Source organism: Lissotriton vulgaris, chromosome 3_1, assembly GCF_964263255.1.
Source record: "Lissotriton vulgaris chromosome 3_1, aLisVul1.2, whole genome shotgun sequence".
NCBI lineage: Eukaryota > Metazoa > Chordata > Amphibia > Caudata > Salamandridae > Lissotriton > Lissotriton vulgaris.
In genome coordinates, this window is record NC_141689.1 from 622,087,996 (window position 1) to 622,160,084 (window position 72,089).

Here is a 72,089-nt window from a genome sequence, read left to right on the forward strand (position 1 = left end):
GTCCTGCATTTACTAGAGGTAAACGACGGACTACTCTACCTAGTCACAAAATGTGAAAACCCTTGCCGCCATTTTAGAATGATGAATGAAAATGGTAGCAAATGCTGCGACCGAGCCTAAAAGCAAAAACAAAATCTGGTCCATCAATCAGATTGCTAATACTCCTATGTGCTAGACCTTCATTCAAGAATGGCACTGAACATGGAAAATACATCCAAAAATATTGAGGCTAGCCAGCAGCCCCAGAAGCTGTGGTATGAACAAAAAGCTGCACTGGTGGAGTTCCAACCAGGGCAACAGGTGTGGGCTTCGGAGCCTGCAGCACCAATGGCCCTCCACGACAAATGGAGTGGCTCTTACACTATGCTAGTGAGAAAAAGGGAGGTTGCCTATTTGGAGGACCTGGGCACTAGCAGGTACTCCAAGACGGTAACCGCCTGAATCTTTATTGCAACAGGGCTGATGTGTCCATGTTGTTGGTCACTTAAGAGAATCAGGAGAAAGAGAGTGAACATATCCCTGACCTCCTCTTCTCCGGCCCACAAGATGTCAGTTGATGTAGTTATCTATTCAGAAACCGTCACTGCCCAACGGCATGCTAATTGCAAAGCTGTAACTTTGTTACACTTTATTGGCACACCTCTGGGCCACCAGTAAGTTCCTTGTAAAAGGTACCCAGGGTCTTGTGACCAGAGAAGGACTCTGGGCGCTGTAGTATGTATTATGCCACCCTCAGAGACCCTTCCCCTAACACCCCACCCTGCCAATGCAGACTGGGTGTTTTGATGCAGACCAAAGTACAGTGTCTACATGGCACACATCCCTGTGTACCATACCCAGCAACACTGCCTGTGGCATTAGTAAGTCATCCTTCTATCAGGCCTTACATTCCTAAAGGCAGGGTGCACCATATCCATGTGAAGAAATATGCCCCTACAATGTCTGTACTAGTCACATACATTGTAAGTGCAGTGAAGCCATTTTGAGTACATGGGCTGGGAGTTTGTCAACACAAACTCCACAGCTCGAAGATGGCTTTACTGAAGTCTGGGAAGTATGATATCAAACTTCCCAGCACTGATCCCAGTATTGGATTTAATAAAGAATCTACACAGAGGGCATCTTACAGATTCCCCCTGAAAAATGACCAACTCTGGTGTGGTTTGAGGCATGAGACAGGTTTCTGGACCCTTAGTGGAGAGTCCTCCACTCTCTGGGTCCGGGAACAAAGCACATCCTGGGCAGAGGTGTCTTGCTTCCATCCCCATGATGGGCGGGTCCTCAAAGAGGGAGCTTCAAACGCCTTCTGCCTTTGTTAGCTACTTGCATCCTTTTGCTGCTATCAACAACTGGCTCCCATGTGTTCTGAACCCTATTCTAGCCACGAGAACTGGTGGGAAAACAGCAGCAGCCGGTGCAAGTAAGTGTGGCGCTTTGTTGACTGATGACAGAATAGGGCAAATTAAATAAATAAATACCTCCTATTCTGTTGTCTGTCAACATCCCCCTGCAGTGCCCCGCCTCTTCCCATCACTCCACCGCGCTTACCTGCATCAACCGCTGCTGTGGGAAGACTTAGCCAGGAAGGAAGGTGTACCCACCTTTGCCAAACCGACACCTCAGATGGGGGAGGTGAGGTGAAGCACAGATCCCAGTCCCCAGCAACTTGTAGATGGGGTGACCAATCCAATCAGAAAAGGCTCCCAGTGGAGGGAAGAATGCTAGGGGGTGTAGACACCCCAGGGAAGGGACCAATTGGTCCCTAGCTGCACAGCTCTGTAACGCCCCTATTTCCAGTATTTTGGGGCACCCCAGAACCTTGCTTCTTCAGGTTTGATGCAACAGGAGGAAGAAGGACCAAAGAGCCGTCTGCAGATGAGGAGGACAACGACAACTACTTTCGGTCCAGCCCTACTGGCCCTTCTCCTGTTCTGAACCCTATGCAAGCTGAACCAGCCGTGTCCTGCAGCCAGCAGCCACCAAGAACGCCAGAGACCTGCCCTGCCTTCCAAAAGAACTCCTAACTCCCATGGACACCAGATTTGTACAACACCAAGCCAAGCCAGGACTGCAGATTCAGTCGGATATGTGAGTCCTCATCACTTTGCACCCGATGCCTATAGCTCAAGTTCGATTGGCCTAACACCCCAGTGAGGTCCCCATGATCCAAGCCTGTGATCCAGCATTGAATGACACATCGACCTTCACCTCAACGCCTGCATCCTCACTCCGAATGGTCCCCCCAAACAGGAACCACTGAGAAGAACCCAGCACGAATGGACACCCCTTAATCCACAGCTCCTGTGACCTGAGGTGCCTGACTGATGGTGTCCTGGTGTCCAGCAATTCTTCAACGTCATCCTCCAGTTGCTAGTTCCCTTTGACTAGTCTTCTGGCTCCAGCCTGTAGTCATTTTTCATGACCAACATCCTCTATTGAAACACACTGGGCTCTTGTCACCTTCTAAGCACCCTGCAGCCGGCTGCCCCTGCCTCTGGTGGTGTGAACTTGGTGCTGACCTGGGACCCCCTTTGCCATGATGTTTACTCTAGGAGCTTGGCTCCTGAGACTGAGTGGCTTGCCCCTGAGCAGTCCCCAACCAAGGTACCCCCTAGCCTCATTGGCTAACATTGGCCCCCTGCACTCTGCACTCAGCTTCCCTAGTGCTGCTGGTGGTGGCCCTTGAATGCCCACCTGAACCTTGGGAGCCTTGATTCAACCCCCCAAAACACCACTTCTAAAACCATTTTAATCACCCGTAACTTAACACTTAGTTTTCCCCAAAGAACTGAATGGTGGGTTTTCTCTGCTTATTTTTTGTAGTGTTGAACTGCCATTTACTGCACAAAAAGTAACCTATTGCTTGCACATGAGTTAACCTACTTACAAATGTCCTGAGTTGTGTAAACTGTGTTAGGAGTGTGTTTCATACCAACATAGACAAGTAATCAAAAGGTAATTCAAAACCTTTATGAACAGTATACAAAGTGTTTCTTCCATTGAAAAAAAGTAATCTAATGTTCCTATTAATCCAGTATTCACTGTATTGCTAATAGTAACATTGTATGAGGAGTATCACTTACCTGCTACTGAGTCTACCTGGGCTTTAGAAATAAAATAAAAACTTTGTATACAAACAATTGGTCTGGATTCAGTCTTTGAGTATGTGAGTGCCGGAGTGTGTATAACAAAATGCTTAACACTACCCTCCTGATAAGCCTGCCTGCTCAACCACATTACCACAAAAGAGAGTAAAGTGTTATCTGCTATACCTATGGGGATCCACTGGACTCCGTACACACTATACCTTAATTTTGTATAGTATATACAGAGCCAGCTTCCTACAGTAACTGTCAGTATATTACCTATTAGCCCTATTACTGAGTATTGAGGTATACAACTGTGTGTGCAAGGGACTCTGTTACTGCTAGACACATAAGTAATGTATGGGTATATCACTAAATGTGTAAGTGCTTCTATCTCTGTCTGACTGGGTGGGTCAGTGCCTCTATGCTTTTTTAAATAAGTATTTGAGTCACAGTATGGGTGGAAAGCGGTCAAACTGCATACACAGCCTATGCAGATGCAGGCAGGCCACATATCTAAAGGTCTAGTAGTCTGGATGAGTGACTAGGAGTATCACTACTTCAGTACGCATGTAAATAAGTGTACCAGTTCCTCTGTGACTGTGTAGCTGGAAATGAAAGTAACTATGTGACAATGTATTTCTGTCTATATAAGTGGCTATATATATTTCATACTGCCACTATTATAAATGGGTTTGCATTTGCCTCTATTACCATGCATATATACATTCCGTATGATTATGTCACTGAATATTTACATGCCTGTCTACCTCTTACAGGAAATGTGAGTAAATCTGCTTTTGTAAATATGTATATAACTTGCAGTATGGGTGAAAGGCTGCATATTTAACTGTACCTAGGGGTCTCAAACTAAACATGTGAGTCAGTGAGACTTTAAAGTGCATGTCTAACCCTCTACAAGTGAATGTACAAACTAAGCATGGCACACTACTCTCAAACAAAGTAATCATTAATGGCAATATTTTCAACTTTGCTCTCAGTGATACTGTCAAAGGTAGCAAATCAAAGCATTTCTTTAATTTTTTATTTTTCTTAACCCACTTTTAAATGGTCAGGGCTTCTTAACTCTTTCTTGCACTCCAAAAAAGAAGACAAATCTAGTAGACTTTTGGGGCATATTCCTGAATTTGTCATAACCCTCAGCGCGGCCCCACGCGTGTTACTGTGTGATAAATTTGTGAATAACTGTGGGAGTCCTAAAACATATGTTGCATTGTACTCTTCATACTTTCCAAGTACCCTAATGTTTGTTACATACTTGCCAGTAAGAAAAGAAACAATCCTTAATAAATAATGAGTGTAAACCACTATAATTTTAAGTAACATACAATGAGCTGTTTAAAGCTCTTCTCCCCACACTCTCTTAGCAGAGTTACCATAGCAACCCCCTTTAGAACACCCTCATGAACCAGTAGGTCACAAGATCACAACACATTCTAGAAGCAGCACATTACTTTCCAACTTAACTGTGGCAGTTGTGGTTCACTGTTTGCAATTAAAAGCACACCGAAGATTGCATTACATTCTTTTATTTCCACCTGAACCAATCACCAATCTACTTACTTTTTGTTAAAACCCACTACCTATATTGGCCTACCTGCATATTTTCAGCATCCAATCAACTATGTGATTTTTTTAAAACAGGTCCTGTCCTCCATTTTAACTGACTTTCCATTTGAAAACTGTCTCTTTCTGCTCCAGCCTTCTCCTTTGTGCTACTCCTCTTTCCCGTCAAAATGGTTAGAGTGTGGATTACAGCATTGTGTTGTAGGCTAGAGAGTCTGATAGAAAGAGTGGCATTGACAGGTACTTGAGTTTGGGTTTGACATTACTTGGATTGGCCAGAGAGGGTTAGAGTGTTAGAGTGGCATCAATTGCTGCCTTTGTTAGGAAGCAGTGTGGATTGCCAACACCCTGACCTCATGACTATGCACTGTGGTGGCAATGACCTAGGCAAACTTACTGGGGTGGGACTGGAAATCAGGATGAATTATACCTTTGCTCAACTAATGGTACTTTTCCCTCAGACTGCCTTGGTGTTCTCCAACATATTACAAAGGCAGAAATGGAATTGGTAAAACACGTTCTGTCCACAGATAGACAAAGTCATGAAGCATGTCAATAAAACTATTTCTGCATTCCTCAGAGACCATTACATGGGTTCTAGCTACAACAACTACTTGTGCTGTATCATGGAGATTATATATAGACATGATTGAGTTCACTTCACAGAGAAAGACAACAGTGTGCTTCTCAACAACTTCAAACACTACATCCTAATGTATGTGTAGTTGTTTGCAGACAATAAACACAAATGCTCTTCTCGGAACCTCCCTATTTCCCAAACACTGGTTCATTTTCTTTTTAAATCCCTTTTTTCGTTTTTCAAAAATGTGTGTTTATGTTGTGAATATGTAAAACAAAAGCAGACATTCAATAGAAACCAGCATATTTAAATTCACAGCTATATAACGGACTCTTTGCATCTGACTGAATACATTAGTATGTAAATGGGCATGTGAGCGGGTGTACGAGTGTCTGAGGTGGTCTATGAGTGAGTGTAAGAGTATCTGAGTGAATCTGTGAGTGGCTACATAAGTGTCTGAGTGGGTCTGTGAGTGGGTGCACAAGTCTCTCAGTGGGTCTGCCAGTGGGTGCATGACTCTCTGAGTGGATCTGCTAGTGGTTATGTATGTTTCTGTGTGGGTCTGTGAGGGAGTGCATGGGTCTCTCAGTGGGTCTCTGAGTGGGTTGTGTTAGTGTCTGAGTGGGTCTGTGCGAAGGTGTGTGAGTGAGTGTGTTTGTGAGTGAGTATGTGAGTGTTTTAGTGGTTCTGTGAGTGAGTCTGTAAGTGTCTGAGTGGGTCTGTGAGTGGGTGCATGACTCTCTGAGTAGACCTTTCAGTGGATATGTCAATGTCTGAGTGGTTCTGTGATTTGGGTGTTTGAGTCTCTCAGTGGGTATGTGAGAGTCTGATTGTGGATCTGTGGGTGGGTGCATGAGTCTCTGAGTCAATCTGATTGTGCATATATCTCTCAGTAGGTCTGTGAGTGACTGCATGAGTCTTTGAGTGGGTATATGAGTGGGAGTCTCTGAGTAGGTTTGTGAGTGGGTGGGTGAATCTCTGACTGGTCTGTAAGTGTGTGCATGAATCTCTGAGTGGGTGTGTGAGTATCTCAGTGGATCTATAAGTGGTTGCATGAGCCTCTGAGTGGGTCTGTGAGTTGGTGCATGAATGTCTGAGTGGGTCTGTAATGGGATGCGTAAGTCTGAATTTGGGTCTGTAAGTGAGTAAATGAGTCTCTGAGTGGGTCTGTGAGTAAGAGTAGGAGTGTCGGAGTAGGTGTGTGAGTGGGTGGGTGAGTCTCTGACTGGGTTTGTGAATGGCTGCATGAGTGTCTGAGTAGAGCTGTGAGTGTCTGAGAAGGTCTGTAAGCAGATGAAAGAGCCTATGAGTGGGTCTCAAATCTCAGTTTGGGTCTGTCAGTGGGTGCATGAGTCTCTGAGTGGGTTTGTGAGAGAGTGTGTGAGTCTCTGAGTGGGTATGTGAGTCTCTGAGTTGGTCTGTGAATGGGTGCATGAGTGTCTGAGATGGGTCTGTGGATTGGTGCATGAGTCTCTGATTGGGTCTGTGAATGGGTACGTGGGTATCGGAGCGGGTCTGTGAGAAGGTGTGTGAGTCTGTTGGTCTGTAAGTGGATGTGTGAATCTCTGTGTGGGTCTGTGAGTGGGTGTGTGAGTCTCTGAGTGGGTTAATGAGTGGCTGAGTGTGTCTTTGAGTGGGTATAAATGTAGTTTTTACATTTTTGCAATGATATTTGCGACTTGTGCTTGTGGGGAAAATAAGCTGTATTTTAAAGTATTTTGCACGTAGGGCGCCTCTGAAACACCTCTATATGGCTGACATGGGGTCAGAGTTCCTCTACTGTGGCCCCTTATACCACTTTTCATCTTTAATTTCAGCCCCAGGGACCATGTCCTGTTACTTAAAATGAAGGCCACAACTTTCCACACAGATTGCGGCCACTAATATTTACGATTCATCACAAAATAGTTGCGAATACTTTCCGAAACTACTGAATGGATTTACATTAAATAGAAAAAAAGGGCCCTATCTGCACCTTTCTGATTGGCTGCCATCACTTCAGGGAGTGTTGGCAGCCATGTTGACACTCAGCTTTCCCGAGTTCTAAAGAACAAACGTGAAAATAAAGACTTTTTCTTATTTTCAATTTTTTTCTTTAGGGCTTGGGGGTCGGAACACCCTGACCCCAAGACTCTGCCATGGCATAAAGCATTTTTTTTAACAACAATTTTGCTGTGAAATGCGAATATTCCTCAAATTTGCAGCTAATTTGTTTTTCTAAAATGCAAGCACAGCCTTCCACACTTGCTTTTAAATTACCCCTGGGTGAGCCAGGTCCCGATGGCTTATCATAAGTATAGGAGGGGTGCATGGAGGCCCCCTCCAAGGGCTTGTGCACCACCTTCCGGGGCACTTTTTATTATGTATGTGCCCACTGGATCCTCCTGCAGCCCCAGGAACCGGCACCTCCCAGGGGCTAATTACAATAATATTGGGGGCCCATGGACACCCTGCCCAAGGGACTGCCACCTCCTTGGGGCTAATTACAATATTATGGGGGGCCTAACAGACCCGTACTGACCCCCAGGACTGACCACCTTCTGGTGGCTAATTACAAAAATATTGGGGGCCTCTTGAACCGCCTCTTGCCGGAGGGACCATCCACTCCCCGAGGCTTTTTATATTTGGTTTAAGGGACCTCACGGACACCTCTCTGCCCCAGGGACCACACCCACCCAGGGGCCGGACTTAAAAGAAGAAAGGAGGGGGGACGTGCGGGCCCCCTTCTGGAGCCCTAGATGGCCTTGGGGAGCACCACCCCCCTGGACAGGCTCCAGCAATGTGTCGGGTGCCCACCCCAGTTTACTATCTGCCAAGCATAGCAAACCTGCTCCGCTTTCAGCAAACAAGAGCAAAAATGCCCCCTCCATTTTTTTTTTTTTTTTAAAACCTTAAAAAGGGGAAATCGGGTCCCAGTTGGCCCAAATTGATCCGGGGAAAGGCGTCCACATGGCCATCTTCGTGAAAAAAATGTTTTGAAAAAGCTGCTACTCGCCAGATACCCTTCCCCCTTTCTCCATCACTCTGCAAGTACACCTCCTGGTGTGCTGGCTGCTGCTGGTTGGGACATGACATCTCCTTGGCTGCTTAGGGTCCTCCTGTTACCTTCAGCAAACCCCACACAGTGGTATTGCTGAGAGGTGGTCAGAGGCCATGTTCCCTTTCTCCACAACTCTGCAAACGTGCCTCTCAGTGCACAACTGGTGGGGAATGAGGTCTCCTTGCCTTCTAAGGTCCTCAGGACTAAAGTGCATTTCTTCCCCCAAGCAACCAAGAGGCGCATTTACAGAGAGGTGAAGAAAGGGGGCATGGCCACCAAAAACCTCTCAGCAAACCTACTGTGTGGGACTTGCTGTAGTTAACAGGAGGGGTAGTTGGCACCAAAGGACCCTCAGTAGCCAAGGGGACTTCATCCCTCTACTTGTAGTGCACCAGATGGCGCATTTGCAGAGTGGTGGAGAAAGGGGAAGTGGCCTCTAACAACATCTCAGCAAACCTGGTTTGTGGAACTTACTGAAGGAAACAGGAGTAGTAGTTTGCCCCCAAGGACATCCCGGAGGGCCAACTACCCCTCCTGTTACTTCGAGTAAGTCCCACAAGGCACGAATGCTTTGGGGTCTTCGGCATCCACACCCCCTTTCTCCAACACTAGGGTTGGGCGGCAAATTCCGTTCCGCTCGCGGAATTTGCAAAATTTCTGCATTTTTGCATTTCGAGCGGAATGCGAAAATGTCAAATCTTCCGCGATCCACGGCAGAACGGAATTGTATTGCAATGGTGGTGTCTTCTTGGATAAATATGCAGGGCAGGATTCTTTCTGGTACAGTGCTCCTGTCACAAAAATTAAACCTCAACAGAATGCACTTACAGATATATATAAAGCAGGTGCCCGAGCTGAAGCTCAAATTCAGTAACTCATTAATCAGCCCCAAAAAATCGTGAGCTTTGTCGAGGCTGGGCAAGTGTGCTTTTTCCCCATATCTACCATCGAAAATTAGCTGTGATGCTTGATGGAGGCCTTTGCATCCTTGAATTTCACGAGCGCAATCCCTGTGCACTTCCTGTGACCAGGAGCTTCTTTTTCCTCATCTGCTGCTCTGATCGGTCTCTTATCTTTTATAAACACAAGAGGCATGTGAACTCGCATAGAAGCCCTCCCGTTTGGCCCCGCCCCACACAGTAGCAGTGTGCACCGTCCTCCACCCTTTACCCACTAGGATGGACAGCTCACTCAAGGGACCCCGGTGCCTTTCGGCGTGATGGCAAAGTTACACATACATGGCCACTGGAGACATCTCTTCTGGCCCTTTACGCAGCTGTAGTGTAGGAAAAGCACTATACATTTACCCAACAAAGTAGCACTTACTGATTAGCCAGTAGGAAGTACTCCAGTTGAGTAGAGGTATCGCACAAAACAGTGGCGTCTTCTTGGATAAATATGCAGGGTAGGATTCATTCTGGCTCGCTGCTCCTGTCACAAAAATTAAACCTCAACAGGAAGCACCTACAGGTGCCCGAGCTGAAGCTTAAATTCAGTAACTCATTAATCAGCCCAAAAAAATCGAGACCTTTGTCGAGGCATAGCAGGTGTGCTTTCTTCCCATATCCACTGTCGAAAATTAGCTGTGATGCTTGATGAAGGCCGTTGCATCCTTGAATTTCATGAGCGCAATCCCCTTGCAGTTCCTGTGACCAGGAGCTTCTTTCTCCTCATCTGCTGCTCTGATCGGTCTCAGACCTTTTATAAACACAAAAGGCATGTGAACTTGCATAGAAGCCTGCCCGTTTTGCCCCGCCCCACACACTAGCAGTGTGCACCGTCTTCCCGCACTATACCCACTATGATGGACAGTTCACTCAATGGACCCCGGCGCCTTTTGGCACCATGGCAAAGTTATACACACATGGTCACTGGAGAGACAACTCTTCTGGCCCTTTACATGGCTGTAGTATAGGAAAAGCACTATGTACTCACAAAGAAGCCCGCCCCCGAAAATCTCTACGAACATGCCAAATTCCACGTGCTTGTGGAGATTTTTGCCATTTCGCGGAAGTTTGCGAAAGGCAATTTGGCAAATTCCGCACACCCCTATCCACCACTCTGCAAACACAGCTCTTGGCACACCACTGGTTGGGGGATGAAGTCCACTATACTTCTGTAGGACCTTGGGAGCCAAGAAGTCTTCCCAGTACCTCTTGTATGTCCTACAAAGCGGGATTCCTGAGAGCTGGTCTTGGGCACTGCCCCCTTTCTCCACCACTCTGCAAATGCCATTAATACTTAAATGACTATAGGAATTCACTGAACAAAACCAAAGGTTACAGGGACGTTATAGTTAGGAATTAGCCTTTTAAAAATCCTTGAAATTGTAACCAAAGGTTACAGGGACATTGTAGTTATGCTTAGATGTTACTTGTACAAAACCAGTTAAATTCAGCAGCTATAGTTAGCTAAGTTAACTTGCGCCACTGCAATGCACTGCTTATGACCTTGCATATTACTTCAGTCATGACATGGTCATTGACATCACTTACGACATCACTTATGATATCTTTAATGACATCACTGATGACATCATCCACAAAATCACTGACACACTTACCCACACCCCATGGAACCTTTCATACACCCACTCTCACACCCACATAAGCATTGACAGACCCATACTATTTCTTACTCACCCACTCACTGATTCATATATCTATTCAGACACATTCTCTCACTCACTCATGCAGCCACTAATACACCCACTCACTCAGTTATACAGCCACTGGCATTCACTCATACACCCATAAAACCACTCACACACTGGGCAGACACCCACAGAGCTACTCACACACCTACTCAATCACCCATACAGTCAATCGCACAGCTCTTGAACCCCCATACAGTTACCCCCACCTGCACTTGTTTGTGCATACAGATACTAACACGTACTCACCCATCTATACAGTCACTGACACAAGCACTAAGCATGAGCGAATTTTGCGGATCTCGCGTTCGCGAATTTTGTGGATTTGCGGATTCGCAATCCGCAAAATCCGCGAATTCCCGCGAATTTGCGGATTTTTTTTTTTTTGGTGTTCGCCCGTGTTTCTGCCAGTTCGCGAGGGTTTTGTAAACTTTCACAAATTGCGAACTTACCTGTCGGGTCGCAAGTTTCGCGAACTTGTTGTTTCTACGTGTCCAGCCTGTTTGGGACACTCTTCTTCATCACTGCCACTCTCTGTCACCACTGCCACTCTCTGACTACTCATGCCACCCTCTGGCCCACCCATGCCACCCTCTGTTTCATCACCACACCCTCTGGTTGTCCAGTGTACATTATTTTCGGCAAAGCAAAGCACACCTTCCCTGCCTCAAGTGACCTGAATTAATTTGGGGCTGATTCATGTGTCACAGAATATTTTTTTAGCTGGCACCTGCTTCCTTAGTGCGCCCTGATTAGTGATCTTTTGCACTTGCTAAGTGCTTTCATTGTTGCAAAATTAGTTACAACACCTGCCCTGCCCCAACTGACAATAATGAATTAGGGGCTGATTAATGGATTTTAACTTCCAGCCTGGCTCCTGCTTGTCTCCCTTAGCTGTAATTCAGGACCTTTGTGGCATATGTGTAACTATTCTGAGGTTCAGAGCAGGGTCACATACTAGTTTCAACTGGCAACTGAACTCTGGAGGGGCCCCTCAGGAAGCACTCCAGGAAATGGCTACTAATGATGAGCCTGAACTTTTGAACCTGGTAAGTAGTTACTTTCAGTTTTGCTAAAATCGTATTTCTGCAATTTTGCACTTATTCGCGGGGCGCGAACTCACGCGAACAGTGCGAGCAGTGCGAGCAAAATCCGCTGCTCGCGGATTTGCGGATTTTGCGGGAAATTCGCAAATCTCGCGGATTGCGGATTTCCCGAAAATCCGCAAAATCCGCGAGCGGAACGGATTTTCCGCCCACGCCTAACAAGCACACACTCACCCATACAGCCACTCTCACATTTACTCACTCACACATGCAGTCACTCACATACTGTTTGTCACATATCCAGTTACTCACTGATATACCACTGACACATCCACTCATTCATCCACAAAGCCATACACAAACTCACTCACCCATACAGCCCCTCACACATGCATTCACTAACCCATACATCCACTGGCTCACCCACTCATGCATCCATACAGGCAGTCACACACACCCTCACCCACCAACACAGACACTCAGACACCCAAACAAGGACTCAGACAACCAATCAATCACCCTTACAACCACTCATGTACCCACTCACACGTCCATACAATCACTTAGACACCAACTGACAGACTGATACAGACAGACATTCGTACAACCAGTCACTCACCAATGCATTCACTGAGACACCCAATAACTCACTTATACAGTTAATCACACACCCACTGAATCATCCATATAGGCACACATATACACATATACCCAGTGATTCACCAATACACTTTGGTATATATATATATCTAAAACTTTATAAAAACACTCACAGTTACTGGATGATGTCATCAGTGATGTAATTTGAGATGTCATCAGTGATGTCATGAGTGATGTCACTGACCATGTCATGGGTAATGTAATATGTGTGGTCATAAGCAGTACGTTGCGGGGGCATGCGTTATAGTCAGCGCAGCTAGATATAAATGCTGATTTGCACCGGTTTTGTACAAGTGAAACATGAGCCTAACTATCACATTCCTGTAACCTGTGTTTTTTTGAGTGAATATAGATATATAGATATATAGATATGGATAGATATAGATAGATAGATAGATAGATAGATAGATAGATAGATAGATAGATAGATAGATAGATAGATAGATAGATAGATAGATAGATAGATAGATAGATAGATAGATAGATAGATAGATAGAGATGAATATACATGTATAGACATATCTCTATAGACCTATGTGTATATATAAATATATGTATATATATATTCACATAAAAAACCATAGGTTTCACACCAGTTATAGTTAGCTGGAAATTTTACTGACATAAAACCATTGAAATTCCCACGGTATAGTTAGTTGGACTCACTATAACTTGCGCGTGCAATGCACTGCTGATGACGTCACATATTACATCACTCATGACATGGTCAGTGACATCACTCATGACATCACTGATGATACCATTCTTGTGACTTAGTGACAGATCTCCTTTCACTGTAATTTTACCCATTTCAGTTACAACAACCAATTCAGTAATTCCACCATCTATATACACATCCACTCATTCACCAACAGTTCTCTGTAGTCACTCATACATATACTCACCCATCATATGAAGTGATACACCTATACATCCTGTTACACACCGACAGTCATCCAAAAGTTACTCACACACATACTCACACATGCAAATAAACTATTGATCATCCATTTATTTGCATATAGAGCAATACACACACTACCACCTTACTTCTAATGAAAATTACAAATATTTATTCTCTTAAACAATCACTTTTCGAAACACATACTTATTTAAACAGGAACTCTTACAATCTCTTACTCTCACATATACTCACTGATATGCATCAATATTCACATATTCTATATTAAAACATATGTAGTTACTGTTAAAAACACTAGTGAGACAGTCATTTACTCACTATCATGCACTTATCCACACTATTCAACCATGCAGTCCTGCACATATGCAGTCTTTAAAATACATACAAAAAAAGAGTCAGTGTAGTAAGTAATTCCCACACTAAACAAAACAGTCATTCATACTGATACTAAAAAAAACATCTAATAACCCATAAACACACACATTTAGTTACTCACCAACCCATGCAGCCACTTATGCACAAAGTGAAACACTGATACATATTTTTTAATTTTTAAACATTACTCCCTAATATATGTATTCACTAAAATATACTTAATAAGCCAGTTAACCAATCATTTTTTAAAAAAAAAACATCCATTAAGACACTTTTTAAAAAATGTATTGTTCCATCGACCTTTACAAATACATATATAAAACATATTTATTTTTCATAAAGTCACACATTCATGAATGCAAGATAGTTGCATGAGAGTTTAAACCTCACACTCACTTGAGCTATGCAGTGACGGCTGAATGTTACGAAAGCGCGAGTCAATGTTGATACTATCCGGGTATGATGTAGCCAAACCTATAAGAACGAAAAACACACACAAACCTCAAAGGTACGTCCCACTTCCTTACATTAACACAGTGTCTCGCATTCATACCAAACAATTTTGGTCATGTCTGGTGTTTTCTTTTCTTCTTATATTTCTTCTTAGTACATTGAAACGTCAGACCTGTAGCATCGGGATATCTCAATGGGACATTTTACATTTTACACATTCCACATCTTTCTGCCATTCGTTTGATTTCTACAAGTGAGTTAATATTCAGATATTGTTTAGTTTTAGTCACATGCACTCACAAGATATTTGTTTTACCTATTGAATTCATCATCTTACATACATGAGAAGCTCTTGTAACATGTAATTAATTACTGTGGTGAACTATTTAACTGTGCAGTGGGAGACCTATCAACGGAGTGAAAGTATCTTTTATGTTTATGTCATTTCAGGTATCGCCCCTGACGAAGGGCCGTGGGGCCCGAAATGCATTGGGCAGGGCAACTTGTGAGATAAACTAAATGTTTGATGTGACTTTAACATCAAAATTTCTGATCAAATGAAATCGTTGTATCTGTTCACAACATATGAACATGATGAACAATGTTATGAAACAAGTAAAAATATGCATTGAATGAATTTTATAGAGTTTAGACATCTTAGATGCTGAAAACAATATAAGAAAATGCTGAGGTTGTTGTATACACATTATATACAAAAATTTGTGACTATTGCATCATAGTATGTTATGCTCAGTTAATCAATTCTGGTATACTCTCACTCATTCTATCCAGAAATGTATGGTTAGATTATGCCCTAGTGGGCTCAAATTCTTTACAGTGCCCTGAAAAAGTTCATCCTGCCCTTGTGGGCATTTCACCATGCCAACTGATGAAAACATATATCATTGCAGTTGTGCCCAAGTGGGCTTATTTTGTCTTGTGTCAAAACAACCATAATCCTCAATGCAAATTGTTTGATGTATATCCTGAAGTTGTCTTTCAGTTATTCCTTCCCGCAGTGTGCGGACAACAATGTCTCCTACAAAAATAAAAAAATGTGCAATCACTAAAGTGTTCAGTGCAATTTAAAAACCGCTGCTTCTCATTATACACAGAATCATGTTACATCTTACAGTTTAACCTAGTCTGATATTATCTTACTAACCCAAATGTACTTCCATCTCCTCATCCTTATTGAGACCTCTGGGCTGTACTGTATCATACCTGATTATAAATCTCGACTCTAGTTGGCGCAGTTGACTCACTCTGTCTCCCCCTCTTTCTGAGATTGGTACCCTGTCCAGGGCACAGAATTGTAATAGGCTAATGTCCTTGTTGTGACGGTCCTTGAAATGTTTAGCAACGGGATAATTCTTATCCTCATTGACTATCGCTCTTGTATGCTCAAGGACTCTATTTTTGGCTTGGTGTATTGTGCTTCCAATATACACTAATGGGCACAGGCAACACAAAGCATATAAACAGAAATCAGACTTACAAGTCAAATGTTTCTGTATTATGTACGGTTTCTGAGTGTCAGCGAGTCATAACTCCTTTCTGTTAGTACGGTTTTTACATGCATTGCATGCCCGGCATGTGTAGAAGCCTACTATTGATTTTACATCCGTTTTCTCTTTGGGATTGTTGCTACATAATAAGTCCTTTAGTGCCGTACACTTTCCGAATGTGATCTGTGGCTGATTACTTACATGACTTTTAAGTACTGGGTCTAGATTGAGTACTGTCTAGTATTTTCTCAAACTTCTCCTCACCTGCCATGACTGGTTGCTGTAAGCTGTAATGAACCTTATAGGTTCCTTTTTCTCCGGAATTGTCACCTTTGGGTGTAACAGTTCCAACCTGTCAATAGTTCTCACCTTTAGACAAGCTTGTTCAACCAATTTGTCCGAGTAACCTCTTTCTTGGAAACGTGTCTTCATGTTTGACAATTCAACCTCAAAATCTCGGTCTGTACCGCAGTTACGTCTGGCCCGCAGTAATTCGCAAGGCCAGAAGTAACTGCGGTACAGACAGAGATTTTGAGATTGAATTGTCAAACGGAGGAAACGCCCAAAGATTCAGCACCAAGATTCAGCGCTTCAATAAGGACTCTAAGTCATATGATTTGATTGGGCTTATTGTGCAAGTGGTGCTGTGCCAAACTTTGGAATATTCTCCACTACTCTCTACTACTTACTCTCTACTACTCCACTACTCTCTAATACTCACTCTCTACTACTCTACTACTCTCTCTCGACTACTCACTCCCTACTACTCTCTACTACTCACTCTCTACTACTCTCTTCTCTCTACTACTCACTCTCTACTACTCTCTCTCTACTACTCACTCTTTACTACTCACTCTCTACTACTCACTCTTTACTACTCACTCCATACTACTCTCTACTACTCACTCTCTACTTCTCACTTTCTACTACTCTCTACTACTCACTCTCTACTACTCTCTCTCTACTACTCTCTACTACTCACTCTCTACTACTCTCTCTACTACTCACTCTCTACTACTCTCTACTACTCACTCTCTACTACTCTCTCTCTACTACTCTCTACTACTCACTCTACTCTACTCACTCTCTACTACTCTCTACTATTCTCTCTTTCTGCTACTCACTTTCTACTACTCTCTTCTACTCCCTCTCTACTACTCACTCTCTACTACTCTCTACTACTCACTCTTTACTACTCTCTACTACTCACTCTCTACTGCTCTCTACTACTTACTCTACTACTTACTTTCTACTACTCTCTACTACTCACTCTCTACTACTCACTCTCTACTACTCTCTACTACTCACTCTACTATTCACTTTACTACTCTATACTACTCACTCTCTGCTACTCTCTCTACTGCTCTCTACTACTCTCTACTACTCACTCTCTACTCTCTATTACTCACTCTCTACTCTCTACCTCTCTACCTCTCTCTACTTCTCTCTCTCTACTAGTCTCTACCTCTCTACCTCTACCTCTCTACCTCTACACCTCTACCTCTCTACCTCTCTCTATACGCACACATATACACATATATATATATGCATATATATGCATATGCATTTATATCGCCAGTAGGTATATATAGTTAGGACCTAGTTACCATAGGAAATTCTGAACATTCTATTGGGCATAACTTTGGCACCGATTGAGGGAACTACCTGTAATTTTCCTTAAATGTGCCTCGCTGCGCCCCGCTCCTTCCCTGACAGTTTCGGGGGGATTCGTCAAGCGGGGGCCGAGAAAAAAGGGGGGTCCCAAAACGTGTTTTCCCCATGTTAATTTCCATAGGGACATTCTGACAAGGCTACAGCTCGAACGGCTGAACGGAATTACACCAGATTAGGCAAAATGGTAGGTACTGGTATGCGGCAGTGCCTTTTGTATGTTTGGTGAAAATCCCTCCAGTAGTTCTTGAGAAAATTGAATTTGAAATTTTTCAAATGCCATTTTCTATGGGACCTTTAGACACGGCTACAGCCCGAACGGCTGAACGGAATTACACCAAACTTGGCAAATGGTGAGGACAGGTATGCAGTAGTGCTTTTTCAATATTTGGTGAAAATCTCTCCAGTAGTTGTTGAGAAAATTGAATTTGAGCAAATTATATATCTGTATGCGCTCAACATTCTATTGGGAATAACTTTGGCGCCGATTGAGGAAACTGTGTGTAATGTTACAGAATTTTGGCCAGTTCCACTCCGCTCCTTCCCTGAAAGTTTTGGGGGGATTCGTCTAGCGGGGGCCGAAAGGGGGTCCCAAAACGTGTTTTCCCCATGTTAATTTCCATAGGGACTTTTAGACACGGCTACAGCCCGAACGGCTGAATGGAATTACACCAAACTTGGCAAAATGGTAGGACCTGGTATGCAGATGTGCATTTGCTATGTTTGGTGAAAATCCCTCCAGTAGTTCTTGAGAAAATTGAATTTGAAATTTTTCAAATGCCATTTTCTATGGGACCTTTAGACACGGCTATAGCCCGAACGGCTGAACGGAATTACACCAAACTTGGCAAAATGGTAGGGACAGGTATGCAGTAGTGCCTTTTCTATATTTGGTGAAAATCCCTCCAGTAGTTGTTGAGAAAATTGAATTTGAGCAAATTATATATCTATATGCGCTCACCGTACGTGCACCGTAAGCTACGGGACGCGTACCGTACGCTGGGTGCGCGTACCTTTACGTGCGCGAATGAGTTTCTGATTGGCTGGCAGTCGACTGTCAACATTTCAAACTGTCCAAACCAGGAAGTGTTGGCCACCATCTTGTTTTTCAGGAGAACTGAGGCACAAGAGAGCCAAAAACAAGAGTGGAAAACACGAAAAGAGGACAGGGTAGAGACCCCCCAACTCTCTGGCCCTTCTCAGGGGGTCCCAAAAGGACCCCCAAGGGCAAAAAAAAAAATTGCAGGTTACACGGACCGTACGCGTACGGTACACGTACCGTGCGCGTACCCCGCGATTTTAAAAATAAATACATTTTTTTTTGCACTTGGTGGTCCTTCTGGGACCCCCTGAGGAGGGCTAGGAGGACAGGGGGTCTCAACCCTGCCCCCTTTTTGCATTTTCCACTCTTATTTTGTGATCTCTTGTGCCTCACTTCTCATGAGAAACAAGATGGCTGCTCAGGTGGTCCCAGAAGGATAATAACATATATAAACGTTATCCGCTAATAGAATTAGCATTTACAAAACCTTTGAAATTTATTGAAAAAAAATATAGGTTTCACGCCTGATATAGTTAGGAATTAGCATTTAAAAAACCTTGCAAATTCACTGAAAAAACCATACGTTTAAAGCCTTATATAGTTAGGAATTAGCATTTAAAAAACCTTGCAAACTCACTTAAAAAAAACATAGGTTTCAGGCCTTATATAGTTAGGAATTGGCATTTAAAAAACCTTGCAGATTCACTTAAAAAACCATAGGTTTCAGGCCTTATATAGTTAGGAATTAGCATTTTAAAAACCTTGCAAATGCACTTAAAAAACCATAGGTTTCAGGCCTTATATAGTTAGGAATTAGCATTTAAAAAAACCATTGAAATTGCTCCTATATAGTTAGTTGTACTAACTATATTTCCCGCACCTGCAATCCACTGCTGATGATGTCACATATTACATCATTCATGTCATGGTCAGTGACATCACTGATGACATCACTGATGACATCTCAAATGACATCACTGATGACATCACTGATGACATCTCATTTGACATCACTGATCACATCACTGATGATATCATTCATGTGATAATACGATGCACCTCCTCACACTCTAATATAACCTTTGATACACCCAGTGTTAAATACAGACTACCATTCTTGAAACCATTGACACACCAATACCAGTTACTACATACACACTCACTGATTCCTAGGTCTACACATACATTCACTCATTCACCCATAGAATCACTCATACAAACAGTCACTCATCAATACAACACTATCATATGCACTCATACACCCATACAGACACTCACAGACTGCCACTCATCCATGGAGTTACTCACACACCTAGTCAGTCATGCAAAGAATCAATCACACTTCCATTTCCTCAACTATACAGTTATACACACAACACCTTACTTATTCAAACATATACTAACACATACTTACTCTCTTATACAATCACTGATACAAGTACACAATGATCCATACAGCCACTCGCACATTCACTGGTTCTCATGTATAGTCATTTATATATGCCAACTCTCACATGCACTGTGTTTTACATATGTACTTACTTGGACATGTAGCACTGAGATATCCATTCACTCACCAACACACCCATGCACACAGTCAACCGTCCATATAGCTGTTTCCACATGCCCTCTTGAACTCATACACCTAGTGAATCAACTGCTCAACATCTATGCACAGAGTCACACACCTCCCAGCCACCCACACACACACTCAGTCTCCCATTCAAATACTTGGGCAACCAATCAATAACCCATATAGCCACTCATATAGCTACTGATCAACACATGCAGCAGCTTACACAACAACAGACCTACTGATGCACACATTCAGACAGTTTAGTCACTAACCCATGCATTTAGTAAGACACATTTATTCACTCACTCATACAGTCAGTCACGCATCTACTAAATCCTTCATCCAGACACTTATACATCCACTCATTCTTCAATACGTAACACATATTTAAACTTTACAGAAACACACAGTCACTGGATGATGTCATCAGTGATGTCAAATGAGATGTCATCAGTGATGTCATCAGTGATGTAATTTGAGATGTCATCAGTGATGTCATCAGTGATGTCACCTACCATGTCATGAATGATGTACTATGCGACATCATCAGCAGTGGATTGCGGGTGTGCGAAATATAGTTAGTTCAACTAACTAAAAACTAACTATATAGGAGCAATTTCAATGGTTTTTTAAATGCTAATTCCTAACTATATAAGGCCTGAAATCTATGGTTTTTTAAGTGAATATATATATATATATATATATATACATACATATATAAACATATATAATCTGCATATCTATATAAATACAAATATAAATGCCTGCATACATATACATATATGCATACATATGCATGTTCTTTACATAAAAGTTTTAAAAACACTAATAAAAGCAAAGCTAAAAAGCCACCTCATTACAAACAGAATGGCTTTACCTTAAATGAGGGTGAGATCTATTGCATTTTCAATGCTTGTTTACTTTGGTTCCATCAAGAAGGCATTCAGATGTGTCACACATTTGACATAAATTCTGAATGTTAGCACTCTAGTTGCTCATTAGATCACTGTAGTAAAGCTACTGCTCACCAGGGAAGTCTGCAGCTGGTGTTCAAAGTGCATGTTTCAGTCTGCATGTCAGAATTTTTTTAATGAAATAGAAGAGGATTTGAGAAGTCACTCAAAATGTGCCCTAATTTTTCTTTCTGAAGCCCTAATCATACTTTCTATGGCAAAATGAGCCCCCTCATTTTGTTCCTTTTTAAATTAAATGTGTTCAGACTTACCACTTCATTCCAATCAAGATGGCTTCTGGTGTGCCATACTTTTGTCATAAGTAAGACTGTTAGCGCTCTAGTTGTTCTTTAGAACACTCTGGGACATTCTGTCATTGGGCTATACTTGGGCTACATTTGGGTGATATTTGGGCAACATTTGGACTCTTTGGTCTCCGGTAGCCATCTTGGGAGACTGCATGTCAGAAGTTTTTAATGAAATAGAAGAGGATTTGAGAAGTCACTCAAAATGTGCCCTAATTTTTCTTTCTGCAGCACTAATCATACTTTCTATGGCAAAATATACCCCCTCATTTTTTTCCTTTTTAAATTAAATGTTTTAAGAGTTACCACTTTATTCCAATCAAGATGGCTTCAGGTGTGCCATACCTTTGTAATAAGTAGGACTGTTAGCGCTTTAGTTGCTCTTTAGAACACTCTGGGACATTCTGTCATTGGGCTATACTTGAGCTACATCTGGGTGATATTTGGGCTACATTTGGGCTCTTTTGTCTCTGGTGGCCATCTTGGGAGACTGCATGTTAGAACTTTTTTAATGAAATAGAAGAGAATTTGAGAAGTCACTCAAAATGTGCCCTAATTTTTCTTTCTGAAGCACTAATCATACTTTCTATGGCAAAATGACCCCCCTCATTTGGTTCCTTTTTAAATTAAATGTTTTCAAACTTACCCTTTCATTCCAATCAAGATGGCTTCTGGTGTGCCATACTTTTGTCATAAGTAAGACTGTTAGCGCTCTAGTTGTTCTTTAGAAAACTTTGGGACATTCTGTCATTGGGCTATACTTGGGCTACATCTGGGTGATATTTGCGCTAAATTTGGGCACTTTTGTCTCTGGTGGCCATTTTGGGAGACTGCATGTCAGAATTTGTTTCATGAAATAGAAGAGGATTTGAGAAGTCACTCAAAATGTGCCCTAATTTTATCTTTCTGAAGCACTAATCATACTTTCTATGGCAAAATGAACCCCCTCATGTTGTTCCTTTTTAAATTAAATGTTTTCAAACTTACCACTTCATTCCAATCAAGATGGCTTCTGGTGTGCCATACCTTTGTCATAAGTAAGACTGTTAGCGCTCTAGTTGTTCTTTAGAACACTCTGGGACATTCTGTCATTGGGCTATACTTGGGCTACATATGGGTGATATTTGGGCTACATTTGGGATCTTTTGTCTCTGTGGCTATCTTGGGAGACTGCATGTCAGAATTTTTTAATGAAATACAAGAGGAATTGAGAAGTCACTCAAAATGTGCCCAATTTTTTTCCTGCAGCACTAATCATACTTTCTATGGCAAAATATGCCCCCCTCATTTTGTTCCTTTTTAAATTAAATGTTTTAAGAGTTACCACTTTAATCCAATCAAGATGGCTTCAGGTGTGCCATACCTTTGTAATAAGTAGGACTGTTAGCGCTCTAGTTGTTCTTTAGAACACTCTAGGAGGCTGCAGTAGAACACAAAGGAATCAACTGACAGTCTCTGTCCTTGTTGTATGTCCATGTTTTACTGAGAATGTCAGACTTCATTCTCACATGACTGAGAAAGATAATGTGAATTTACAGAAAATATGCTTATAGATCCCCTTCCAAACCACTGTAGAAAAAGCATGAGATAATAGTTTTCTTTCAAACATGATTCATGATATCCCAGCAGAAGGCTTTTTCACATGGTAAAATCACCTTAGAACTCACCACAATTCCTAAAATGAGTATGGTACCATCAACAAATGATTTATAATGTAACTATTAACTACAATGCTTTTTAGTGAGGTGCTATCATGTATATTGGTCCCAAGATGGTTGCCAACACTTCTTGGATGAAGTGCTGACAGCCAATCAGATCTCACGATGAGATGTGTGGTTAGGCTCCGCCCAGATATATATGTGTTTTTGAAGTGAATTTTCATAAAAACCACTGGAGTAATTTTCACCAAATGTAGAAAAGGCACTTCTGCGTTCCAGTCCCTACAATTTTGCAAAGTTTGGTGTCATTTCATTCACCGGTTCGGGCTGTAGCCTTGTCTATTCGCCCTATGAAAATTAAAATGGAGAAAACACGATTTGGGACCCCCCTTTTTCTCGGCCCCCGCATGACGAATCCCCCCGAAACTTCCAGGGAAGAAGCGGAGCGGAGGAAGGCCTAAATTTTGGAACATTACATGCAAATTCCTCAACCGGCGCCAAAGTTAATCCCAATAGAATGTTCCTGATTTCCTACGGTAGCTAGGTCCTAACTATATATACCTACTGGCTATCGCCAGTAGGATATATATATATATATATATATATATATATATATATATATATATATATATATATATATATATATATATATATATATATATTACCTACTGGCTATCGCCAGTAGGTATATATAGTTAGGATTAATTCCCTATGGGATTTCTGAAAATTCTATGTCTAATAACTTTGGCGTTTGTGGACGGAATCGGCTGAAATTTTCAGGAAAATGGCACATTTTGTTTCTGAGCAGCCCCTGAAAATGTGGTGGGGTTTCGTCAAGGGGGGGCTGAGAAAAAAGGGGGGTCCCAAAACGCGTTTTTTACATTGAGTTTTCCATAGGGCGGTTGGCCTCACTTTTAGCTCGAACGGCTGAATGGATTTGCACGAAACTTGGCAAAATTGTAGGGACTGGTAGCCCGATGTGCCTTTGCTAGGTCTCAATATATGTGCTTCAGTGGATTTTGAGAAATTAACGTTTAAATCAAGATATATATCTGTAACAGCGCTCCGGGCAGCGATCCGGTCCGCTTACTTTTCGCGTTTCGGAACTTTGCGCGCAGAAAGCTGATTGGCTCTCCGGTGTCTGTCAACATTCTAAACAGTCCGGAGCGGCCGCCATCTTGTCTCTCGGTAGGATCGAGAGAGAAGAAGAGGTGAAAAACGAAAGGAGAATTTAATGAAAGGGGGCAAGGTATCCCCCTCTTGACCCCCTAGGAATGTTGTTGGGTTTATTAAAGGGTCCCGTGGGGAAAAGGAAAAAAAAATTATTTTTCACGGTAGAAGTGCTTCACGGGCCGCGAACTGGGCCGCAAACTGGTAGCGAAACGGGAATTCGCCATTTTGTGCTTCGTTAATTAAATTACTAGGTATAAGGGGGTGCGGGAGACGTATCCTAATCCCCTATGTTTCCTGAGGGTGGCTGAGGAGGCTGATATATGTTGATACATCTCTTCCAGCGGCTGTGCGTGAGCTTTTTTTTATTTTGCTGCGTGACAGTCCGGAGCGGCCGCCATCTTGTCTCTCGGTAGGATCGAGAGAGAAGAAGAGGTGAAAAACTAAGGGGGAATTTAATGAAAGGGGGCAAGGTATCCCCCTCCTGACCCCCTAGGAATGTTGTTGGGGTTATTAAAGGGTCCCGTGGGGAAAAGAAAAAAAAAATGATTTTTCACGGAAGAAGCGCTTCACGGGCCGCGAACTGGGCCGCAAACTGGTAGCGAAACGGGAATTCGCCATTTTGTGCTTCGTTAATTAAATTACTAGGTATAAGGGGGTGCGGGAGACGTATCCTAATCCCCTATGTTTCCTGAGGGTGGCTGGGGAGGCTCATATATGTTGATACATCTCTTCCAGCGGCTGCGCCATCTTGCCTTTTTTCCAATGCCACAATTTTGTCGTGCACGGCAGCCATTTTAGATGCCAGGCTGGTCCCAGGCTATCACCTACCCCTGCGGATGTAGTTTATGGCCCCAGCTGTAGAGAATTCAGACATGCCAACCCTCCTGATTCAGGCGTGTGACTACTGATTTCAGTGCTAGTCTCCCGCCTCCCGATTTCTGCAAGCAAAAACCCGGGGGCATATTACGAACAACTAGCGATAATTTTTGTCTCTAACTTGTTTAGAGACAAAAATTATCGCCGCACATCGGCGATTTTTATCGCAGATAAACCTTGCTATTATCGCAGAAAAGTCAGCGATATTCATGTATTATCGAGCAAATGCTCTTAGCCATGTTATCCACCTCCCATTGGATAACATGGCTAAGAACTGCTCAGGGCAGGTGTTAGATTTTGGAGATGTTCGCGCTTAGCGCGAATATCTCCAAAAGTTGGTAATAGAAGATAGCGATGTTAGGGACTGTTTCCAGTCGCTAACATCTTGGTACGCCACTTTGCATGTCATTAGTGATAAGTATCACTGACATGCAAAGCGGGCCCAAGATGGTCGCTATCTCCTTTTAGCTGTCACTAACTGGTGTTAGCAACAGCTTGGTAATAGGGAGATAATTTTATCTCCGCTTTCATGGCTTTTAAAGCCAAAAAAGCGGAGATAAACCCCCTTGATAATATGCCCCACGATTCCTTGGGGGTTTCAGCTGACAGGGCTTGGTATTGTGTTACATGGTAATTTTTCCAGGAAACGTCAGAGGGTCGATGCAGGGGTTCTAGAAGAGGTGATAAACCATTTAAGCCTCATGAACAAGCGCATGGTCTTTTAAAGATTTGTGAAGTACTCGGGGCGGCGGTGTGTGTGTGCCCTCTTTTAGGAGCGGGCGGGGGGGCACTGCCAGCAACTTGCCAGGTCAGGTAGTGTTCAACACGTGCATCACCCTTTCTCGGCCTGCTATTGCGCTCCATGCTTCGGAAAGGTAAGAAAAAGAACGTGCATTTGAGTTTGAAATGTCCGATCCTGCAGCAGCACACTTCCAAAGCCCACACATGACAATAACCCGATTCAAGGCCCCATTCACCCGTTTTAAAAAAAATAGATAACACTCCAACAAAGTAAGATTATAAAACTTTATTAACTATTAACTATAACGAACGGAACAAAAACTAAAAACATTTAAACATTTTTCAACACAAAAAGGAACAATGGTTAGAAGCTGTCTTTTGTGCGAATAGTCCCAAGGCAGCACAACGTGCAGAGTTCTGGACGGCACCCAGGTGATGTCGCCTGGGTGCCGCACTGGTTTTGGGATCCTACAATGCAGCACAGAAAAACAGCGTGGGGCGTCCCGGGTGGTGCGGGGGGAGGCCTCGTCAGTAGCGGTCTGTTGTGCGAATAGTCCCAAGGCAGCAGAACGCGTTGAGATGTTGATGGGACTGTGTCCAGTGTCACATGGCTGACACAACATGTACGACAGGCACCCAGGTGATGTCCAGTAAACTGCCGCACTGGTTTTGGTATCCTACAATGCTGCTCCGAAAATTGGCGTGCGGCGGCCCGGGGGTGGGGGAGGCGGCGTGAACGGGCCTCCCAGGTGGCGGCCATCTAGCTGAGTTGCGCCCGCTCTTGCGGCTACAGCGTCTCGCTCACCATGTTGTTGAGTTGCTCCCACTCTTGCAGTGCAGCGATAGGCGGCTGCCACATGGCTCTTAAAATGGCGGACGGCTCCTCGGTTTTGGGCCTGGTCCACTGAAATGGCCCTGGGACACCTTGGAACTCGGACGCTTGCCTGCTAGGGCTTGGGCTCCATTCTCGAAAAGCGTCCCCTCAGCCGTGAAGATTCTACAAAAGTCTTGGGGGCCCCCGACTCCCGCAGGCTTCCGGTGGGGAGCGGCTGCCATGATTGCTCGCGGAATGACCACGACGGAGCGACGAGATGGTGGTGCTCTCATGCTGACGCCAGCTTCAGTCTGAATGATCCAGAAACAAGGTGGGGCTTTCATCGTTTGGGAAAAAAAAATGTTCTAAACCAATGAAAAGTGTTATTTTTAGGTCATATGACCAAGCCTTCCATCTTTAGGAAACCAAAAGTAAAATGAACCAATGAAAAGTTTTATAAACAAGTCACATGACCTGTTATGCGGCATAGGGCTACAAAAAGCGTAGAAAATCCGTTGGCACGTGAGGCGGCGTCAGTAGCGGACCGATGTGCGAATAGGCCGAAGGCAGCACAACGCGCCGAGATTCGGATGGCACCGAGGTGGTGTCCAGCAAATTGCCGCACTGGTGTGGCCATCCTACAATGCTGCGCCGAAAGACGGCGTGTCCAGCTGAGTTGCGGTCACTGTTGCGGTACAGTGACTCGAACGCGCCGAGATTCGGATGGCACCGAGGTGGTGTCCAGCAAATTGCCGCACTGGTGTGGCCATCCTACAATGCTGCGCCGAAAGACGGCGTGTCCAGCTGAGTTGCGGTCACTGTTGCGGTACAGTGACTCGAACGCGCCGAGATCCGGATGGCACCGAGGTGGTGTCCAGCAAATTGCCGCACTGGTGTGGCCATCCTACAATGCTGCGCCGAAAGATGGCGTGTCCAGCTGAGTTGCGGTCACTCTTGCGGTACAGTGAGTCGAACGCGCCGAGATCTGGATGGCCCAATGTTGTGTCCAGCAAGTTGCCGCACTGGTGTGGCCATCCTACAATGCTGCGCCGAAAGTCGGCGTGGGGTGCCCCGTTGGCTTATGAGGTGATGTCAGTAGTGGACTGATGTGTGAATAGGTCGGAACCAGCACAAGGCGCCAAGATCCGAATGGCAAGTCCTGGATGTTGAGTGCCTCAGTTGAGAGTTCTGAGCAGTGCTTGTAAGACTGTCTGAAGCTTATTTGCACCTGCTGCAGCTTCACTATTGCCCTGGTGTGGCCAAAGGTGGCACATGACATAGGCGGCCGGCTCCAGAGGTCCGGCGGAACTTTTTTCCTTTTCCTTTCTGCTTCTTTTCCTACAATCCGTTTCATCTGAAGACACGACCAGGTCCCTGAATGTGTGCAGCGGGACGCTATTGATTGAATGAAAATGGCGGCTTGACACAAAGCTGACTCAAGCGTTACTGTTGATGCTATACAGACAAAAATTGGTTTTCAGTTTGTACATTCTTCAGGTTTTTTTTTCCATCCAAGTCTGATTGAGAGTTTGTAGAAAAATGGCTTCAGATTTTCCACATACTACTCTTCAACATTCTTCCTAAATGTAACAATGTGAAACTCACTAGGAGAATGGCTGTTTCTGTTTCCTTTCAAAATGCTGCCAACAATATTTTCTGAATGGAAGACACCATCTTGTAGCATAAAGGGACGAAAGGGGTTCTGGTCTGGCCGATGGTTGGTGGAGACATTTTGACCTTATCTTGGACCTGCCCGGCCTCGCCCAAAATGGCGCCGGTATAAATGGGACTCGTAACTCCTTGCCCGCAAATGTATATCTAGAAAATGTTATTGTAAGTGGCCGTGTCGTATTTTAATTACAAAATGTACGTCCACCGATTCCGCAACTGTTAGACACATTTGTTCTTGCAACCTAATGGCCCGCTCATTACGTTCTTCTACAGTGTAAATGTCTCCTCATCATATACGATTTCAGTTTGCTCCGTGGCCAGCCCACGTGGTTATAGGCCCGTATTTGTATACTGACATTTTCACAATAAAGGTTTTTAAAACAAAAAACGGTAGTAGTATTTACATTGGTAAAGTTTTTACTTTTAGTCACTGTTTTCGAATCAGTAAAGGCAAGTGAAATAAAGCAGTCCAATTACATGACGGATAAAAGGTATAATATGTAGGAACGCAGTAAAGATAAATGCTTAATAGCAGTTGTGTTTTTCATGTCTGCAATATAAAGTGATCGATAAGAATCTGATAATCAGGCGTATCGGCGACTAAGATAGCAGGCCGAATCTCTTTTACTCAACGGCTCCGTCATGGAAGGAAGAAACGCCCTTTTTCTCGAAAAAGGAATATATTTTACTTACAAGACAGTTGTAAATTTTCCGGGAAAGTACATTAGCCTGGAATATTATAACATATGTTTGAAAAAAAAATATTGTTCGAAAACAATAAAAAGCGTAATTTTGAGGTCATATGACCAAGCTTTTCATCATTAAATTAACAAAAGTAAAATGAATCAATGAAAAGTTTTATTAACAAGTCACATGTCCTGTTATGCTTACGTTACGCGCTGCGCGCCGCGCCTCGGATCACTTCCGGGTGCGGTAACGCGGCGTGTCATATAACGCATTACGCGACAACGTAGGTCAAGAATATAGTCAAAATGTCTCCACCAACCAGCGTTCGGAACACAACTCCTTTCAGCAGTCCAAAAAGTTCTGTTAAATGACAACAGAGGGGACAGGCAACAAGAACCATCAGTCAAAGTAGCTCCGTCGTGGCCATTCCACGAGCAATCATGGCAGCCGCTCCCCACCAGAAGCCTGCGGTAGTCGGAGGCCCCCAAGACTTTTGTAGAATCTTCACGGCTGAGGGGACGCTTTTCGAGAATGGGACCCAAGCCCTATCAGGGAAGCGTCCGAGTTCAAAGGTGTCCCAGGGCCATTTTAGTGGACCAGGCCCAAAACCGAAGAGCCGGCCGCCATTTTGAGAGTCCTGTGGCAGCCGCCTATCGCTGCACCGCAAGAGTGGGCGCAATTCAGCTGGATGGTGGGCAAGACGCTGTAGCCGCAAGAGTGGGCGCAACTCAGCTAGATGGGACAAGGTTCAGAATTGAAGAGTCATCAAAAGGCAAAAAGTTCCGCCGGATCCCGGGAGCCGGCCGCCTATGTCGGGGGCGATCTCAGGCTACACCAGTGCTATAAGACTTGGGGAGGGTGTCGGAGCCAAGCGTCTTCTCCGAGTCCATGGCCATCACACCGCCCCTCAGGGGCCTCCGTCAAGCTGTTTAGGAAGGTAACATATCACATTGTTTTCTAATGCAGTCAGGTCCACAAACGACACTCACTTACTTTGAGAATAGTGAAGCTGCAGTAGGTGGAAATAAGCTTCAGACAGTGTTACAAGCGCTGCTCAGAACTCTTAACTATGGCACCCAACATCCAGAACTTATGCTATTTGAGAATGGCAGTGACATCGAAGCATCTCAGGGACCAAAACCATTAACGTACTTTCACGTATGAAAATCTTACTTGGGGAGGGGGCAGGAGCGAAGCGCCCCCTCCCAGTCAGCGCCACCACACCGTATGTTGAAAATTTGAAGCCATCGTTCTACAAAGTCAACCAAACTTGGATTAAAAATCTAGAAAAATGTACAAACTGAAAACCAGTTTTGGTCTGCATAGCATCAGTAGCAACGCTTGAGTCAGCTTTGTGTCAAGCCGCAAATTTGATTCAACAAAGCACAGACATTGAAAAAGGCTCAAATTCAGAACTCTAAACTATGGCACCCAACATCCAGGAGCTTGCCATCCGGATCTTGGAGCCTTGTGCTGCTTTCGATCTATTCACACACCGGTCCACTACTGACATCATCTTATAAACCAACGGTATGTAAATAGTTTTTTTATAAAATGTTTTACCCTGTTTCTTTGCTGGTGTGTTGTCTATATTTTTAATATTTGCATAGGGTTTGTCGTTATTTTGTGCGGGATGGGTGATGGAGCCGAGCTGTCTTGCAGCCCTCATGGTGTGGAGCTCAGTTCATCTCACTATTTTCGTATTTCTCATGAAGGGTTGTTCCTAATATTTTTATTTTAGCGAGGTCAAAAAGAGATCCAATTAGTGGCCTACTGATTTTGCTCGATTACTTTTATTTTTTTTACACGATTTTTCACTATCTGCAAAGACTAAACAGAGTATTGCGACTTTGTGCTTGTTTGTAAATAGAGAATGATCCAAAGAGAACCAATTCTAAAACAGTAAATGCTTGGACAACAATCAATCAAATGGAGAGACAAGCAGCCACGACGGATTACAACGGGGGTAAAGGCCTGCGTTAACTACCCTTCAGTATCTGCAAAGAGAGAGTACTACTAAGACAAAAGAGGGGAGGGGGGGGAGGGTGCAGCGTTCAAAGCACATCAGCGTGCATAAATACGAAAATGTTTTTATTTATCACGTACTTGACATTTTTAAGCTTTTCATATTTGCTATTAAAAAACCAATGAAATTCACAGAAAAAACCATAGGTTATAGTGGATATATAGTTAGGAATTTGCATTTACAAAACCTTGAAAATTCAATGAAAAAACCATTGGTTTTAGGCCATATATAGTTAGGGATTTGCATTTACAAAACCTTATTTTACTCGCATAAAACCATTGAAATTCCATATATAGTTATAAGCGCTAACTATATATCGCGCACCCGCAATCCACTGCTGATGATGTCACATATTACATTATTCATGACATGGTTAGTGACATCACTGATGACATCACTGATGACATCTCAAATGACATCACTGATGACATCACTGAAAACATCTCATTTGACATGACTGATAACATCACTGATGATATCATTCATGTGATAATACGATGAATCTCTTCAGACTCTAATATAACCTTAGATACAATCAGTGTAAACAGACACTCACAGACTGTCACTCATCCATGGAGTTACTCACACACCTAGTCAGTCATGCAAAGAATCAATCACACCTCCATTTCCTCAAATATACAGTTATACAAACTTTACTTATTCAAACATATACTAACACATATTTACTCTCTTATACAATCCCTGATACAAGTTCACAATGATCCATACAGCCACTCACACATTCACTGGCTCTTATGCACAGTTATTTATATATGTCAACTCTCACATGTACTGTGTTTTACATATGTACTTACTTTGACATGTAGCACTGAGATATCCATTCACTCACCAATACACTCATGCACACAGTCAACCGCCCATACAGCTGTTTCCACATGCACTTTTGAAACCATACATCTAGTGAATCAACTGCTCACACATCTATGCACAGAGTCACACACCTCCCAGCTACCCACACACACACTCAGTATCCCATACAAATACTTGGGCAACCAATCAATAACCCATATAGTTACTCATATAGCTACTTATCAACACATGGAACAGTTTACAGAACAACAGACATAATGATGCACAAATTAAGACAGTTTAGTCATTAACCCATGCACTCAGTGAGACACATTTAATCACTCACTCATACAGTCAGTCATGCACCTACTAAATCCTTCATCCAGACACTTATATATCCACTCATTCTTCAATATGTAAGAGATATTTTAACTTTACAGAAACATACAGTCACTGGATGATGTCATCAGTGATGTCATCAGTGATGTCATTTGAGATGTCATCAGTGATGTCATCAGTGATGTCACTAACCATGTCATGAATGATGTAATATGTGACATCATCAGCAGTGGATTGCGGGTGCGCAATATATAGTTAGCGCTTATAACTATATATGGAATTTCAATGGTTTTATGCGAGTAAAATAAGGTTTTGTAAATGCAAATCCCTAACTATATATGGCCTAAAACCAATGTTTTTTTCATTGAATATATATATATATATATATATACATATACATACATATATATATAAACTTGCGTGTTGCTCCTTCCGGGATGCTGGGACCCTTGAAAGGTGGCGTACACTCCGGCAGAGCATGCCGGCACTTAATATCCAAATCAAAAAGTCAATGCAGTACGCTCTCTGGAAGCATCCAGGCAAAACACCATGTAGATATCCAGATTTGATCCACACAACGTGTTTCGGCAACAGTCTTGATCACGTGTGTGTGTGTATATGTATATGTGTATATCAATGAACACTCCGCTGCTGCTTGGCACTTCAATGTACAGAAGAAAGGAGCACAAACTACATCTCAGTGCATTCAATCAATTTATTTTTCTTGAGGTAAGTCAACCATAAAGCCTTGATCACATGGTACGCTTTGAAGTCACATGACTGTATAAATACCATTTTTTTACTTTGTATTTCTTTCTCTTCACCATGAATGTTAAAGTGACAGTGCTCAAAAATAATCGTATTGCTTGAATGCTCATGCATATTGGTATGAATACCATTACATTAGTTCCACCTTTGTTGTTTCATTCACATTTCTAAAGGTGTAGATAGGTTTGGCATGTGTCTATCAACAATCAGTTGTGCAAATAGTGCAAATTACAAATTCATTTTCCTAAAATACAAAAATAAATATATAAATATATATATGAATACATTAATGCGTATATAAATAAGACATGTTTCATACAGATTTTAGCATTCATAAATTCTATAAAAAGAAACAGGCAAAAATTGTAAAAAAATCATGGTTTAAATACCTATGTAAATGTGTGTATATATATATATATTACCTACTAGCGGTCGCCAGTAGATAGTTATAGTTAGGACTTAGCGTCGGTTCCCCGGAGCACCGGGGGCTGAAATTGGTCGCAAGGCATAGCGCAGTATTTATGGTGTAACTTGAGAGTACTTACCTGCCCTGGCACCTGCGGGAACTTCCTCGTCCGACCCTCCCGGCCCGCGATTGAAAATGGCGGCTGATGATCGCCTTTGAACATCGGCTCCGTGGAGGGCGTCGCTTCTAGGCCCTGGGTTCCCCATCATCGACTCCCGCACCCGAGGTGAGCCGATCTCCAGAGGGGATCGAGAGGCGCTGCCTGTTTTGCTGCAAGGGGCTCGTCCGACGTGGGTGCCATGTGGTTGCCGGACTCTGCAATGGTGGCGCCTGTGACCCAGCAGCGCTGATAATTCTCGCTGCTCACTGTGTGGACTCCTGGGACCTGGTGTTGTGTGGAGGGCCCTCGGGGTGGCAGCGCGACTTCCACCACACGCCCATGCTTGCTGCTGTGAGCTCATCATATGGCTCTGTCTCACGGAACCCATGCCTGATTCTAAGATGGTGCCTACAATATAAAGCTACCGCTGTCCCTCCCTGCTCATCAAGTGTGCTGTTCCGACTGTTGCTTCGACTGGGGGGTCTTGTGCTGCGGGCTAATCCTGGAGGGGACAGACATCTTTCACACCATGCTCCCCTGTGCCCTGCCCTAGCCCAGGATCCCCAGCCCTCCCAGACATCGGAGCTCAGGATCGGAGGCCTGAGATATGACCCCCCAGCTCTCCCAGACATCGGAGCTCAGGTCTTTCTTCCCTGACCCCTGGTCTCCGGATTGATCTCCTCTGCCCCAGCTCCTCATGGATGATGAGGCTGTGACTTTACTGCGGACTGCCTTTCTCCCCCACTCCCGGACTTGCTGGCTATGGCAGCCCTCTTCCTGGGCTTTCGGACTTGGACCTTTGTGCTCCTTGCCATTTTTTTTTATGACTCGCTTCTTCTTCTACCTTTCTCCTCCGCAATTTTTGTGATCTCTGACCTCCCCCCCTGTCCTAGCGACCTTTCTATTGTCTCTCCTGTTGCCTCTGACACACTCCTCACTGTCTCACTCATTACTATCTGCTTCCCTCTCTCATTTATCTCCCTTTCCTGCCTTTCTCTGTCCCCCCCCCTGGTGCTGTGACTGCATCCTCCCTTCGACCTCACTTGATGGAACTGTGCTTTTCTGTATATAGAGATAACTCTAATCACTAGTATATGCAGTAGACCTTTGTACTCTCTACCATTCCTATGTGACTCTTAGAGTATATCCATTTGTATCCCTTCCCTGTGTATACAGAGATAACTCTAATCACTAGTATATGCAGTAGACCTTTGTATATCTACCATTCCTACGTGACTCTTAGAGTATATCCAGTCATATCCCTTCCCTATGTATATAGAGATAACTCTAATCACTAGTATATGCAGTAGACCGCTGTGCTTTCTACCATTCTTATGTGACTCTTAGAGTATATCCATTGATATCCCTTCTCTATGTATATAGAGATAACTCTAATCACTATTATATGCAGTAGACCATTGTACTATCTACCATTCCTATGTGACTCTTAGAGTATATCCATTTGTATCTCCTCCTTGTGTGACTTTACATCTTGTACATTTGCAATTTTTTTTGTTTGTATACTTTATGTAACGCATGTAATCCTAAGTCCTTATGTTTTTTAACTGGTTCCTATGCAAAGCATTCTGACACCTTCGGGTAAAGTTCACGCTATATAAAATCGCATAAATAAATAAATAAATCCCAGACATCGGAGCTCAGGATCGGAGGCCTGAGGCATGACCCCCCCAGCTCTCCCAGACATCGGAGCTCAGGTCTTTCTTCCCTGACCCCTGGTCTCTGGATTGCTCTCCTCTGCCCCAGCTCCTCATGGATGATGAGGCTGTGACTTTACTGCGGACTGCCTTTCTCCCCCACCCCCGGACTTGCTGGCTATGGCAGCCCTCTTCCCGGACTTTCGAACTTGGACCTTTGTGCTCCTCGCCATTTTCTTTTATGACTCGCTTCTTCTTCTACCTTTCTCCTCCGCAATTTTAGTGATCTCTGACCTCCCCCCCTGTCCTAGCGACCTTTCTATTGTCTCTCCTGTTGCCTCTGACACACTCCTCACTGTCTCACTCATTACTATCTGCTTCCCTCTCTCATTTATCTCCCTTTCCTGCCTTTCTCTGTCCCCCCCCTGGTGCTGTGATTGCATCCTCCCTTCGACCTCACTTGATGGAACTGTGCTTTTCTGTATATAGAGATAACTCTAATCACTAGTATATGCAGTAGACCTTTGTACTCTCTACCATTCCTATGTGACTCTTAGAGTATATCCATTTGTATCCCTTCCCTGTGTATACAGAGATAACTCTAATCACTAGTATATGCAGTAGACCTTTGTATATCTACCATTCCTACGTGACTCTTAGAGTATATCCAGTCATATCCCTTCCCTATGTATATAGAGATAACTCTAATCACTAGTATATGCAGTAGACCGCTGTGCTTTCTACCATTCTTATGTGACTCTTAGAGTATATCCATTGGTATCCCTTCCCTATGTGTATAGAGATAACTCTAATCACTAGTATATGCAGTAGACCTTTGTACTCTCTACCATTCCTATGTGACTCTTAGAGTATATCCATTTGTATCCCTTCCCTGTGTATACAGAGATAACTCTAATCACTAGTATATGCAGTAGACCTTTGTATATCTACCATTCTTACGTGACTCTTAGAGTATATCCATTTGTATCCCTTCCCTATGTATATAGAGATAACTCTAATCACTAGTATATGCAATAGACCGCTGTGCTCTTTACCATTCTTATGTGACTCTTAGAGTATATCTATTTGTATCCCTTCCCTATATATATAGAGATAACTCTAATCACTAGTATATGCAGTAGACCATTGTACTATCTACCATTCCTATGTGACTCTTAGAGTATATCCATTTGTATCTCCTCCTTGTGTGACTTTACATCTTGTACATTTGCAATTTTTTCTGTTTGTATCCTGTATGTAACGCATGTAATCCTAAGTCCTTATGTTTTTCAACTGGTTGTTATGTAAAGCGCTCCGACACCTTCGGGTAAAGTTCGTGCTATATAAAATCGCATAAATAAATAAATAAATAAAAATATTTCCAATAACTTTGGCACCCTCGACAAATCTTCGCGAACTCGTGGGACGCACTGGTCCGCTCCTATCCTGTAAGTTTGGGGGTGATTCGTCAAGCACGGGCCGAGAAAAAAGGGGGTTGCAAAACGTGTTTCCCCATGCAATTTCCTATAGGAACTAGTCGCAGCTACAGCCCGAACTGCTGAACGGAATGACACCAAATATGGTAAAGAGGTAGTCCTTGGTTCAGACTCTTGCCTTTTTGTTAAATAGTGTAAATCTGTTCAGTAATTTTTTAGATATTAAAGGAAAAAAATATATATATATATCTGGGCAGATCCTAACGACACATCTCATAGTGAGATCTGATTGACTGTCAGCACTTCATCCAAGAAGTGTTGGCAGCCATCTTAGGACCAATATACATGATAGCACCTCATTAAAAAGCATTGCAGTTAATATAAGGTTTTAAGACTTTAGTTACATTATAAATCATTAATTGATGGTACCATTCTCATTTTAGGAATTGTGGTATGCTCTAAGGTTATTTTACCATGTGAAAAAACCTTCTGCTGGGATATCATGAATCATGTTTGAGAGAATACTATTTTCTCATGCTTTTCCCACAGAGGATTGGAAGGTGTTCTATAAGCTAAACTGAGAGCATATATGTTCTGTAAATTCACATTATCTTTCTCAGTCATGTGAGAATGAAGTCTGACATTCTCAGTAAAACATGTACATCCAAAAAGGGCAGAGACTTTCAGTTGATTACTCTGTATTCTACTGCAGCTTCCCAAAGTGTTCTAAAGAACAACTAGAGTGCTAACAGTCTTACTTATGACAAAAGTATAGCACACCTGAAGCCATCTTGATTGGAATAAAGTGGTTACTCTTAAAACATTTAAATTAAAAAGGAACAAAATGAGGGGGTTCACTTTGCCATAGAAAGTATGATTAGTGCTGCAGAAAGACAAATTATGGCATATTTTGAGTGATTTCTCATATTCTCTTCTATTTCATTAAAAAGTATTCTGGCATGCAGACTGAAACATGTACTTTCAATACAAGCAGCAGACTTCCCTGGTGAACAGTAGTTTTACTACAGTGATCTAATGAGCAACTAGAGTGCTAACATTCAGAATTTATGGCAAATGTGTGACACATCTGAATGCCTTCTTGATGGAACCAAAGTAAAAAACTGAAAGTATTTCCTACTGAGAAGACTGTAGTAAATGACGAAAATAGGAAACTTCATAACAAATAAGTCTCCCAATATGGCCACCACTGACAAAAGAGCCCAAATGTAGCACAAATATCACCCAGATGTAGCACCAAGTATAGCCCAATGACAGAATGTCCCAGAGTGTTCTAAAGAACAACTAGAGCGCTAACAGTCTTACTTATGACAAAAATATGGAACACCTGAAGCCATCTTGATTGGAATAAAGTGGTAACACTTAAAACATTTAATTTGCAAAGGAACAAAATGAGGGGCTTCATTTTGCCATAGAAATCATGATTAGTTCTGAAGAAAGAAAAACCTGGGCACATTTTGAGTGACTTCTTAATTCCTCTTCTATTTCATTAAAAAGTTCTAACATGCAGACTGAAACATGTACTTTGAATAAATACCAGTAGCAGACTTCCCTGGTGAGCAGTAGCTTTACTACAGTGATCTAATGAGCAACTAGAGTGCTAACATTCAGAATGTATGGCAAATGTGTGACATATCTGAATACCTTCTTGATGGAATCAAAGTAAAAAACTGAGAGCATTTCCTTCTGAGGAGACTGCTGTAAATGAGGAAATTAGGAAACTTCATAACAAAAAAATCTCACAAGTTGGCCTCCAGAGACAAAAGAGCCCAAATGTAGCACAAATATCACCCAGATGTAGCCCAAGTATAGCCCAATGACAGAATGTCCCAGAGTGTTCTAAAGAACAACTAGAGAGCTAACAGTCTTACTTATCACAAAAGTATGGCACACCTGAAGCCATCTTGATTGGAATAAAGTGGTAACACTTAAAACATTTAATTTGCAAAGGAACAGAATGAAGGGGTTCATTTGCCATAGAAATTATGATTAGTGCTGCAGAAAGAAAAATAAGGTTACATTTAGAGTGACTTCTCAAATCTTCTTCTATTTCATAAAAAAATTCTGACATGCAGACTGAAACATGCACTTTGAATACCAGCAGCAGACTTCCCTGGTGAGCAGTAGCTTTACTACAGTGATCTAATGAGCAACTAGAGTACTAACATTCGGAATGTATGGCAAATGTGTGCCACATCTGAGTGTCTTCTTGATGGAACTAAAGTAAAAAAAACTGAAAGTATTTCCCACTGAGGACACTTTAGTAAATGAGGAAATTAGGAATCTTCATAACAAATAAGTCTCCCAGACGTGGGTCCCGTGCTCTCCATGCCACTGGAGTCAAGCGTCGCGTACCGTAATGCGCATGTGTTGCGAATGCACGGGAGCTGGAGTCGCATTTAAAAAAGCTTTGAAATTCACTGAAAAAAAACATAGGTTTTTAGAGACGTTATAGTTAGAAATCAGCATTTAAAAACCCTTAGAAATTCATAGAAAAACTATAAGTTTCAGGGGTGTTATAGTTAGCTGGACATTTCACTCTTACAATACCATAGAAATTCTTCCGTTATAGTTAGTTCACTGATGACATCTCAAATGACATAAGTGATGACATCACTGATGACATCATCCAGTGAATGTGGTTTAGTCTGAAATTTAAAAATGCATTATATATATACACACCAATCTGTATTGCAGATTGAGTTAATATTTAACAGTGTGGATGGAGGATTTAGTTGCTGTCTGACTGTCTGTTTAAGCCAGGGAGCTGGGTTGCAGAGAGGTGTAAAAAGGGACACGGCCTGGACCACCCCTCTGAAACGCAGCACGGTGGCGCTTACTGGAAGCACCCCGGTGGGCTAATTGGCCCCCAGGGAGCCTCAGGATTGAAGGGAAATTATTTCCCCAACTTAAAACGTGCCACAGGGCGGTTTGCACACGTCACCTCAGGCCCCGTCCCCTCCCTTCACCACTGTGAAAACGCGCCCTGTGGCCATTTTAATTTGGGAGATTGTGTCCCCTTGAATCCTGAGGGTCCCTGTGGTCCAAGTAGCCCACTAGCTACCTCTTGTAAGCGCTACAGGGCTGCATTGCGAAGAAGTGTAAAAATGGACATGGACTCTGAACACCTGCTTACAACGCAGCTCCATGGCGCATACTGGAGGTACCTGGTGGGCTAGTTGGCCCTCAGGGACCCTCAGTATTGAAGGGGAATTAATTCCCCAACTTACAACTCACCAGGGGGCGCGTTTGCACAATGGTGAAGGAATGGAGCGGGCCTGAGGTGACATGTCTGCAAACACGCCCTGTGGCGCGTTTTAAGTTGGGGAATTCATTCCTCTTCAATCCTGAGGGATCCCCAGTATTCAAGGGGAATTAGTTACTCAACTGCAAATGCGGCAGGGGGCACGTTTGCAGAGTGCTGCAAGGAGGGGGCATGGCCTCCGGCGAGATACTGGTCTTCTTTTTTTTTAAGAAGGGAGGGGTGTAGTCCCCCTTCTTTTCTTAATATTATTGGCCCTGGGGACCACATCCCCCAGGGCCTGCCACCTTTTTTTCTTTTTACCCAAAAAATTTGGAAAGGGGGCTTCGTGGCCCCCTCCCGAGGCCATATTCGGCTCCGGGAACCCCATCCCCCGGGGCATGGCCATTTTTCTTTTTCTTTATGTATTTGGAAGGGGTCTGCCTTGCCCCCCTCCTCAAGCCATTTATGGCCGCGGAGACCCCATTCCCCGGGGCCGGCCTTTGTTTATTTATTTTTATTTTTGAGGCGGGCCGCGTGGCCCCCCTCCCGGGCCTCTAATAGCCCCCATCCCCGGGGCTGGCCCTCTCTGTTGGGCACTGTGGGGGGTCTCCAATCCCCCCATGGTCCCGCCGGCTGCCCTCCTCCTGCGGGACCCGGCATTGCTTTTCCACACGGGGAGCTGCTGAGATGCAGCTCCCCCTGTGGAAAAGCAATCATCTTTGGCTTTTGGAAAAGCGAGCAGGATTCCCTGCTCTCTCTTCCAAAGACCAAATCAGTTTGCTTCCACCTTGGCACAGCAAACAGCAATGGCCTGGGGGTAGGCACTGAGAGACACTGCAGGAGCTGGCCCTGGGGGGTGGCGGTTCCCAGAGCCATGACAGGGCTTAAAGAGGGGGGCCACGTGGCCCCCCTCCCCACATTTGCAGAACCCTGGGGGCTGGTCCCCGGGGCTTAGGGGGCCATGAGCCCCCGCAAATATTTTCTTAAAGCCCCACGGGTGGTGGTCCCCGGGGTCTGGGGGTTCTTTGAGCCCCCCACTGATTCATTTTTGAAGCCCCGGGGGTGGCGGTACCCGGGGCTGGGGGAGCTGTGAGCCCCCACACATATTTTTATAAAGCCCCGGGGGTGGTGGTCCTCCGGGCTGGGGGCCCAGAGGGCCCCCATTACAATAAAAATTTTGCCCCCGGGACTTGGCCCACCCAGGGGCTAAATATTAATGAAGCGCAGGAGCCCGTGCTTCATTTTTTAAAAACATTTCAGCCAAAATTTGCGCTGGGTGTGCAAATCTCAGCGTTTTTTAAAATGCTTTTTTGGGCCCTAGGGGTCATTGTGGGACCCCCTGAGCAGGTCTAGGGGGTGAGGGTGTTTCCACTCTGCCCCCTTTTCTTGTTTTTTGCATTTTGTTTCTCTTTTCTTGTGCCTCGGTTCTACCGAGGCACAAGATGGCTGCCAACACTTCCTGGTTTGAAGTGTTGACAGGCAATTAGCATGCAGCTCATGATCGGGAGGGTGTACGGATCCTGCACAGCCATAGATATCGAAACTTTTTTATTTTTGATTTTCACAGCAACTACTGAACAGATTTACACCATTTAACAAAAAGGGATCTTTCTTAACCAAGGGCTACCTTTTTGCCAAATTTGGTGTAATTCCGTACAGCAGTTCGGGCTGTAGCTGTGTCTAAAGTTTCCTATGAGTAATTGCATGGGGAAAGCACGTTTAGGGAACCCCCTTTTTTCTCGGACCCCGCTTGATGAATCATCCCGAAACTTTCAAGATAGGAGCGGTCGGAGCGCCCCACAAGTTTAGAAAATTTCACAAAGATTTGTCAACTGGCGCCAAAGTTATTGGGAATAGGATTTTGCGAATTTCCCATGGAAAATAGGTCCTAATTATAACTACCTATAGATATATAGATATAGATATATATGCAAGCATACACCTGTGCAGATTCATCAAACAGCTTCAAAGTTATCAAGAAATGATCACTGTTTCACCACCCCTTTATTTGTGTCCCCTCCTGACGTATTTACATGAAACTTGCCCCCACATGCATCAAGCATTTTTGGAGTCGCAAACGGTGCGATTCCTTAAAATCGGCCGTTTGCGATTCCAAAAGTGCTTTTTGGGATGCATGAAGCAATTTTAGAAATCGCAACATTTTTGCGATTTCTAAAATTGCGATTGCTTTTAAGAAATCGCAAATTTGCGATTTCTTAAAAGCAATGCATGATTACTTTTAAAATTGCGAAATCGCAATTAGGGGGTCAAATTTACCGAGTGGTTGAACCACTCGGTAAATTTTCAAAAAGTGTTTAAAATGCTGAAAATGCATTTTTTTCAACATTCATGTTACGGACACACATGTCCTTAGGACATGTGTGTGTGAAACATGATGCGAAAAATACATTTCAGGGGTGCATGGGGGGGTCCTTTGGACCCCCCCTGCACCCATGAAATGCATTAACAAATTGCGATTTTCAAATTGAAAATCGCAATTTGCTAATGCCTTCCCATTGCTTCCTATGGGCCTTTTGGCCCATAGGAACCAATGGGAATAGCGAATTCGCAAATTGTATTTCGGTAATTTATGCGATTCGGTAAAAATTGCGATTTTTACCGAATCGCATAAATTTACCGAAAATATTGATGCATCCCGTTTTGAGAATTCTAAATTGCGAATCGCTATTTTTCGCAATTTAGAATTCACAAACACCCGGGATGATGCATGTGGGGCAAAACCTTTCAAGAGTAAGCTAAACATGGTAAGTCTCTGTCACCCAGGGATTGGCATATCTGTGTAAGAATGTCAAAGTTATTAGCAAATCATTGATTTTTTTTCACCTCCTCTCCCACCTCTACCAATTAACATTTCCACCACTTATCGGATTAGCTTCACACCTGAAAATTCCTGCTCTGGGAACTGCTAAATTACATGCAGATTATTTAAACAACATCAGCGTTATTAGCATATTAAACTGTTTTTGTTCTACCTTTTGACTGTGCCACCCCTTGATGGACCTACATGAAAATTGCCACACCTATAGAAGACAAACCATTCCAAATGTCTGCCACATTTCATGTGGGTTCATCGAAGGACACGTTTTTACATCCTTTTCAAATATGCCCCCACCCCATTTCAAGGCTGGGTAGGAGTATTTTTCTGTTGCCTTGACTTGTACTCCTACCCAAGTAGGTGTGTATGTCTCACATGAAGTGGTACTTCTGCTCAGAGACGTCCTCTCTTGAAAGTGAGCACTGTGTTTTGGGCCACTCATTTTCTCCTAAGAATTTCCAATTGTCCTTTGATTTGAAGAGCATTTTGCGTTATTCTTGAAACATGGTATTTTATTGATGTTATGCCATGTTGTTTTATATTTAATTATACTTTCTTTAAAATTGCAACTGATGTTCATTATCAAATACAGTCCGACCATATTTTTTCTGACCAACCTTTTTTCAAAATGCCACTATCCTCTCTCTTTAGCTCCCCATTAAGCGACATAGCAATTGCAATACAATATGATTTGCCTCTTTGAAAGTGTGAGTTATTCAATTTCACCTGTCCCTGTAAATAGTTTTCGAAAAAAATTGTAACATCAATGCATGTGAAAGACATTTTCTTAGAAACATGTTAATTTCTGTTTGTGTTTCTTTTACTCACTAAGCAGTCAATCTTGTTTGCAGCATATACTCGGCTATCAAAGTGACAAATCCCACGCGGGCGCTAATGATCAAATTCTGCTTGGAAGTCGTTTTCCCCTTGGTTTTCCTTATTATTGTCATCATCTTTTATTTATATTCCACCAATGTGAATGCAGTACTCTTCAGTCTTCAACACATTTATTCTGTTAAAGTGAGAAAATAATGAATCAGACTGAAACAACAAAAATATCAGATGAAATCATGGCAGATAGCAAGTACCTCAAATATAAATTCTGAAGAACAAATGCATTTTAGGAGACACGCAGATAAACTGGCATTGAAATCATGAGGATAGGATTATTAATAGACCATTTAATAAATATGTTTACTTTGGTTTGTGCAAATCATATAAATGTGTGTACACGATGTACACAAAAAAAAACATGAAGGAAAAAAGAATAGAGGGTAAAAGCACATCCATAATACAATTGCTCAAATGAAGTCCAAATCCAGTCCTCCCTCTTTTCAAATTGATCAAAGAATTCAATGATATTACATAAAAATTCTATTTGTAAGGGGGTTTCATAAGGAAGGTTACGATTCATACTTAGTTTCCGTTTCAGATTCATCTAATCTCTGAGTCACTAGTGTCTCTCCATTGCTGTAAAATGTACTACAATATGCTATCTCCTATAGGAAATTGACTCTACAACCTACATTTGCCCTAACGGTATCATCTTCCCATTCATGCCCCAGCTGCCCATGGGACCAGCCTGTGGCATAGCTACCCAGGCCACGCCCACCTATGTCACACCCGTCAAGATCCTGCCCACATCACTCACATTTGTATGTCAAAAACAGACTTTGAAAACTTCCACTAGGATGCAATACATAGAAGCTGTATGTGTTATTCTAGGGGCCATTTTATGAGGACCTTAAGCTGGCGTTGTTTCACTTTATGTGACTCTGTGGTGGGTAAAAAATTCACAACACTGCTCCATATTTAGAAAGTGAAGCATCTAGGCAGATGCATCACTTTGGATTCGCTGACAGAATATCTACCACAAAAATTTTGAGGAAACAAATATTAAGACATTAAAATTGAATACCAAAATATCTACTGCCTATACTTGAAAAGGTAAGTACAAATATATTGAGAAAAAAATGTTGTTTAAATTAATATAGATGTAATAAATATCGATTTTTAAATATATATAAATTAAAATAGTAAAATTAACATATACTTAATACTAACATTAATTGATATAAAATAAAATATATTTCATTCATATTTGAACAAATATAATAAATAAACCTATTTTTTTAAATGTAAACAACATACATGCATTAATATATATATATATATATATATATATATATATTAACATGCATACATGTGAAAAATAAATACATATTTTAAATGATAATATAATTTACAAAATTATAAACAAAATAATATCATCACAAAAATATGTATACATATTTAAACATACCAAACACATAAAATAATAAAAAAGGAAGCCAATTTATTTTAAAATAAAAACTAAGCAACGCACAATTTAATAAAAAATAATTTACAAACAAACACTATTGAAAATTATAAATATTATTATTATAATAAATCAAACACATAATTATATATATAATTATATAAATCCATGTAAACTTCCCAATACATAAAAACACATTTTATACTAAATACATATCAAAATATAAAAATAAAGATTTTTTACATCACACAAAAATAAAATGTATTACTCTAACTACAATAAATATACATTTTCATAAAATGACACAAAATATAACATTGCAAAATACGACAATTTACTATTTGCACTACAAGAAACACATTAAAATTATAATTTGTAAAAAAAAAAATCATTCATATTCCCTCTCCACTCAGTGGAACAATAGGGAAAGTGTTGGATTGCAGAGGGGTAAAATTTACAATTCCCACTCCAGTCAATCCAACAGTAGGAAAAGTGGTGGATTGTGGAAGGGTAAAATGTACTTTTCGGACTCCATTCAGTGCAACAGTAGGGAAAGTGATGGATTGCGGAGGGGTAAAAATGTATATTCCTACTCCAGTCAGTGCAACAGTAGGGAAAGTATTGGTATGCGGAGGGGTAAAAATTAATATTCTCACTCTGGTCAGTGCAACAGAAGAAAAAGTGTTGGATTTTAAACTAAAAAGAAATATTTAACTTCCACTACAGTCACTACAACATTACAAACAACATAGGGGTCTATTAGGATGGTGGGTTGACTGCAGTCTGCCTGCCACCTTAGCGGTGCTGGGATCGGCTGCCAGTGGTGCGGCGGTCCCGCACTACCAATTAGGATGCGACCACCACCATGGCAGTCGCATCCTGTATATTTAACATTGTGGCGGGCGGTGCTGTATTCAGCTCCCGCCACAATGTTAAAAGGGCATGCTGTGCATTTGCATGCACAACGTGACAGGCACCGCATGGTGCATGCCACCTTGTGCCTGCAAATGTCGGGGGTACCATGGATACTCCCCAAGTGCAGCCATCCACGCCCCTGGGGGCCCGCAATGGGCCCCGAAGGCATTCTCTGCATGCCTTTCCACGGTGGAGTCTCTGCCATGGAAAGACATGGGACTGCCATCATCCTAATACGGATGGCGGTGCCTGGAAGGCACCGCCACCAGATTGCATGTCTTTTCCACCCGGTAGGCAATCAGGCGGATTGCCTACTGGCGTAAAAATGGTGGATGTTCTTACCGTCCGCCTGGGTCCCCACCGCCATCGTAATATGGTGGGGGGAAATGTTAGGCGGGTGGACGTAAATGGCGGGCGGATCGCCCGCCATGCTAATAGACCCCAAAATGTCTACAAATACAAAAACTAATTTCAGTTTAAAAAACAAAATAAAAATGTAGAAATTAAATATTTAAAATTCAATATTTATTAAATTAAAAAAAAAACTTCAACATTTCCTAAAATGAAAACATAAAATTACAAACAATATTAAAAATGAAGTCCAATATTATCTTACATATAAAAAAGTCACATAAAAACTATGTGCTAATAAGTTTAATCCATAAAATAAGTTTAGTTATAATTTCCTCCCAACATATATCTCTATTAAGGTGATAGCCCAAACCTAAAATAAAGAGAAATAACTAACACAATTAACTTAATTATCACCCAAATAATTCATATTAATTAACAGACAATAAATTACAATTAAATAGCTTCCAAACCTGTACACCTATAAATCCCACAACCCGCTCTTAAAAATAAAAAAATACTTACACTATTAACATAATTAATGCTCAATTAAATAATTAGCAATTAATTAACAATTAATTAATTAAAATGAAATTACATTATGATATTCAGCCTCACAAATGCCACTTTGTAAACCCCTGTGCTACATTATACCTGCGTTAAGTATATTGTATGCAGGGTGGGCGTTCCAATGCAGAAATGTCCCATAGAAGTGACGCAGTGAAATCTATGAGATTTCACTGCACCACTTCTAGGGCATCACTACGGAGTGGCTTGCCTGGGCACATGGCATTTTGGGCCTGTTCGCAGTAATGCAAAGAGGAACTGCTGAAAACAGTGGGTAGGGTTGCCTCTAGGGTCTTCTACCCCATTGGTTAGAGAGTCATTCCCACCCACTGGTTAGTACCAGGCATAAATGTGGTATGCAACAAAGCAACCCGTCAGGAAACACCAGGTTAACTGAACCTGGTGTATTTGACATCTATGACCTGTGAGACGGGCCTGAAAAGGTTAGACGCCCTTCCACTTGAAATCCAAGAACAGCGAGATCTCCAAGGATCATGTAGCTGATGCCTTGGGTAGCTCCAAGAACATGAAAACACTGAAGGATATTCCTGTGAAGGATCCCAGCTGATCAGTGGCAACTGGGCCTGGACTAGACTTTTCTGTTGCCCTCTGGCTGACACCACAAGTGAATAGGACCCAGTACACCAGGTGCTTTTTTCCACTTAAATGTTTACAAAATCATATCCTTAGTTCCCCTTATTGGATTTTTGTCATTTTAATGTCATTTTGTGAATCAAAGTTTCTCTATTCTCATAGTTGGAGTTGGATTTTTATTGTGCTGTGTTTTTGAGATTTTTGAACGCTTTGTTACTTCTTAATGCTTTGCATATTTTCCTTAAGTTAAGTCTGTCTGTTCTGTTCTTGGCTACCTGTGGTTGAGTTCAGGTTTAAATTACTGAAATCTTTGACTGAACCTAACGGTTTAGTGACTTTATCACTTGTGGGGGACTACCTTACTCCTCTGGTACTAATTCACTTTCTCACAATAAAGATGCCAGTGCTATGGGGTGATAATGGCAAGGAATATAGTTCTAAAAGAATGAAGTGCACCTCCTTGCATAGACAACAAGATTACAGTATTTGGACAGTCAACTTGTACAGCATTTTTGTTTATTCCACCTTCAGTTTGCAGGATGTGCTTTGGGCCCCCCAATTACTTTAATTGAGGGTTGCAAGTGAACACTGTCTGATTCTGGATAGTTGTTGTTTAACATTGCAATTCTGATGGATTTTGAGATTCTTGATGAATCATAATATGGTAGAATTCCTAGAAAATTGAATTACAGCTTATGCTGTAATAGTGTATGTGGGGTAATATCGCAAAGTAGGATAATTCATCAGAAGGTTGAAAAAACGTGAAGTGGTAAATTTCAACAGACACTTTTGCCTTTGAGGAAGGTTAAATAAGAGCCTTTAGTGCTGATGTGAAGAGAACTGAAAGGAAAATAAGTTCTGTGAAGCTACATTATATTCCTAGCAGAAAAAACAATCTTTGTCAAATGTATTTTGGTGACAATAATACTCATCTGTTTCATTGGAATTTACACCAGTGCCACTAGGGCTATAGTCAAGGCCCTCAGTTGATGTAGATAAAACACACAACAGCTTGAATAGTCACTCCATCAGATGGTTCACACGGGCTCCCTATAGATGAATGAATTGCAGTTTAATACTCTATTTGTCACTTACAAGTCAACTCGTGACCCCACTACAGAACACGTTTTGAAGTTTTTCCATTCCTATTAACCTTCCAAGTATTTAAGGTCTGCCACTAAAAATATTCAAGCTATCCAACCAGCCACATTTAAAGAATGTGGAAGCAAATAGTGCTTAAGAATCCTCAGTACGAAAAACCCTCCAGGAACATTTTACTCTGAAAGGGAATTTTAGAAAGTTCTGTAACAAACTGAAGACCCACATATTCAGACTGACCTATGAATAATATTCAAGCTTTCACTTCTAGTCCACTGGCACATACGTTTACAAAGATCAATCCTTTGTGATTATGGTGCAGGTGTTTAGACGTCTAAAATCATATAGTCAAGTGGGAATAGAAAGACCTAAATCAGAAAACTAATCAAGGAACAACTTAATGTACCAATCAAGTATGAAAATATATATTTTTATTCTTTTCAAAACATATTTTAAAAGGTGGCTAAAAATGTGTCAGACAATACAATAGACATGAAAACAATAACAATTCCTTATTTAGAAAGACAATAACAATTTTGATTTTGATTGACAATTGCTATTTTCCCTGTCCTATGATATTGTTATCAATTACAGGGGGTCCTTATCTTTTGCACTAATTATCCGACAGCCTGTCTGTGTGGGGCCTTTCGTCATATTACTGTCATTATTGTGTTGTTGCATTTGTTGTTCTTTATCTCTCCTAGTTACCTTAGGTGCAGACTTTATCACATTGGTTAAACTAAGTGGGCTGACCTCCAACCCTAGTTTCCCTTTCTTCTTTCCACCCTCTTTCGTTTCATCTACTCCCTTTGTTACTTCACACATGAATCAACTAAAAACCTTTGGTTTTTCAAATGAAGAATTTGCCGCTTTAGTAGGCACCAACATCAACTTTGGTTCCTCCTCCAATCCACAAGTTAATACAAATTAAGATACTGAAAACCTAGTCATGCTATAGAAAAAATCAAAAGAATAGAAGCACATGGTGAATTTATGCTCGAAAATTTCAGAGCTTGGTGATACCCCAAGGGTTTGAGAGTATCTAATATACCTGGCCTATTCGTTCGGATCAGACAATTTTTAAAGAAATAGAGTATGATAGCCAATCGCTGTCCGAGAGATTTGATGATTTTGATCATTGAAACAGCAAAATAATTAGTTGCCACTCTGAAATTTGAACTTATTGAATTGGAAGACAAGATCAAACAGTCTAATGCCCTTGATGAGGCAAAGAAAAAACTAGAGGAAGCCGATAGAAAATTGTCATCGTTCTCAGATTATTTGGTTAAAAGTAAGACTGATAAACTGAACAAAGACATCCGTTTCAACTCAGGAGATAAATAATTCCCCTATCTCGCTGAGCATTATTATAACTAAGGTCAATATCAAGGGGAAGAGAATTCTAAAAATCAGAAGGTACTTACCTTTTCTGATACTTCAGATTCAGATGCAGAAGGTAGCTCCCACCAGTTTAAACAACAAGGGCGACATATACCTTATAACCCCAATCAGGGCTTGATACAAACTTTTTTGGCCCAGCGAGGCACACATAGAGGCAGACAGAAATCACGGTTCCAGTCCAACCACAGGGGCAATTTTCAGAACCAATTTTACTCCCCCAACAATCAACATCTGCTACAAACACGCACTCGCCAATACTGGAGACAAGGAACTCAATTCCTATCTTCAATCTTTCTTCGGTCCCATTGGACAGTTCATGTTCCACCCTACTGTCAAAAGGTCTTCCATTCGTACCCCATACAACAGCCAATGTTTTTGAAATTTTCCAAGATTTTTTCCCTTTCTTTCATAAGGTACGGCTCCAATGATTATTTGCTACCATTGACAACCCGCTATATGGTACTACCAATGTATCAGGACTTTCTCCACTTTCTTTGATTACTCCTACCTTAGACCAAGTTGGCCCAGAGGTAGCTATGTTTCAACAGGCTGTGATACATCACCTTAATAAAGCCACCAAGTACATCCCTAGAAAACATCTGAACCTGAAAAAAGATTAATCTTTGTCCCTTCTACTATGGCTGAGATACCCGCCACCCCCTCTCAACACAATCCCCAAATGAGGGAAACCGGAAACAGTTCTTGAAGTTTTTTGGAAGTGGGAGGGAGTGACCCTCCCGGCCGTATTTATTAAAACAAAAAATTAAAACATTTAAACATTAATGTACAATTTCATACCACACTGCGATGTTTGGCTAACCTTAACAGATTCTCTAATACAGAGGTTCTCCTAGCCGATCTAACATCCTACAAAACATTTACTTGAAATATTGAAATTGTACATCCTAACGTTTAAGGGCCAACGGCAAGGTCGTAACCGGTGTCAAGATCCCTAACCAGACATACCCCGCCCACTTGGGAGGGGCGACAGCACTGAGGCGTACTCACGTGCAACTACTACAGTTTCCCTTGTCTTGACGGGGGCACTTATCAACTCGACGCCAGTTAAAGGTCGTTCGAAGACTCGTGTGAGGTATCTAGAAGGTATCGTAGACCTCCCCCCAACCCCACACAACTTACCGCATCTGCCGTCGCAGATGTCACTGGCCCCGGGAAATTCCCCAGGAGGGGGCTGTAACCCCTCCTACACAGGAAGGGGCCTTGACCGCCTTTCCTCTTCTTCCGGCGACCCATCCTTAGAAGGGACCGCCTCCCCGTTGAGGGGCCAAAGGCCACCTCCCCCGAGCGCTCCCATCCGTGTTGGGTGACGCCCACTCATAGGGATCTTCCAATTAGTGCTCACCGATCATGACCTTACCGCCTACCGACTGAAATAAATACGACAAGTGCTAACTAAACGAAACTACATTGGCCACTATGACCGAAAAACCTGTGTCTAAATGGACCTTAAATCCGACATTCTTTAATCATCAACTTGTAACATTATACCAATCTTTATTACACATCAAATATCAACATAACACCAAAACAACCTGAAAACGAAATAGATTAACTGATCAACTTTATTAAAACAACTAGCTGTCCTCAGGGGCTGGTGGGTGGGTCAAAATTGGCTCTTCGTTCCGTCTCGAGCTCACGTGCAGCGGGGAGGTGCAGCTTCAGAGCACAGGAACAAGAGGATGTCTTCTGGTCTTGCGTCTCTTTTTATCCATCTTCAGGGCGGGCGTAAACCCGCCCCTGCCTGCCCCGAGGGCGTGGCCGGCGGCGTCCGTGTCTAGGCCAGCCCACTCAAGGGCGGGAAAAAAGCGCGCCCCGGCTACGCCGCTTCGGGCATACCAGCCGAGACGCGCCTCCCGCCCAAAAATGGCTTCCCGGGGGGATCGAGGCACTCTGCCATACGTTCGGGGGGACCGAGTGGTCGCCCCTTTCCATATGGCTGAGATACCCGCCACCCCCTCTCAACACAATCCCCAAATGAGGGAAACCGGAAACAGTTCTTGAAGTTTTTTGGAAGTGGGAGGGAGTGACCCTCCCGGCCGTATTTATTAAAACAAAAAATTAAAACATTTAAACATTAATGTACAATTTCATACCACACTGCGATGTTTGGCTAACCTTAACAGATTCTCTAATACAGAGGTTCTCCTAGCCGATCTAACATCCTACAAAACATTTACTTGAAATATTGAAATTGTACATCCTAACGTTTAAGGGCCAACGGCAAGGTCGTAACCGGTGTCAAGATCCCTAACCAGACATACCCCGCCCACTTGGGAGGGGCGACAGCACTGAGGCGTACTCACGTGCAACTACTACAATTTCCCTTGTCTTGACGGGGGCACTTATCAACTCGACGCCAGTTAAAGGTCGTTCGAAGACTCGTGTGAGGTATCTAGAAGGTATCGTAGACCTCCCCCCAACCCCACACAACTTACCGCATCTGCCGTCGCAGATGTCACTGGCCCCGGGAAATTCCCCAGGAGGGGGCTGTAACCCCTCCTACACAGGAAGGGGCCTTGACCGCCTTTCCTCTTCTTCCGGCGACCCATCCTTAGAAGGTACCGCCTCCCCGTTGAGGGGCCAAAGGCCACCTCCCCCGAGCGCTCCCATCCGTGTTGGGTGACGCCCACTCATAGGGATCTTCCAATTAGTGCTCACCGATCATGACCTTACCGCCACAGGCCGGATAGTTGACCGGCTATCCGGACCCCCCAAAAAACTCCTACCTAAAGGTCATGTTTCAAAGATTTCAACCATGCTAAGAGGTCCCCTAAGAGCAACTCATTCCCCACCCAAGACAAATGCACACCATCCCCCGAATACATCCTGTCATCATTAATACAGCTATGAGAAATAGAATGCAATGTCCTGGAACGGAACAACCTACTCACTTTATTGTTAAGCTTTCTAACAGAGTGATTCAAAGCAGGTATAGAGATAGCCCCCCGCCACACCTTTCGTGGAATCAAATGGGACCATGCAATTGTGCACCCCGGAACTCTCCTCGCCAACCAACTTACAGTGGAAAGCATTGCCTCCAGGAGTAGTCGTCTACCGATGGTGACCAAATCATTGCCCCCAACATGCACTATTACTATAGACGGCGGTGACCTTGTCCGCCCTAACAAACCCTCAAAGAATGTTTGAAACTGGTCAATACAGAGACCGCCCCTTCCGTAGAAGGACATCCTGTACCCGTATTCCCCAGCTACGTGAATCATGTCACCTGCTTTGAATACGTCCGCGGCACGCCTCACGTATGAGTGGCCCACGACCCACACCTCCTTTTTCACAGCCGGTGATGTCTGACCGCTGGCCCGGTGTAGGGTCGACTGCATAGTCCGCCCCGCCTCGTAGGCTTGCGTAACTGAAACCAAACAAAAAACAAGAAGCGTGAGTACAAAGTACATAATTACAGCTTCACAACATGTGCAACCGCACATATCTTTTATAACAATTGGAGGACCAACGCCCCATTCGTTTCACTTGCTCAACATCAAGACCCCTGGCTGTAGCTTCCGTAGCAGCCCCTATCCGAAAGGAATGGGTCCCAAATTCGCCCGGGTTCAAGCCCGCAGCGGCAACTGACATCGCAAGCACCCGCTGAAACTGAAATTTCGTCAGTGGGGTGGCGTCCGCGTGTCTTAACAAAGTCCCCCCCCATGATGCCACCCTTCGTGCTAGGTAATCCTCTAAACACTTTACCGGACATATGGAGGACCCAGGAATCCTGCGTATGACGACGCAGTCACCCATCCCATCTTGGTCAGTCTTAGACTTTACAAAGGAGACCGTCATCGTTTCTCCCCTGATCTGAACATGTTCCCGGCACAAACCCCCCGCCACATCCAGTTTGTTCCTTGCAACTAGTTCGCTTACTCGCATTGCTCCGTGAAATGCTAGCGTAAACGCGGCTCGGAACAGCACTGCCTCAAACTGAGATGAACATGTGGCAGGAAGTGTAGCCAACAACTGGGACAATCTATCCAAACCTATCGGGCGCCTTTCATCTACTCTGCGACCCTCAAGGCGTTGCCACCCACGCAGCGCTTTCTGTACAACGAAAGAGGCTGTTGGGTCCTGGATAGCGTGTGCTCTGGCAATAAAGGAAATGGCAGCACGATGCCTCTGGGCCGTAGCCACCGATTTCCCAGCCCTACGTAAGGACATCAGGAAATTCACCACCCATTCCTCATGACCCCAAAGTTGCTCTCTATCACTCCCCAAAAAGGCTAAATAGGCCCGAAACGCCCCTTCATATGCCTTCCTCGTCCTTGGTGCTAGACTCTCTCCCACGAGGTGACGAAGTTCGGGGCACCGAGAGACCAGAGAGCTTCGGTAAAGGGTGCCGGCTCCGGGTCCGCTGAGGGAAGGAAACCCGAAAAAGCCTGCATTTGAAAACGAGACAGTGCGTCAGCTGCCTGATTCATCACCCCTGGCACATGTTTTGCTCTGAATAGCACGTTCAATTGCATACATAGTAACACAATTTCTTTAAGCAGTCTTAAGATCAGTTTACAACGTGCTGCCTGACTATTGATGCACTCGACCACGGTCATATTGTCCGACCAAAATATGACCGAGTGATTTTTGAACCCATCGGGCCATGTTCTCAAGGCCACCAAGATGGGAAACAGTTCGAGGAAAGCAATATTACTCGTCAGACCCCTCTCATGCCACCAAGTCGGCCATCTTTGTGCCGACCATTTCGTGCCAAAAATGGCGCCAAAACCTATGCTTCCCGCAGAATCTGTCCATAGCCCCAGCTCCTCAGAAGACACGGCTGGTTTATTCCAGACGATTCTACCATTGAAATCCGCCAAGAATGCTAACCAAATACGCATGTCCTGGCGGATCTCGGCCGATAGTCTCGTGCGATGATGGCCTTCTTTAAGGCCGACCATCGCTTGGGCAATTGAACGGGAAAAGGGGCGGGCCATTGGTATTACCCTCAGGGCAAAATTCAACTGTCCCACCACTTGCTGTAATTGTTGCAGCGTAACTTTTGATGCATTTATACACAGTTGCAGCGCAGCCCTGAACTTCAACACTTTCTCGGCTGGCAAACGGAAACACCCCTCAATGGAGTCCAACTCGATCCCCAGAAACTCGAGGCAAGTCGTAGGACCCACTGTTTTACCCGGCGCCAATGGCACACCTAACTGTTTCATCAACACACAAAATTCGGCCAAGGCCCGGCCACATTCAAGACCCCCGGCTGCCCCAAGAAATAAGAAATCATCAAGGTAGTGCATTACATCTTGGAAACCCGTTTTCTTTGTGAAAACCCATTGTAGAAAACTACTGAATTTCTCGAAATATGCACAGGATATAGAACACCCCATTGGCATACACCTATCCATGTAATAACAACCCTGAAACATGAAACCTAGGAGACGCTGGTCGTCTGGGTGTACCGGGAGCAATCGGAACGCTGACTCGATATCTGATTTCGCCATCAGCGCCCCGGGCCCCAGGCGATTCAAAATGGCTACGGCCTCATCGAAGGATGCGTACCGCACCGAACACACTTCTGGATCGATTGCCTCATTTACGGAAAGACCTCGTGGAGCTGATAAATTATGAATTAGTCGGAACTCTCCAGGGTCTTTCTTGGGGACCACCCCTAAGGGAGAACAAACAAAATTCTGGACTGGGGGTAGACTAAACGGGCCAGCGACCCGACCTCGAGTCACCTCTTTTCGGATCTTATCCCGTACTACGGTTGTATGCTGCAAGACGGAAAGTTGGTTTTTACACTTATCCACACCCTGAAAGTCCCCTACCGGGATGCGGAAACCATACGAAAAACCGTTTCGCAGCACCCCAGCAGAAGTACGATCCGGGTAATCACTGAGCCAAGGGATCATTGCCAGGGTATCAATGGGAGTGGGTAAAGGCGCCCCTCGGACTATATTAGACCTGTTTGGCACCTCCTCTCCCCCCGTTATCACCCGTTCTGGCTCTGCACGAGGTCTCAGGATGGGACGACCCACAACTACTACATTCATGTTTGAATTTACACGATCCCTGCGGTCTCGTACATTTTCCTCTGTTGTAATTAAAACAGAAACCCTTCCTTCCGGTATTGCCGGTAGGTTTCGAGTGATCGTCGGCCCCCGAACCTGATCGAAAGGGCGTCCCCGCATATTGTCGGGAGGATTCACCCACATTACTTCCTACCAACGGCATTTTTAACATCCCTGACTCCTTCATTTTATCCCAGGTCAAGGCATCATAACAATCCCAGGTTAAACTTTTATTATGCTCCTTTTCCTTTCTGAACATATTATCGTAACAAAACCAATGATTACCCTGGTGCGATGTCGAGTACCCCATGATTCGTGATTGGTAGATTGGGAACTCGGAAAGCAACTCAGGCCTACGTTCCCCCAGGATTGATGTAAAGATTCCCCAGGCATTGCCCCAATTGGCGATATTCTCATTCACTTTAAAGGCGGCCATCTTTGCGCGCCAAACACTCGGATGCATGAGGTCCTTCTGACTCTTTACATGCTCCACCTCATAATGATCAACAAGTAACGAAAAAATGTTCACATACTCCCCCGCCCAAATCTTCTCCTTAATTGCCAAAGGAACATGTTTCCCCAACTTTTCTCTCCGAGAGGGTGTTGACTCATCCCTCGCGATCGGCAATGGCCGCTTACCTGCACCTGACGCTGCCTCTGTGGTCGCAACCGTCCCTGGTGTCTTGTCCCCCACTGCAGCCGGCACGGGCACCTTGGCTGCTTCCCGTTTCTCACGCAATTGCTTAATCAGCTCCTGCGCTTCGACAGCCGTGGCGCCCTCGTTACCTTTTCCCAACCACGCTGCCAATTGTGCTGCCAACTCGGGCGGCATATCATCCTCGGACACGGGGGTGATCGGATTCCCCTCCTCTGGCACGGGAGTTGGAGCCTCGAGCGGAGCACTGGGACCGGGGATCTCCTCTCCCGTTGCTCCCCTCCTGGGCCTCTTGTTTTTCCCTCCCGGGGCTGCTCCCGCCAAAGGACGTTTTGGACCCCTTTCCTCATTCTTGTCCACCCGCTTCTTTAGCTCGGACATCTCTTTCATGATAACACGCAGCATCTGGTCGGTATTCATGCGCTTTCCAACCTTCTTCGGCATTCTCCAACAAAGTAACTGAAAAACAAACAAGAACGATTAAAACGCTCAAAATTGGCTCTTCGTTCCGTCTCGAGCTCACGTGCAGCGGGGAGGTGCAGCTTCAGAGCACAGGAACAAGAGGATGTCTTCTGGTCTTGCGTCTCTTTTTATCCATCTTCAGGGCGGGCGTAAACCCGCCCCTGCCTGCCCCGAGGGCGTGGCCGGCGGCGTCCGTGTCTAGGCCAGCCCACTCAAGGGCGGGAAAAAAGCGCGCCCCGGCTACGCCGCTTCGGGCATACCAGCCGAGACGCGCCTCCCGCCCAAAAATGGCTTCCCGGGGGGATCGAGGCACTCTGCCATACGTTCGGGGGGACCGAGTGGTCGCCCCTTTCCAAATTGTCAGGTGATAAATCACTTACAGTCAAGAACTGTGATAAGGTTGATGGCATAGTAATTCTAGATACTGACCAATATGAATCTAAATGATCTCTCTACTGAGTAACACCAGTTTCTATCACAAGAGACCCCATGGCCAAAACTATATCTAAAATTCAGCGCCTGACCAATGAGGCTTTATTGGCCGGCGATATATGTGAAAAGGGGTTTGAATTTCTCAATATCAAAAAATCCAAAATGCTGTGCATTTACCGGATTCCAAAGATTCATAAGAACTCCACAGACACCGCTTTTCGAACGATAGTAACGACCATCGGACATGTCACTGAGCCATTGTCTAAATATATAGACAACTTTTTACGACCTCATATATAGACCATTCACTCGCATATCAAGGATTCCAAAGACATTATTAGCAAAGTAGAAAATCTAGTGTTTTGCCCGCAAAATCATACTCTGGTTACCCTTGAAATTGAAGCGTTGTATAGCAATGTATCACAGACAGAGGCAAATCAGGCTGTCGTCTGGTTCATTGACACCTATCACATCAGATGTCCTTGCAACTTCATTCTAGATTGCTTCCAGATCGTGTTATCTGACAATACTTTCCAGTTTGGAAACATCTTGTGTGAGCAGAATAATGGGGGTAAGTATGGAGGCTTCATTTGCCCAGTCTGTTGCGAACATCTTCATAGCCTCTTTCGAAAAGAAATTTATTGACAATGAAGTTGCCCAAATTTCTCACCAAAAGCTATCCAAAAAGACTCATTAGGGAATCATTCAAACGTGCCAGATTTTATGACCTAGATGCCCTATTAAGATCACGATCTACAAAAGCAGTGACCCAACTTGATTGTGTCACAAAACATTCTATGATGCATGACACAATGAGACAAATTATCAACTCCAATTGGCACATCCATAACACTTCCCCCACATAGGAAATCAAATTTTCCAAAACCTTTATATGTGCACCATCACAACAAAAACATTAAAGATCTCATTGTACATTCAGGTTTCACCAGAGGCCCAGGTTTTGTACCCAAGACCATTGATGGGGTGGCATCTATCAAGGGTAACTTTAAATGCAACCAATGCAAAGCTTGCAATAGTGTGATTGATGGAGATCTACTCATTCAAAATGGGTACACTATAAAAGCCAACATATTCACAAATTGCAAACCTAAGAACTTGATATATCTTTTGCTATGCCCATGTGACCTTGGGTATGTGGGTGAGCCCTCTTGTGCCTTGGCGATACGCTTAATGGAACGTTGTTCAGCGATACATACATCAAAACTAACTACGTCAATAGTTAAACATTACCTTGAGAAAAACCATCATCCAAATGAAATCTGATGACATGTGCTGGAAAAAATTGAGGCCACGCAAGAACCCACCAGTACAGAGATACATAAACGGCGTGAAGTCTTATGGATCTTCGTTTTAAATATGTATAAATAAGGATTGAAAAAGGATTGAATAATGAGACCCTCTGGGAGAATGCAATTGAATATAACACCTAATTGTATAGCTCACATAATCCTTTAGCCTGTCTACATTTATCCATATGTTGTGCTCCTATTTCTAAATATATTCACCAGAGTGTCTGGAGGTAGAGCTTCTTTCCAGACCTCGGTGTCGTGTCATATTTGTCACGGTTTTGTGTTTGATGATATCGAGCAGCTAGTGACTCCGCCTCCTATATAAGATTATATACACAGGTTCAGCACTTCAGCCCCATGGCACATTTATGTTTGTGTTTTTCATAATGAGATTCTTCCCTGTTCACAAAGTCGTATTTCTTTATCTGTTTCAAGATTTCTTTTTTTAATTGGAGCAAACCTCCATTTGACTACAGACTCCTCCATACAATGCCTTCAACGAGTCTTTCTTCAGAGTTTTCCCCCTGCACTATATTGTAGCACGGTGAGACCCTGTCCCTTTAACTAGACTGTTCCCTCCAAAGCTGATGTAAGCATCTGCTCTTTAAGTAGTTCCATAGACCAGAACCACCTCGAGGCTTTGGGCATACCCATTGACAACTCGACCGGACATTTAGTAAGTTCTTTGCGGCAGCTGCACCCTTTGATCTATCCCTGTTAGTCCCGGTGGCATGTTGAGCAGTCCTCTGCCCCACCACTCTATTCTCGAGCAAAGATCTAGTCCTGTTTAGCCAGACGGCACGTTGGTTGTCCCTCTGCCCTCACAATGCTGTTTTCCGAGCATTTTCCTAACTGCCATTTGTAAAATGTTTGCCGCTCTCTGTTGGCTACTAAATCACCCATAGCGTAGCAATATTATCGCTGGTCTCCTGCAACTTATTTATAAATAGGCCAGATTGTTGTATAACTCACATCCTCACGTTTCCCCTCCATTTTTTGTATTTCGGAGAAGAAGTATCTTTGCTGGTTCGAACCTCTCATACCTTCAAATCTAGAGTTCGATCACCATGTGCCTTATCTCTGTATCTAGGGATTAGGCATGACGTATTTTTAACACAATATCAATTAAGATATCAGGTCCATTTTAAGTCCCTTTCTGCGTCCATTTCCATGGTTTCGTCCAGGTGAGTCACTAATTAATCTTGACCTATGACCTCTTTAGATACCCGATCGTCTCAGCCTCCCACATATGTTTAGTCATCCTGCTTTGGGTTTTAGCAGGGTTCGGTTCCAGAATCACTGATTCAGCTCGACATTGCCTAGCTTCTGGCACACACACAGGTATTATTTACTTTATAAGATGTTCTAATTGACATTCTTCCTTGTTCCCTTTTGCCCATTTTTTAATTTCTACTATTTCATTATTGTCTTTTATAGTATTTCCTTGCACACACATAGCGTCCTAAGGCAGCCCCGCGAGGCCATTTTTCTCCTGGCGCCTTGTTTTGTTTCCATGTGAGTAACACTGCCCAATGTAGTAACATACCTAGACTATTCAATTTCCCGCCAGATAGATAAGACGTTTGCATGCTTAATAAGATTTGGATTCACACTTCATTTTTCAATCCAAGATATTCTGTTTTTTATCAGATATTCACGTCATTATAATTTTCCTTGCAATCTGTTCTCTGCACTCGTGGTTTCTTTGGTGAATCCATGTACCCCCTTAATGTTCTGCACCTTGAACTGCAATCTTCCGAGACAGATGGTTTAACTAAATGTACCTTGTACTTCATTTTGTAGATAATATTTTAATGTGGTTTCCTGGCGAAGGCGGAACGCTCGCCGAAACACGCGTCAATTACTCCACAAACCTTCTCCACGTTTATGCTCTGATTGTTTACAAGTGATTTAATTGTTTCTCCTTCAGTGTGGCTGAAGCATATTGTCTCTATGTTTTGTGATATTAAATTTCTGTGATAAATGTTTTTTCTTCTGTATATTAATTGTTATCTAGATTTGTAAATTAATTTTGAAAGCTGAAAATTGACCCATAGGCATCTAATCCTTGGAAATCAAGGATACAAAAAATTGTTACTGTCTTCATATATAAGGAATTGTTATTGTCTTTTTGTCTATTGCATTGTCTGACACATTTTTAGCCAAATTTAAAATATTTTCTGAAAAGAATAAAAATACATATTTTCATACTTGATTGGTACATTAAGCTGTTCCTTGATTAGTGTTCTGATTTAGGTATTCTTTCTATTCCCACGTGACCATATGTTTGCCTAGTGATTTTGATTGACAGTTTCTATTTTCCCTGTCCTAGGAAATTTTTATTGATTACAGAGGGTCCTTATCTTTTGCACTAGATGTCTAACACCAGCATACAACCCTAGCTAACCTTAAACTGTGCTTCAATATATCATTGATAATCCATAAGGCATTAAGTCTAAATTTTCATCACCAGATGTCATCAATAAAGACTACTATGTGCATAGTGAGGTAACAGAACATCGTTGTTAAAACATTGTATGACAGAAATATGTATATAATTTACCAATATATTGCCCCATCTACACTATAGTATTGTGAGCAATATTTAGACAAGACATTTATGTTAAACTTTATTTCTGAGATACAACTTTGAACATATTCTGACCGAATTTCAAATCTGACTAGCAAGTCAATCCTCACTTTTCTTACTAATCCTCAATTATTACTTCCATGAGCTGGCCAGTTCCCATTTAACTGTACATTCACGAGCAATTTGGGAACTCATACTTCCGGACTCTTAATTTTTTGCTACTGTGATGTTTACACCCACTGTTGCCATGGATGAATTTTAAATGAGATCTGTCTTCAAATAGATTCCTGTCTCTAAAACTCTATTATGCTATATTCAATTAGAACTTTAACAACTATTCAATATCTACCAAAATTATACTCTTTTAAAGTTAAGGTGGAAATGAATGACATAAACTGCGGGAAGCATTTGGGCAGACCCGAGGAAAGGGAGGAAGCGGCAACTGAGACCGCCAGCACACCGGGGACTACAACTCCCAGCACCAGCGTCGCGGAGGTCGCACTGAAAAGCGAGGCGCTGAACCGTGGCGCGGTGTATTGCCATAAACTGCGGGAAGCATTTGGACAGACCCGAGGAAGCGGGAAGCGGCACCTGAGACCGCCAGCCCTCTGGGGACTACAACTCCCAGCACCAGCGCCGCGGAGCTCGCGCTGAAAAGTCGAGGCGTTGACCCGTGGCGTGGCGTATTGCCATAAACTGCGGGAAGCATTTGGTCAGACCTGAGGAAGTGGGGGAAGCGGCACCTAAGATACGTCAGCACACCAGGGACTACAACTCCCAGTACTAGCGCCGCAGAGGTTGCGCTGAAAAGCGAGACGCTGACCCGCGGCGCGGTGTATTGCCATAAACTGTGGGAAGCATTTGGACAGACCCGAGGAAGTGGTTGAAGCAGCACCTGAGACCGCCAGCACACCGGGGACTACAACTCCCAGCACCAGTGCCGCGGAGGACGCGCTGAAAAGCGATGTGCTGCCCACGGCGCGGGACATGCGCGGGGACGCACCCGGGCGAAGCCCGGCCAATGGCGGGCCCGTCCACGCCCGTCGGAGCCCGGAAGAGGCTGGGCTGGGCCCCCTTTCTAACTCATGCATCTAGGCAAGATAACCGGCTTACTCCCAGGCCAACGTCGGACACCTAACATTCAGTGTAACCGGTGAGTCCAGTGTAATAACCCATAAATATTGTATCCATATGGCGCCTTCTGACACCTCGAAAGTGAGAGCCCCAGGTGTCAAACAAATCTTGAGAGAGGGGTTTCCAGCTAATTGATATTGAAAAACCCACAATGAGTACTAGAAGTGCAGCAAACCCCGCAAACCCCCTGATGACGGGGAAGGTTGTGAATACCCTGGACTCTTATTTGGGAAGAGCAACACATATTTTGAAGAACGAGATAGCGATGACTGAGCGCCGTCTTTCAGCTGGATTTTTATCCCAGAAAAGATCTACATTAGGAGGGCTTGCAAATAACACTGGTGCAGATAGCCATGAGACTATCAAAGTGGCCTCGGAGGCAGCAATAGCGGTGGCCCTGGAGGATGCGACATCGCAAATTCTGGAACTAGTAGCATCCAGTGAGAACATACAGAAGACGTCCACAAGGGCCCAAACCAGGAAAAAATCTGAGGACAGCAAACGGAACATGGGGGCAAAAAGCCGGGCGGGGGACCGTAAAAGGCTAAGTTATTTATTTATTTATTTAAAGCCAGGTTTTAAGATGCTTTCGGAATGTTAGCAGTGATGGGCTAAGTTTGATGTAGGGAGGGAGCAGGTTCCACAGTTTAGAAGCGGAAACCACAAAGCGTTTATCTCCCCATGTGGCTTTTTTTGTGCGTGGGATTTGAAGCTGTTGGGCTGCAGATGAACGTAATGTTCAACTAGGTGTGAACACAATGGCCTTTTAAAAAAATTCTGGTCCAATGTTGTTCAATGCCTTATATGTGATACACAAGGCCTTAAACTACGTACAGCTTCTAACCGGCAACCAATGTAGTTGGCAAATGATGGGAGAAATAGATGAATACTTCGGTGTGCCGGTTAGAATCCTTGCGGCAGCATTTTGAACAAGCTGTAATTTGTTCAAAACTTGCTCCTGCACGTTCAACAGTAGGCCATTGCAATCGTCCACCTTAGACAATACCAAAGTGGACATTAGGGTCTTGCCTGCATTTGGAGGAAAAAATGGAAGCAATTTCTTTACCATTCTTAGGGTAAAAAAGGAGGCTGAGACCACTGCGTTGGCATGACTGACAAAAACTAGCTTGTTGTCGAATAGAACCCCCAGATTCCTAACTTTGGATACTGGTGATGGAGGGGTTCCTAACTCCGAAGGCCACCAAACTGGGGACCAAGACGGGGTCAGCTCACCAAATACCATGACCTCAGTCTTGTCAGAATTTAACTTTAGACAATTCTGATCCATCCAGGTACTGATGGCTCTCATACCCTCCTGGAAGTTAGCGGCCACTGCTCCTCCATTTTTGTGGATCGCCAGGACCAGCTGGGTGTCATCAGCGTATGAGGTCAGTCCAATACCAAATGACTTGATCACCCTCGCCAAGTCCGACACGTAGATGTTAAAAAGTGTCGGACTTAGCGAGGAGCCTTGGGGGACTCCACAAGGCAGAGTGAAATCAGGAGAGTAATAACTCCCCATCTTGACAGACTGCTCTCTATCAGCCAGGAAGGATGCCAGGAGTGCTTTGGCTTTGCCCTGAATGCCTATTGCAGCGACACGGTCGATCAGGTTGGTATGATCGACCGTGTCGAAGGCTGCAGACAAATCCAACAGTATTAGGACTGCTGCACCACCCTGGTCCATGATTATCCTGACCTCCTCTGCTGCCTTTATCAGAGCAGTCTCAGTCCTGTGGCCCTTCCTGAAATGCAGCAAAGGTTCTAAAACTAAACAAGAGCAAAAGTATGTGTGAGATAGAGGGAGATGTTGGAGGGGGGAGTAGCCACGGTGAGATGAATATTTCAAATAGTGTAAATCCAGCTACAAATCTTGGACTTGATGAAGCATCATGGCTCCGATTAGAAACCCTGGTTTCCTCATTGTTAAATCCTATTATAGAAAGGCTGACCCAGATGGAGCAAAAAATCAGTGGTCTCGGAGACCATGCATTGGAATTACATAATACTATGCAGACACTAGGGAAAAACATACAGAGGTAGGATCTCTCCACCTCGGCCCCGGATGTGAGGCAAACCAATTCTAGATTAAGTAGATTAAGAGGGTCTAACCTAGACTCATATATCCTTGAAGACCCAAATGAAAGGACTCCAGGGGCCATCTAAACAAGGACCTAGGTAATACCAAAAATAGAGCCACCAGTCTACCTGTTATGGGTGAGGCCTTGAATAGCGGGTCAACGTGGGGATACTCTATGGAGGGAAACAGGTTTGACCAAGGGCCGGGAGGTGAAGATGGACCAAACTTTACATCTCCCACCAGCAGCTGCACCTCTGGTCCTAGTGCTGGGAAATGTTCTTCGGTTAAGGAGGGACCAAGCTGAATCCACCCCACAGTTGATATCAAAAGCCCTTCATTGTCTAAATCAAACACTAAGTAAAACAGGAGCACCGGGAGGGATGGGAGTGAATCAAATATTGATGGCAAGAAGGGTTTCATGGGTGGGCCCCACAAGTAAGCACTGGGAGGGGGATTTTGTGATTGTGAATTTTAGTAGTAGGCACGTAGCAGGTTCCATTTTAACACATTTATGCCAGATGTCCCCAAGTATCTCCAATATTGTTCCTTTACCTCTGGGTTAGTTTTATAGGCTGCCCAGAACTCAGAGAATGCAGCCACAGATTCTGCATACTGCTGAACAGGGTATGAACCTGCACCGGGGAGATAGTACTAGGGGCATATTTGATATGAACCACCAGAACCATTTTGCACCTCTATCTGACCTAGAGGAATGTGACTGACTTCAAGCCAACCCCTGTCTGCTGAAGGTAAACTAGAGGGCCAGGCACCCCTAATTGATAACAACTTTAATGATATCTTGTCTCAATCCCCACTGGGACCGTGGGCACAGAGGGACAATCTAAAAATTGCCTCATGGAATGCTGCAGGATTATTACTCAACCTGAGTGACAATGGGTGGTTGAAGGAGTGGCAGGATCACCAGCTAGTGTGTTTTCAAGAAACTTGGCCTACGGACTTGGTTTTTGTAAATGGCTACAGATCCTTTCAAACCAAAGCAATTCCATCTTCCTCAGGGAGGGCAAAAGGGGGCTTATTACCCTAAATGCAGAATGACCTAGAGGTCACTGTGACAATGTGGAGTAATTATAACCCAAAATTTCATATATTATTGTTGGAAATACCGCAAGAAGGGATATGGCTGCTTGTGAACTACTACAATAATAGATTTGGACCATTGATGCATCAGCTGGTGGGAGAGGTTGAGAAAGAGGTCACTGCAATACTGCACAAGACCAAAAGGATTATCAGCAACATAATATGGCAGGGGGATTTTAACAAGCACCCCTGCAAAAATAAACTACTCTCTACATGCGGTGTGGTGGACACAAGGGGTATCCCAACCCATCATTTTGCACATGACGAGTATAGGGATAGATTAAACCAGGCGTTCACAGAGTTAAACATGGACATGGTATGTCAGGATATTGAAGGTACTGGAAGTATCACGAAAACATTTAGGAGGAACGGAGTGGAGACAACTCTTGATTATATTCTGTTGACCACTTCGTTAAGCTGTAGGGTGTGTAATGTCAGCTACGCTTTCAACATCTATAGCGACCATGCCATAGTTTCATTAGAGCTGAACTCGGTCTGCAAGGTGAGACTGCATATTCGAAATTCTGGTAACCCCGCAGCAGTAAGAAGAAACGGGGTCCAGTTAAAATGGGGGAAGATAAATAAATTCAAGGTTACCCATGAGATAGTCTCTAATTCACAGGATGAAATTAATACATGCTTGAACTCGGAAGAGAACCCTTCCGATGTAGTTCAGGCTTTTAGTGGAATCTTGGGAAACAAAAGAGCATTATCAATATGGGCAAAAAATAGCGCCAAAGATGAAAAGAAAGGGTGGTTTGATGCTGCCTGTATAAAGGCAAGGGTTGCTCTCCACAGAGAGCTTAAGGTTAAACCTAGAAACCCGGCCCATATAAATAGTCTGCGCGCCTCGTATAAAGAATCTAGGAAAACCAGAGAAAGGGAGATCAGGCTAGAATTATGGGCAGACCTAGACAGAGCCGCCCAACTAGGGAAAAGCTCTGAGTTTTGGAGACTGATAAATGCCTGTATTATAAAACCGCGATTGACCCATCCCTAGATACAAATGTGGAAGAGGATGATTGGGTCTGCCACGTTGAACAAATGTTTTGTGGTACAGATATTCAACCGGGACATAAAAGGACAGAAATGGAGACTCAAAACCAACCCCTAACGTTTTCCTACAGTGAGGTCAAGAAGGGGCTGGAGGACTGCAGTTTGGGGAAAGCCCCCTGGCCCTGCGGTGTCCAATGGATATTTTCCGAGAAAATGTAGATCTATGGACGCCGTTACTGACAAATGTTATGAATAGCATTACCCGGGTAGATCCCCCCCCCATCATGGTCTTCAGGAGTGATTGTCCTGATCCACAAAAAGGGAGATAGGTCGAATCCAAATAATTGTAGACCAATCTCTCTGTTGGACACAACCTCAAAGTTAATGCTGTCTTTTATTGTCAAGGATAGAGAAATAGGGAAGGGGCAACAACATTCTTATCTAAGCCCAATACGGATTCCAGCAGAGGACGGGTACGATAGATCAAACCCTCAACTCAGCCTTGACGTTAGATAAGCATACTAGTATAAAGGGAGGAAAATGATATATGGAGTTCATGGACCTGAGCGCAGCTTTTGACTGTGTGGTCCATGACAACCTTTGGAGTATAATGCAGTCGATGGGAGTGGACCTGGTTATATTAAACTTCATAAGGCAGCTATATGTCAACGCAACAGCTTCAGTTCGCTACACAAAAAATGGAGACTGTACGCGCTCATTTAAAATTGGTAGGGGGGTGCGGCAGGGATACGTGTTGGCTCCTTTTCTCTTCCTTTGTACACTAATCGAGTAGAGAAAGCACTTTTAGCGGTTACTGACAATGTCCTCAGATTTGGAAATCGTAGCACTCCCATACTGGCGTATGCAGATGACGCTGTATTGATCGCTAGGACGGGGTTGGGGTTGGGGCTACAGAAACTGATTACAGAATATGTGTCCCTTATGGGCACCCTTCAGATGAGAGTAAATCATGCAAAGTTGTTTTTAATTGTGGCAGGGGCGGGAAAAAGAGATAAAACTCCAAGTTTTCATGCGGAGGGGAATAACATCGAAGTGGTAGAATCCTTCCTGTACCTGGGTATCCTTTTTGATAATGACCTCTCTTCAAAAAAAATAGTGGAAGGCAGAAAGCGGGTTATGGAGAGGGGCATCACAGCACTGAAATCCTTTGCTAAAAAACTGGGGGCCAAACCACTCTCCACGATTAAGAACATCTATCAGGCCCATGTAAAAGCATTCGTATCCTATGGAGCCGGAGTATGGGGAGGTGGCAAACCCTACTGCATTGCAGACAGTTGAGAATGAATATTTTAAATCTGTAGTAGGTCTCCCCTCATCCTTTGCAAATTGTATGCTACACATGGAGCTAGATATTCCTTACATCGCCAAACAGATGAAAGTGGCTCCATTACTTTTGTGGTACTCAATATGGAGGAGGTAATCTATACCGCTCACGCAGATAATAATTAAGAGCTGCCTAGACATGGACCACTGGAAGAGATCTAGGTGGCTGGGTTATGTGGAGCACACTTTCAAAGAAATTGGGCTCCCGGAACTTACTAATAATAGGCTTGTACGTAAATGGTTATCCAAACAGAAGGTAACCAATGGGTTTTTCCGAATGATGGAAAATAAGAGGTCTAACTCTGAGGAGGAGAAACACGCTCCGTGGTCATACCAAGGCAATACACCTGTGGTAGAGGGAGGGTTCTCGTATATAGCAATAGAAAATATCCCACAGCACAGATATATTTTGTTAAGGTTTAGAACTAACCTGATACTGTGTATGCTAGGCTCTCCGGAAAATTGTTTTAGCATTAATGATTTCAGCATTTTCCCGTGTGATAATGTATCAACTCAATCTGAGATACATCTAGTCCTTTTCTGTACACTATATAAAAAGGAAAGGAAAGCCTACCTGATGCCGATTTTAAATAAGACGAGGTTTACACAATGTCGGGTAGCTTTATACTTTTTAAAATCTGTACCAGACCTGTTTGTCTGTTTCTCAATGGCCTCTTTCTTATGGCCTTATTTGATGAAGAGAAAGGGGTTGGCTACGAGTTCTGTGAGATGTATTCTGAATAGTAATTGATTACGTGCCTTTTCCCTTTTTTATGTGTTAATATGATATGATCGTATTTTAATGATGGTATTTTATGAAATTGTGATATGTATGTATTCTTTTATGATCATTTTAAATTTTGATCGAATAAAGAGTTTTGATGATGATGAATGACAGAGAGGATGGCTAGTCTGAGGAAACATGTGGAAAAGCGATGGGGGACTTAGGTAGGACTCTCTTTCCTAATCTATTTGTATTTCCTTTTAAAATATATTATGTCGTAAATGACTAAAAACCCATGCTTACCCTCACATTTTTAACAACTGGCTTTATATTTGACTTAACTATTTTAGTACTCATTTACGTCAGCTTACTTCACAAGAAAGGCTTTAAATCCTAGCAAAAAGGCACCCAGGAATGCTCCACTGTTGTCATGAACATAAAATGTTTGTATTTTAGTTGTTCATGATAACTCTGTTGTGAAGCTAAAGTTTACCCAATGGAAGTTAACTGACAGACTGCTACTGGAGTAAAATGAACATGTCAATCAGCAAGCCAGACTTTTGTTCTCACATGGATGAGAAAGTTACTAGAGAATTTATAGAAAATGTGGCCTCATTTTACTTTTCTAGAGCACTAACCACAATTTCTTTGATGAAACGAAACCCTCAGTTTGTTCATTTAATGCTGTCTCTTCCATCAGGAGCCAAAAGAATTGACTTCAGTTTTACATCTCCTATTTCAGCAACATGCTATTGAGTTGTATCTCACAATTGTTTTGATTATAGAGTAGTACCTTTCTAGTTATTTATCAGAACTCTCTGGGGAAGCTACAATACAACACTAAGAAAATCAAATCAAGAAAAATAGTGGTGCTGCTGTTGGAAGTACATGTTTCACTTAGTATGCCAGTCAGACTTTTATTCTCATGCGGCTGATGAAAATACTCAGGAATTTATAGAAAAGGTGTCCTCACTTTAGCTTCCAGGGAATTTACCACAATTTTAATGAAAAAATCATAAGAGAAACATTTTTTTCTTAAATATAGTACAACAAAATCCAGCAGAGGATTAGCATTTTCTACAGGGTAAAATCACTTTAACATTCACCACAACTCGGAAAATTTGTTAAGGATTAACTAGACTAAAATCTGTCATCGTCCTTTCTTTATGCTTGTTTTTTAGCATTTGCTGTGTTTTAATGAGACAAAAATGGTGGAGCTTTATCACCAAAAACGACATTCAACAGGTATGTTTCTTGTAACCGTCCCCCTAAATAGTCCCATCGATCTAACAAACAATTAGGTGAATTTCTACCTAATGCTAAGGGTCTGATTTAGAATAGAAATAGTGTTCAGGAAAGTGTTGCTGCAAGGTAATTAGTGGCTAGAGTTGAGTAAGGAGCCCTGAACCTCAGAGCTCTAACTTCATCCTGGTCAAAACTACCTTGTTGTTTTCTCATTGAGACCATAGCTGTTTGGCTGATTCCCGGTGGAGCTACCCAATAGCTTAAATTGCTTAAATTGAAAAACTGACATATGAGAGATTAATCTACTGAAAGGGCAGATTATTATCAAAGACTCAATCTCTCATCACACCCTCCAGGCATACTTTAAACTGAGTGTAGACAAAGTTGCCACTATGTATTTTTTAAAGGTGTGTGTGTGGAATTAGATTAATTTAGTTTTCGTATAATTATGCAAAGTTTTGGCAAAATTCTGTTTTATTACTAGCAATGCAAACCTGTCATACCTGCTATTTTTTGTGGAAACACGTCCCTGCATACCTTTTTGGCACAAGAATACAATTATACAAAAGCATTGAAAACAACATATGCTCAAGTTCTGTTCTTCCTATGTGTTGACTATATGTTTTTACCAGAAATGGCCTTTGGAAACTGAGTGTATTTATGTAGAGAGGCATAATGGCATCCTTTCATGAATTTCACAGAACATTCCTAACACAAAACTGTGTGAATCAAGCCAACATCATAACAATTTTGCCCAGGTCAACTTTCTTGAGAAAGTGATAGAGCACCATATTTTATTCATGCTGACTAATAACATGTCCTGATATGTTGACATTTTTAAGCCGAGCCAGAAGGCTATCATTGTCAGCATTGATCATATTATACACTAAGACCATAGCAACTTCAGGATCCATCTGTTAGTAATTTGACCTAGTGACAGACAATGGGAGTTGAAAGGGAAAAATAAGAAAATCAGTATCCTTTTAAGACTTTTTGTGCTATGGATATGCATTGTGATTACAAATGTAAGCACACTTGCAAAAATTATATGAGAGCTGACAATGGCCCTCTCGAAATTCACTTACTATGTAGCCTTACCCATCCACCATGTGTTTGCCCTGCTTAGTTCCAAACCCCACTATTGTCCCACTCTAATTGCTACCCATTTGTATTGGTATCTGAAACCTTATTAGCATACTGGCCGTTATGCTCATGTAATGTGTTTTATTCTACCTTTATCTTTCTCTCTTATAACTGAAACATTTTCTTGCATACTTTCATCTCTGTATGTCAAAATGTGTCATTGTGATATGATATAAACTGCGCTTCTTTCATGACCAAAATTTAGATATGAATATATTGTTTTTGTTTAGTGGTCTGACTCCCAAAATTATGAGTCTTGGTTATGCTATCTCAAAAATGTTACTGTGGATTGTATAAAGTCACTGTCAAATTATTATTGTGATTTGTCAGCCAAATAGCAAGATCTATAGCTGGTCTATCGCTGGTCCTTCACTGTGCTCGAGCTCTCATGGTTACGGTGTAGAGCTCTGGGCAAAGGGAGGTCAACACCCCACCGACCCCCACCCACCGCCGCTGAGAACCTTGTAGTTGTTTAGCTTGATGGTCCGATATGCCCCAAAGTCATTTATTGCCTCTTCAAGCTTCATTTTGGAACCGCACTGCTGTTGCGGCGTTGAGCCTTGGCAAAGCGAGAACACAGGAGTGACTGTGGCGCGAGGCTGAGGATGCGGTGGCCGCCATTTCCTGGCAGCATGGAGCAAACTGATGAGGCGCCTTGCAGTGCACAGCTCCAAAGGAGCATAGGGACCCAGTCTGCAGTATCAGTGGTGACTTAATGATCCCCGGCCGTGCCTGACTCCAACACTGCGCCCATGCTGCTGCTGCAGCTACAGGAGTGACAATGGTGGCCCATTCCAACTGATGTTTCACTTCCTTCACCACCAGG